Source organism: Ovis canadensis, chromosome 3 (genome assembly GCF_042477335.2).
Source record: "Ovis canadensis isolate MfBH-ARS-UI-01 breed Bighorn chromosome 3, ARS-UI_OviCan_v2, whole genome shotgun sequence".
NCBI lineage: Eukaryota > Metazoa > Chordata > Mammalia > Artiodactyla > Bovidae > Ovis > Ovis canadensis.
The window spans coordinates 170,616,641-170,688,729 of NC_091247.1; the positions used below are offsets into that span (position 1 = coordinate 170,616,641).

Sequence of the window (72,089 nt, forward strand, 5' to 3'; positions counted from 1 at the left end):
AAAAAAATAAATAATAAACATAAATTTTTTTAAAACTATAAAATGGTAAAAAGAGTTTCTGTCAAATATACTGTAAATGAAATTCATAAGATTATATTTCCTGTGTTGAGTAAACTAAATATCACATCCAAACTCAAAACAGGAATTTATATTAAACAATTTTTAACTTAAGAAGTTGCAACTAACAAAATGTTCAGAAGAATGGGAGTCAGAAAGACATAAGAAAAGTTGTTCAAATTGAATGAGAAATGTATAAACAAATATGATTTTCAACTCCTAGGAATAAAAAGAATAAACAAGGTTGACAGAGAAGTCATTGTGATTTGAATAAAATCCTTGATTATATATTTTTTAAAGTTGCCCTACAAAATGTCTCTAATTTATTATAGCACATCATTTCATTTGTTTCTGAAAAAGTCTTTCTTGCCACGTCCATGAAGGCTTGTTTGACTTGCTCATTCTGTAGGCTGTAAATGAAGGGATTCAGCGTGGGGGCTACTGAGGTGTTTAGCACAGCCACCCCCTTGCTCAAAGACACCCTCTCCTGTGCTGAGGGTTTAATGTACATAAAAATGCAGCTGCCATAAGAGATGGAGAGGACAATCATGTGGGAAGAACATGTGGAAAAGGCCTTTGTCCTCTGACTAGTAGAAGGAATTCTTAAAATTGTTCTGATGATGTATATATAGGACAGAATTATTAATGCCAAAGTGAACATTAGAATAAACGCAGCACAGGAAAACCCCATCATTTTGAGAAAGTTTGTGTCTGAACAAGACAGTTGAAGCAAAGGAAAATAATCACAGGTAAAATGGTCAATAATATTAGACCTACAGTAATCAAGGTTTAAGAGTAACATGAGTGCAGGGAATTTGATTAAGAATGAAACTAGCCAGGAAGAGAAGACAAGCAATGTGCAGACTCTGTGATTCATGACGGTCATGTAGTGCAGTGGTTTGCAGATGGCAATGTAGCGGTCATAGGACATGGCAGCCAGAAGGTAAAACTCCGTGACTCCCAAGAGAATGAAAAATAAATAAATAAATAACTGAGCAATGCAGTCATTAAAAGAATTGGTTTTATCTCCTGTAATAATGGTGGCCAGGAACTTGGGTATACTGACAGTTCTGAATGATATTTCTAAGATGGAGAAATTTCTGAGGAAGAAATACACGGGGGTTTGGAGGTGGGCATCCAGCAGGGTCAAGGTGATAATGGTCAGGTTCCCAGTGATGCTGAGCATGTAGGTGATGAGCAGAAAGACTAAGATCACAACCTGAAATTGTGGGTCATTTAACAGTCCCAGGAGGGTAAACTCTATTGTTTCTGTATGGTTTCTCATTCTTCAGCTGCTTGGTGTTTTGTTTTGTTTTGTTTTGTTTTCCTCCTTCCAGGAGACCTACAAGAGAAAGCACAAGGAATACACTAGAAGAGAAGATTACCAAATATGATGATCAGGGATGTAGAGCACCTTTTCATGTGCCTGTTGGCCATCTGTATGTCTTCTTTGGGAGAAAAATAATGTCTATTCAGCCCTTCTGCCCCATTTTTAATTGAGTTGTTTGCTAATGAATGGCAACCCAGTCCAGTATTCTTAACTGAAGAATCTCATGGACAGAGGAGCCTGGTGGGCTACAGTCCATAGGGTCACAAAGAGTTGGACAAGACTGAAATGTCTTAGCCATCATGCACTGTTTCTGGGCTTTCTATTCTGCTCCATTGATCTCTGTGTCTTTTTTTTTTTTTTTTTGCAAGACCATACTGATTTGATGACTGTAACTTTATAGTATGGTCTGAAGTAAGGGAGTGTGAGATCTCCAGCATTGTTCTTTTTTCTGAAAATTTCATTGACTATTTGAGATCTATTGTGATTCTATAAAATTTTAGGATTATTTGTTCTAGTTTTGTGAAAAATGTCATAGGGATCTTAACAGGGATTTCATTAAATCTGTAGATAACTTTGGGTAGTGTGGATATATTAACAACATAATTAATTCTTTTAATCCATAAACACAGGATATCTTTCCATATATCTGCATCACACTCAATGCCTTTCATCAATGTTTTATACTTTCAGAATAGAAATAGTTCACATCCCTGGTTAAATTTCTTCTTGAGCAATTTATTCTTCTTGGTGAAATTATTAATTATTAATTATTATTATGGATAGGATTGTCTTCTTGATTTTTCTTTCCAGTGGCTTCACTGAGCTATCCTTTGCTCTTATGCATAATGATAATGATTTTTATATCACACAATTGTTTCCAAAATTATATGATTTACATAAAATACCTACCAGTTTCTGTCATTTACTGAGTAGTCAATAAACTGAGTTCTTATCTCAAATAATATATTTGTTGTTCAGCCTACTTCAGCAGAGCTGAAAAGGTGAAAGCATTTAAGGATAAAGTATTTTAGCATTTCACATGGAAGCCTTCTTAAGAAGTAAGTGGTACTTCTATTTAAAAGTTGTGTTAGGATGGGAAATCTAACACAACTTTTAAATAGAAGTACCTCCAATTAAAATAAATAAATTTATATTAAAAAAAATAAAATCGCACTTATTATTGTGGAAAAATAAATTGGATTGTGAATGGAAAAAAAGTTGCGTTAGAGATCTAATTTAATCAAAAACAAACAAAAAAGTAGTAGAAAGTTCTCTGAGGATTCAGGATTCAGAGGTGATGGTACTGGCATGAATAGAAATAATCAGATTGATATTTCATGGACAAACTGAAATAATGAAGATGACAGATGATGTAACTTTAATCTGCCTTGGTACAGAAAGAAATAGGAATTGGGACATTTTAGTTTAAAACTGCTGCATCCTTATCAAGAGTTTCAGTACATGCTGTATGTTAAATACAGAGTAGATGATATATCTTTAAAATATATAAAATATTTCAGAATAGCTCAATGATAAAGTAGTGGTTTAACTTGAACTTATGTTTTTAAAGGACATTCCTCTAATTAGCACATAACAGAATCAAAATTAGTAAGGAATTTAGAGAGACTTTGGCAACCCACTCCAGTACTCTTGCCTGGAAAATCCCATGGATGGAGGAGCCTGGTGGGCTGCAGTCCATGCAGTCACTAAGAGTTGGACAGGACTGAAGCGACTTAGCAGCAAGTCTTATTTTAATTAGATTGTCTCAAAATGTATATATGTATGTACTTAAATTATCACCAAAAATGGAATAATTTGTTTAAATATACATTTTCCCTAAAATTATGTTTAAGATCCAAATAGCCTTTAAAATATAGTTCATTTTATGGTTTTTAAATAAATATATAAAATTGTCTGGTCAGTTACATATTATATGTAGTTTTCTTCCTGCCTGTCATTTATTTTGCTCATAAGATAGTATTCAAATATACTTTCTTTTTTGTTGTTTTTTTTAATATAAATGGATTTATTTTAATTGGAGGTTAAATACTTTACAATATTGTATTGGTTTTGCCATATATCAACATGAATCTGCCACAGGTATACATGTGTTCCCCATCCTGAACCCCCCTCCTTCGTCCCTCCCCGTACCATCCCTCTGGGTCGTCCCAGTGCACCAGCCCCAAGCATCCAGTTTCATGCATCGAACCTAGACTGGCAATTCATTTCATATATGATATTATACATGTTTCAATGCCATTCTCCCAAATCATCCCACCCTCACCCTCTCCCACAGAGTCCAAACGACTATTCTATACATCTGTGTCTCTTTTGCTGTCTCGCATACAGGGTTATTGTTACCATCTTTCTAAATTCCATATATATACTTTCTTATAAAGAACTAATTTCTAAAGAATGTATTAAAATGATAATCATATTTAATAAACACTTAAAATATGAATATTATATTAATTTGTTTTAATTTTCTATTATTTTAAATAGAATGTGCATTAATAAATTAGTAGTATGAAAAATATACATGAATATTAGATTTAAGTAGCTATTAAATGATAACAACTAAAAGATAGTAATAACATGGCATTACAAGCTGCTTCAAATATAGTTCAAGTGTAAGGTTACTTTTAGGCTTGACTAACTGGAACTGAGAGATAAAGAAACAAATTAAAAATGTGTCTCAATTTCTTTTACATGTACAAAGAAGGTGAGATTCAAAATTAATATAGAAGAATATAAATAAAATTAAAATTCTAGCACAAAATTTGTGTAAAAATAAAGCTTTAAATAAAGATTAATGTTGTAGAAATTAGAGTAAAAACACAGGAAATATGTATTAGAACTACATTGGATATGCTGTTGTTGATTGACACCTTTTTGTTTATCTTCTTTATGTATAGTGCAAATCATATTCATTTCTTTGAGAAAGAAACAACTCTGTGTATCATATTCATGAAGGTTTTCTTCACTTGTTGGTTACTTAAGTTATAAATGAAAGGATTCAAAAGTGGAGCAACAGAGGTGTTGAGCACTGAAATTACTTTGGAAAAAGATATTCTTTGTTTGACTGAAGGTTTAACATACATAAACATGGAGCTGCTGTAAGAAAGGAATATCACAACCATGTGAGAAGAACACGTTGAAAAAGCCTTTCTCCTATCACTAGCTGAGGGACTTCTTAGAATGGTCAAGGTAATACAGGTATATGATATGGTCACCATTACCAATGTGATCACCAGTGTCACCACAGCTGAGATGAATCCCATCATCTCGATTAACTTTGTATCTGAGCAGGAGATTTGTAGGAGGGGAGTGGTGTCGCAATAGAAATGATCAACAACGTTGGAGGCACAGAAGTCAAGGTTTAGGCCATAGACGAGTGGTGGAAAGATGACAAAGAATCCAGCAAACCAACAACTGAGGACAAGTTGCATGGAGATTTTACTGTTCATGATGGTTGTGTAAGGCAAGGGCTCACAGATGGCAACATAGTGGTCATAGGACATTGCTGACAGTAAAATTCAGACGCTCCAAGAAGAAAGGCAAAAAACACTTGAGTCACACAACTGTTATAGGAAATGGTTTTGTCTCCTGTTGCCATCATAACCAGCAATTTACGGATGCATGTAGTAGTATACAAAATTTCTAAAAAGGAAAAATTTTGAAGGAAAAAGTACATGGGGGTCTTCAGGTGAGTATCTAGCAGGGTGAGTGTGATGATAATCAGATTGCCAGTGATGCTTTGCAAGTAGGTGAGTAGTAGGAAGATAAATAAAGCAATTTTCATTTGTGGGTCACTTGTTAAACCTGCTAGAATAAACACTACCACCCTTGTATGATTTCCCATTCCAGTTTTCTGACAATTGCTCTGTCCAAATAGAAGAAAAAGAAAAAAAAAAAAAAAAAAGAACCCAAGGGAGACATAACAGGAATAATCATTATTTAAGGCAAAGTTAGGTAATGGCAACCAACTCCAGTACTCTTGGTGGAGAATCCTATGGACAGAGGAGCCTGGTAGGCTGCAGTCCATGGGGTCACTAAGAGTGGGACACGACCGAGCAACTTCACTTTCACTTTTCACTTTCATGCATTGGAGAAGGAAATGGCAACCCACTCCAGTGTTCTTGCCTGGAGAATCCCAGGGATGGGGAGCCTGGTGTGCTGCCATCTATGGGGTCACACAGAGTTGGACATCACTGAAGCAACTTAGCAGCAGCAGCAGCAAAGCAATTTTTCATGTACAGCAAAACAAAGTTCATTCATGTTTTAAAAGTGTTTTATTTTTTCAGAGATAGTAATAGATGCATGCGCAAAATATCTGGATAGATTAATTAAAAGTTCAGCTTGCAGTTCTTTTAGAGAATTATCTATATAACAGTAGTAATTGTTGATAGTTTTTATGTAAGTCGATCAGGGATATAAAGAACTTTTAAAGTATAATAAATGCTTTTTCTCTCATTATATCATCCAAGAGTTTGGGTATATGCCATTTCCTGTTCAATTAAGTTCTCAGACTAGAATCAAAATTATATATATCATTGAAGCCCAGGTTTCATACACACACACACTATTCATCCTCAATAAACAGAGCGAGGAGAAGGCAATGGCACCACACTCCAGTACTCTTGCCTGGTATATCTCATGGCTGGAGGAGCCTGGAGGGCTACGGTCCACGGGATCTCGAAGAGTTGAACATGACTAAGTGACTTCACTTTCACTTTTCATTTTCATGCATTGGAAAAGGAAATGGCAACCCACTCCAGTGTTGTTGCCTGGAGAATCCCAGGGACGGAGGAGCCTGATAGGTTGCTGTCTATGGGGTCGCACAGAGTCAGACACAACTGAAGCGACTTAGCGGCAGCAGCAGCAGCAGTACATCTTTTCCATTTTACTCAATTAATCAAACTCAAATGCCTGATTTTAGACTCATTTATCTTCATAGCTAACCTGATCCAATTTCATATAAATTAATATGGGGCATTGGAAATACTCTTATTTTCTGTTCTTGGGTTTCCCTGGTGGCCCAGTGGTTGAGAGTTCACCATGCAGTGAAGGGGACACCACTTTGACTTCGGGTTCAAGAGAATCTCATATGCTGCACAGTAAGTAGGCCCCTGCATGACAACTACAGAGCCTGCACTCTAGAGCCTGTGCTCTGCAACAAGAGAAGCCACTCCAATGAAAAGCCCGTACACTATAACTATACAGAGTAGACCATACTCCCAGGAACTAGAGAAAGCCCACACAGCAACGAAGACCCAGAGTAGCCAAAAATGTGTATGTGTTAGTCGCTCAGTTGTGTCCAACTCTTTGCGACTCCATGGACTGGCTGCCAGGTTCCTCTGACCATGGGATTCTCCAGGCAAGAATACTGGAGTGGGTTGCCATTTCTTTCTCCAGGGGATCTTCCCAACCCAGTGATTCAACCCAGGTCTCCTGCATTACCATGTAAGCCACCGGGGAAGCCCAACGAAAAATAACTAGCTCAATAAATAGAAATTTTTTTTAAGTCTTATTTTTTGTTCTTTATAGTATTTCCATCTCCTCAGTCTCTGATGTAACCTATCATTCCCATTTTGTATGCTAAAACAAAATCTGCAAGTACAGTCTGTACAGTCAATGTGTGTACTGAGAAATTGCAGTTTTCCTCTGCTGGTTATGATTCTGAGAATGGATGTGGTAGAATAAAGTGAAAAATAAGGATAAGGGATACATAGGCAAAGAGATAAATATGGCATCATGAAATTGTATGAAGTGGAGGGAGTTAAGAGAAATATAAACATAATGGTAAAGCTCTATGTAAATCAAGAGAGGTAAGAAAAGTTTTTCAGGGATAGGGTAGTGAGTTTGAAGGAAAAATTAAAGTAAGGTTAAAATATGTAAATATTAAAGGAGGAAATTTTTATGAATGAAATTTCTCTCCATCTGCTTATATTTCTTATACTTACCTTTTTGTTCTCTATCTAAAATACAGAATGAAAACCTGAACAATTTTGAAAGAAGCATAGTCTAAAAAAAGACGATTAACTGGCAAATTTCAATACGTAATGAATCACATAATAGGGTGACACAAATATTGAGAGACACATATGTCCCTATTGTAAGGATATTAAGTGTCTGGGTAATGTGCAATTAAAGAAATATTGTCTATTTACAATTATTCCCCTCACTGGCATATATTGTGAGACAGATTGTTCAGGTTTGTACAGCCAGTAAAAGTGGACATGAAGATTAACTGAAAATGTGTTCTCTCTAAAGCTGTCCTCTTAGTAGTAAAACATTTTTATGAATAATTAGAAGCCAGAATATAGTGTATTTGCTAAAATTCATGTATCAAAACCATACATATTAATATATATAAATTTATGAATGAAAAGAGATGACATTTTTCTTGGACATTATTTGAACATTCAGAAAGTTGTGCAGCAATCTGTTATAATTTTTTTCTCATTTACACAATTTATCATAATGGCAACGATTGTAGAATGCATATATCTAAATAATCTTATAAGAATTTTATCATGTTACATCATTCCTTTGTCCAGCTTCACCAATCATATCACAGCAACAATTCCCCAATAGAGACTGTAAAAAATTTACATTACAAACCATTAGAAAGAAGGTCTATGAACACAGTTAGAGTTAGCTGTATTAGATATTGTGAATACCAGCTAAATTACAAAAAAAAAAAAAAAAGGAGAGGGAGGGAAAGATGGCGGAGGAATAGGACGGGAAGACCACTTTCTCCCTCACAAATTCCTCAAAAGAACATTTCAACGCCAAGCAAACTCCACAAAACAACTTCTGTAGGCTGGCAGAGGACATCAGGCAACCAGAAAAGCAGACCATTGTCTTCAAAAACAGGTAGGAAAAAATATAAAAGACGAGAAAGGAGACAAAGGAGGTGGGGAGGGAGCCCCATCCCTGGAAGGGAAGCCCGTCCCGGGAAGGGAATTTTAAGAAGAGAGGTTTCCAAACACCAGGAAACACTCTCCCTGCTGAGTCTGCGGCGAGCCTTGGAAACACAGAGGGCAACATAAGAGGAAAGAAAAATAGATAAATCATTAAAACCAACAGATTACAAGCCCAACAGTAACTCCCCCAGCGGAAAAGCAGCACAGACGCCTGCATCCGCCATTGGGAAGTGGGGGCAGGGCAGGGACGCGTGGGAGGCACGGGCTGCAGTGCTTTGTAAGAATCGGGCAGGAACACCCCACGCGCAACCAGAATGATCTAACTTGGGCTAGCAAACCAGACTGTGGGATAGCTACCACGCGAAAAGCTCGAACATAAGACACCACCAGGACTGAGCACAGAACAAAGGACGGAACGGAAAAAGCCGGCTGCAGACCATCCCCCGCCGGGGACAGGCAACCAGAGCCGTAAGGACTGGAAAGGGGCAATTGCAGACCTGGAGAGACTTTACTCACCTAACTGCAAGCAGGCTTCTTTGCTAAGACTTCTGGGGGTGCTGGACAGTCACAATCTGCGTCACGGGGTGCGCCAGCGGTCCACCCAGAAAGCTGAGCAGCAGCGGCAGAAAAGGTGACAAGCTGCGGCGATCGTGCTTGCCAAACTCCTGAGCTACTCGGACCTGGGAAGGGCACAAAGCCCAGTCCCAGCCGCATTTGTGGCTCTGAGGGCTGCCTGAGCGCCGAACCTGAGCGGCTTGGACCGGGGAAGTGCACGCAGCCTAGGGCCGGCCCCAGACGGTTCCCGGCTGAGCATCGTAGAGCCGGAGTGGTTTGTGCGCCGCGAGAAAGGACAGGTCAAGCGGGGCTGAGATACTGGGTGCACACGACGGTGCTATTTGTTTGCAGCATCCCCCCTCCCCACAGCGCGACTGAACTAGTGAGCATAAAAAACCAGCAAACAGAAGAAGTTAAACAGAGGGAACCACCTTGGAAGTGATCCCACACGGCCCATAACATCAGAGAAGGGCCAGATATATTTTTGACTATTTTTAAAATCATTCCTTTTTTTTTTTTTGCTTTTTGTTTTTCTTTTTTTTTCAAACTTTTTAATTGTTAAATCTTCTATTTCTCCTCTAATTTTTATTTCTATAACCTATTATTACTATTTTTTTTAAAAAAATACTTTTTTTTTTTTAAGGCAAACACCATATATAGTCTTTGGATGGTGGTTTTTTTTGTTTTGTTTTGCTTTGTTTTGTTTGTTTGTTTGTTTTTTAATAATTCTTTTTTTTCCTTTCTCCCTTTTTCCTTCTGCTTTTCTTTAATATTGTATCTTTGAAAATCCAACCTCTACTCTAGATTTTTAATCTTTCCTCTTAGGTTTTTGTGGTCAATTTTGTACATTTAAAAACCCAAACTTCACTACCCAAGTTTACCTGAGAGCAAGATTACTGGCTTGATCACTCTCTCCTCCTCTGGACTCCCCTTTTTCTCCACCAGGTGGCCTCTGTCTCTTTTCTCCCCCATCTCTTCTCTATCCAACTCTGTGAATCTCTGTGTGTTCCAGATGGCGGAGAACACCTAAGGAACTGGTTACTGGCAGGATTTGTCTCTCTCCTACTCATTCCTCTCTCTTGTCCTCCTGGTCACCTCTGTCTACTTCCTCCCTCTCCTCTGCCCCGTATAACTCTGTAAATACCTCTGAGCGGTCCAGACTATAGAGTGCACATAAGGAAGTGACTACTGGCTAGCTTGCTCTCTTCTCTTTTGATCTCACTGCATCTCATTCCAGTTACCTCTAACTACCCCCTCCATCTTCTCTTCTCCTTGTAACTCAGTGAACCTCTCTGAGTGTCCCTCAATGTGGAAAAACTTTTCATCTTTAACCTAGATGTTTTATCATCGGTGCTGTATAGATGGAGAAGTCTAGAGGCTACTGTAAAAATAAAACTGAAAACCAGAAGCAGGAGGCTTAAATCCAAAGCCTGAAAACATTAGAGGACTCTTGAATTCAGGGAACATTAAGCAATAGGAGCTCATCAAATGCCTTCATACCTACACCGAAACCAAGCTCCACCCAAGGGCCAACAAGTTCCAAAACAAGACATACCACGCAAATTCTCCAGCAACACTGGAACACTCCCCTGAGCTTCAATATACAGGCAGCTCAAAATTATCCCAAAACCTTTGATGTCTCATAACCCATTATGGGTCACTCCACTGCACTCCAGAGAGAAGAAACCCAGCTCCACCCACCAAAACTCCAACACAAGCCTCCCTAACCAGGAAACCTTGACAAGCCACTGATAGAACCCCACCCAAAGTGAGGAAGCTCCATAATAGAGAGAACTCCACAAATTACCAGAATATAAAAAGGCCACCCCAAACGCAGCAATATAACCAAGATGAAGAGACAGAGGAATACTCAGCAGATAAAGAAACAGGAGAGTTGCCCACCAAACCAAACAAAAGAGGAAGAAGTAGGGAATCTACCAGAGAAGGAATTCTGAAAATTGATAGTGAAAATGATCCAAAATCTTGAAATCAACATGGAATCACAGATAAATAGCCTAGAGACAAGGATTGAGAAGATGCAAGAAAGGTTTAACAAGGACCTAGAAGAAATAAAAAAGAGTCAAAATATAATGAATACCACAATAAACGAGATCAGAAACACTCTGGAGGCAACAAATAGTAGAATAATGGAGGCAGAAGATAGGATTAGTGAAATAGAAGATAGAATGGTAGAAATAAATGAATCAGAGAGGAAACAAGAAAAACGAATTAAAAGAAATGAGGAAAATCTCAGAGACCTCCAGGACAATATGAAATGCTCCAACATTCGAATTATAGGAGTCCCAGAAGAAGGAGACAGAAAGAAAGATCATGAGAAAATCCTTGAGGAGATAATAGTTGAAAACTTCCCTAAAATGGGGAAGGAAATAATCACCCAAGTCCAAGAAACACAGAGAGTTCCAAATAGGATGAACCCAAGGCGAAACACCCCAAGACACATATTAATCAAATTAACAAAGATCAAACACAAAGAACAAATATTAAAAGCAGCCAGGGAAAAACAACAAATAACACACAAGGGGATTCCCATAAGGATAACAGCTGATCTTTCAATAGAAACTCTTCAGGCCAGGAGGGGATGGCAGGACATACTTAAAGTGATGAAAGATAATAACCTACAGCCCAGATTACTGTACCCAGCAAGGATCTCATTCAAATATGAAGGGGAAATCAAAAGCTTTACAGACAAGCAAATCTGAGAGAATTCAGCACCACCAAACCAGCTCTCCAACAAATTCTAAAGGATATTCTCTAGACAGGAAACACGAAAAGGGTGTACAAACCTGAACCCAAAACAATAAAGTAAATGGTAACGGGACCATACATATCAATAATTACCTTAAACGTAAATGGGTTGAATGCCCCAACCAAAAGACAAAGACTGGCCGAATGGATACAAAAACAAGACCCCTCTATATGCTGCTTACAAGAGACCCACCTCAAAACAAGGGACACATACAGACTGAAAGTGAAGGGCTGGAAAAAGATATACCACGCAAATAGAGACCAAAAGAAAGCAGGAGTGGCAATACTCATATCCGATAAAATAGACTTTAAAACAAAGGCTGTGAAAAGAGACAAAGAAGGCCACTACATAATGATCAAAGGAACAATCCAAGAAGAAGATATAACAATTATAAATATATATGCACCCAATATAGGAGCACCAAAATATGTAAGACAAATGCTAACAAGTATGAAAGGGGAAATCAACAATAACACAATAATAGTGGGAGACTTTAATACCCCACTCACACCTATGGACAGATCAACTAAACAGAAAATTAACAAAGAAACGCAAACTTTAAATGATACATTAGATCAGTTAGACCTAATTGATATCTATAGGACATTTCACCCCAAAACAATGAATTTCACCTTTTTTTCAAGTGCTCATGGAACCTTCTCCGGGATAGATCACATCCTGGGCCATAAATCTAAACTTGATAAATTCAAAAAAATCGAAATCATTCCAAGCATCTTTTCTGACCATAATGCATTAAGATTAGATCTCAATTACAGGAGAAAAACTATTAAAAATTCCAACATATGGAGGTTGAACAACACACTTCTGAATAACCAACAAATCACAGAAGAAATCAAAAAAGAAATCAAAATATGCATAGACACTAATGAAAATGAAAACACAACAACCCAAAACCTGTGGGACACTATAAAAGCAGTGCTAAGAGGAAAGTTCATAGCAATACTGGCATACCTCAAGAAACAAGAAGAAAGTCAAATAAATAACCTAACTCTACACCTAAAGCAACTAGAAAAGGAAGAACTGGAGAACCCCAGAGTTAGTAGAAGGAAAGAAATCTTAAAAATTAGGGCAGAAATAAATGCAAAAGAAACAAAAGAGACCATAGCAAAAATCAACAAAGCCAAAAGCTGGTTCTTTGAAACGATAAATAAAATTGACAAACCATTAGCCAGACTCATCAAGAAGCAAAGAGAGAAAAATCAAATCAATAAAATTAGAAATGAAAATGGAGAGATCACAACAGACAACACAGAAATACAAAGGATCATAAGAGACTACTATCAGCAGTTGTATGCCAATAAAATGGACAACGTGGAAGAAATGGACAAATTCTTAGAAAAGTACAATTTTCCAAAACTGAACCAGGAAGAAATAGAAAATCTTAACAGACCCATCACAAGCATGGAAATTGAAACTGTAATCAGAAATCTTCCAGCAAACAAAAGCCCAGGTCCAGACGGCTTCACAGCTGAATTCTACCAAAAATTTCAAGAAGAGCTAACACCTATCCTCCTCAAACTCTTCCAGAAAATTGCAGAGGAAGGGAAACTTCCAAACTCATTCTATGAGGCCACCATTACCCTAATACCAAAACCTGACAAAGATGTCACAAAAAAAGAAAGCTACAGGCCAGTATCACTGGTGAACATAGATGCAAAAATCCTCAACAAAATTCTAGCAATCAGAATCCAACAACACATTAAAAAGATCATACACCATGACCAAGTGGGCTTTATCCCAGGGATGCAAGGATTCTTCAATATCCGCAAATCAATCAATGTAATTCACCACATTAACAAATTGAAAAATAAAAACCATATGTTTATCTCAATAGATGTAGAGAAGGCCTTTGACAAAATCCAACATCCGTTTATGATACAAACTCTCCAGAAAGCAGGAATAGAAGGAACATACATCAACATAATAAAAGCTATCTATGACAAACCCACAGCAAACATTATCCTCAATGGTGAGAAATTGAAAGCATTTCCCCTAAAGTCAGGAACAAGACAAGGGTGTCCACGTTCACCGCTACTATTTAACATAGTTCTGGAAGTTTTGGCCACATCAATCGGAGCAGAAAAAGAAATAAAAGGAATCCAAATTGGAAAAGAAGAAGTAAAACTCTCACTGTTTGCAGATGACATGATCCTCTACATGGAAAACCCTAAAGACTCCACCAGAAAATTACTAGACCTCATCAATGAATATAGTAAAGTTGCAGGATATAAAATCAACACATGGAAATCCCTGGCATTCCTATACACGAATAATGAGAAAGTAGAAAAAGAAATTATTCCATTATTCCAAGAAAGAATTCCATTCACCATTGCAACGAAAAGAATAAAATACTTAGGAATATATCTACCTAAAGAAACTAAAGACCTATATATAGAAAACTATAAAACACTGATGAAAGAAATCAAAGAGGACACTAATAGATGGAGAAATATACCATGTTCATGGATCGGAAGAATCAATATAGTGAAAATGAGTATGCTTCCCAAAGCAATTTACAAATTCAATGCAATCCCTATCAAGCTACCAGCCACATTTTTCACAGAACTAGAACAAATAATTTCAAGATTTGTATGGAAATAAAAAAACCTCAATTAGCCAAAGCAATCTTGAGAAAGAAGAATGGCACTGGAGGAATCAACTTGCCTGACTTCAGGCTCTACTACAAAGCCACAGTCATCAAGACAGTATGGTACTGGCACAAAGACAGATATATAGATCAATGGAACAAAATAGAAAGCCCAGAGATAAATCCACACACATATGGACACCTTATCTTTGACAAAGGAGGCAAGAATATACAAAGGAGTAAAGATAATCTCTTTAACAGGTGGTGCTGGGAAAACTGGTCAACCACTTGTAAAAGAAGATCACTTTCTAACACCGCACACAAAAATAAACTCAAAATGGATTAAAGATCTAAATGTAAGATCAGAAACTCTAAAACTCCTAGAGGAAAACATAGGCAAAACACTCTCAGACATAAATCACAGCAGGATCCTCTATGATCCACCTCCCAGAATTCTGGAAATAAAAGCAAAAATAAACAAATGGGATCTAATTAAAATTAAAAGCTTCTGCACAACAAAGGAAAATATAAGCAAGGTGAAAAGACAGCCTTCGGAATGGGAGAAAATAATAGCAAATGAAGCAACTGACAAACAACTAATCTCAAAAATATACAAGCAACTTATGCAGCTCAATTCCAGAAAAATAAACGACCCAAGCAAAAAATGGGCCAAAGAACTAAATAGACATTTCTCCAAAGAAGACATACGGATGGCTAACAAACACATGAAAAGATGCTCAACATCACTCATTATTAGAGAAATGCAAATCAAAACCACAATGAGGTACCACTTCACACCAGTCAGAATGGCTGTGATCCAAAAATCTGCAAGCAATAAATGCTGGAGAGGGTGTGGGAAAAGGGAACCCTCCTACACTGTTGGTGGGAATGCAAACTAATACAGCCACTATGGAGAACAGTGTGGAGATTCCTTAAAATATTGCAAATAGAACTACCTTATGACCCAGCAATCCCACCGCTGGGCATACACACTGAGGAAACCAGAATGGAAAGAGACACATGTACCCCAATGTTCATTGCAGCACTGTTTATAATAGCCAGGACATGGAAACAACCTAGATGTCCATCAGCAGATGAATGGATAAGAAAGCTGTGGTACATATAAACAATGGAGTATTACTCAGCCGTAAAAAAGAATTCATTTGAATCAGTTCTGATGAGATGGATGAAACTGGAGCCGATTATACAGAGTGAAGCCAGCCAGAAAGAAAAACACCAATACAGTATACTAACACATATATATGGAATTTAGGAAGATGGCAATGACGACCCTGTATGCAAGACAGGAAAAAAGACACAGATGTGTATAACGGTCCTTTGGACTCAGAGGGAGAGGGAGAGGGTGGGATGATTTGGGAGAATGACATTCTAACATGTATACTATCATGTAAGAATTGAATGGCCAGTCTATGTCTGACGCAGGTTGCCGCATGCTTGGGGCTGGTGCATGCGGATGACCCAGAGAGATGTTATGGGGAGGGAGGTGGGAGGAGGGTTCATGTTTGGGAACGCATGTAAGAATTAAAGATATTAAAATTTAAAAAAAAATAAAAATAAAAAATAAAAGCTTCTGCACCACAAAGGAAAATATAAGCAAGGTGAAAAGACAGCCTTATGAATGGGAGAAAATAATAGCAAATGAAGCAACTGACAAACAACTAATCTCAAAAATATACAAGCAACTTCTGCAGCTCAATTCCAGAAAAATAAACGACCCAATCAAAAAGTGGGCCAAAGAACTAAATAGACATTTCTCCAAAGAAGACATACGGATGGCTAACAAACACATGAAAAGATGCTCAACATCACTCATTATTAGAGAAATGCAAATCAAAACCACAATGAGGTACCACCTCACACCAGTCAGAATGGCTGCGATCCAAAATCTGCAAGCAATAAATGCTGGAGAGGATGTGGAGAAAAGGGAACCCTCCTACACTGTTGGTGGGAATGCAAACTAGTACAGCCACTATGGAGAACAGTGTGGAGATTCCTTAAAATATTGCAAATAGAACTACCTTATGACCCTGCAATCCCAAGGAAATACACACCAAGGAAACCAGAATGGAAAGAGACACATGTACCCCAATGTTCATCGCAGCACTGTTTATAATAGCCAGGACATGGAAACAACCTAGATGTCCATCAGCAGATGACTGGATAAGAAAGCTGTGGTACATATACACAATGGAGTATTACTCAGCCTTAAAAAAGAATTCATTTGAATCAGTTCTGATGAGATGGATGAAACTGGAGCCAATTATACAGAGTGAAGTAAGCCAGAAAGAAAAACACCAATACAGTATACTAACACATATATATGGAATTTAGGAAGATGGCAATGACGACCCTGTATGCAAGACAGGAAAAAAGACACAGATGTGTATAATGGACTTTTGGACTCAGAGGGAGAGGGAGAGGGTGGGATGATTTGGGAGAATGGCATTCTAACATGTATACTATCATGTAAGAATTGAATGGCCAGTCTATGTCTGACGCATGATGCAGCATGCTTGGGGCTGGTGCATGGGGATGACCCAGAGAGATGTTATGGGGTGGGAGGTGGGAGGGGGGTTCATGTTTGGGAACGCATGTAAGAATTAAAGATTTTGAAATTTTAAAAATAAAAAACTAAATAAATATATATAAAAAAAAGGAATTTCAAGACTACATTTTTGTTATGTTGCATTATACTTCTTTCACTGTTTTTTTCCTAAATCAAAATTTAAAAGGTAAAATAGAACTAATGTGTATATACCTATACACACATATGTATATAAAAGAAAATATTATCTTTACATTTTAAGACATACCAATTCTTTTCATATGTTGAGTCTTAAATCATTCTGCCAAAAACATTTAAAAATCCAACATCTTCTTTACAGAAGATATATATAGATATTCATTCATGTGAAATATCTTTGCCTCAATATTTAGTTTTCATCATCATGCTGAACAGCATACTGATATTTCATTCCTCTCCAAATGCATTTCACTCCACTTCACAATCTGTGATTATAGTTTGTTACATATATTGCAAAGTTCGAAACAAATTGATTAGAACTTTTAACACAGTTTTTAGGCTACTACTTTAAAATCCCCATTATATACTGAATACTTTTCTATGTACTACCCAGAGTGCCATACAAATTAATAAACTCTTGACCACATGTAGTGTTTATGCCTTCTGTGCCCCGAAGGAAAATATCTAAAGATGATGGAGAATTCTCAGGAGGATTAGTTTCATGAACACTATATCCCAATGGACAACAAATTTGTATATTAGAAAGTGTTCCCTCTAGGCACTAAATAATTTAATGTATATATAGATATAACTGCTTTTAATGTATTTCCAAAGAATTAAGTATAATTTGTTTAATATATTATTGCCCTTCTATGCATTCATGTTTTGAAATCCCAGATACAAAGATAAAGATTTGAAAGGAGAAAGAAAAAAGATTATTTTATTTTAATTAGTAATAAATACTAAGAACATTAGATGGAGAACATAGCTTGTTATAGAAAACATTGTATCTTAGGCTAAATGCATAATTATTAACAATTCAGGCATGCCCAAATAAAAGTTGCTCTTTTTTGTTTTCTAAATAGTGTCTGTGGTATTGTCTAGTAGAACGCAAATTAATAGTTCACAATAACTGAGCATTCTCTATTTCTTCACTATAAATAGAATGTTCATCTATGTGTACATGTAGCTAGCCTTTCTTGCAACTTGTTGTGGTCATTTGACTAAATTCTGTTCAAAAGATGTAAACGAAGATACTTTGTGCAACTTTCAGGCATATCCTTTGATAGAAGGGGTTTGTTCTCCTCTTTCTCTCCCCCCACCCCCACTGTTATAATGCGGTTGGGATGGAAGTATTCTGAGCCATGAGTATTCGAAATCTCAGTAGGAATGGTGAATCAACAAGACAGAACACACTCAGGTTCCTGAGCCGATCATAGGCTACGTCAGCATAGAAACACAAAGACTTAATGAAGAGTTTTCAGCATACCAGCCTGAATATTTAAATGAGATAAAAATAAACAATTTTTAAGTTACTGTGATATTTATCTTTCTCATACTCTACCAAATCTAGAATATCATACAAACTTAAGAATGGTATGAAGTTTTATTCCACTTAAGAGGCAAACAGGTTAGCCCATCACCACTTCACAAATATTGACAAAACAACACAGCCTACTGTCACAGAGACAGAAATTTTATTATTCACTACATAGGTGAAAGCATGAGCTTCCTGTTCTCACATTTCCCCTTTTCCTCTAAATTCCATGAGAACCCCTAGTGGATGTTGTTTACAATATGCTCCCTTATCAATAATAACCTTAGAGGAACCCCAAAGTTAGTTAATTCTCAACTTTTTAAAGGGAAAATCTGCCTAAATTTGTCCAATTAGAAGAGAGTGTCTTTAATTTTCTGAAGGAAATGAAAAAGCTGCAAAAGCTGTAAAACATTCTTGAGAAGGCAGTCCAGGTCAAGACTTCCCACAAGAGGTATAGACATATATACAAGTAAACCCACCTCTTATTTATAAAGCATTTTTACTTCTGTTGAAATTTCTCCTAAGTACATCATTCTGTTGAGCTCTCTAATTAAACTGGAGGACTTTTCTCTCACTCCTAAGGTGCAAGTCACAAATATTTCAGAAGAGTCAGCACTGACCCAGAGGGATGGTACAGGGGAGGAGGGAGGGGGGGTTCAGGATGGGGAACACGTGTATACTTATGGCGGATTCATGTTGATATATGACAAAACCAATACAATATTGTAAAGTAATTAACATTCAATTAAAATAAATAAATTTATATTAAAAAAAGAAAGTTAAAAAAAGTCAGCCCAATGCTCAGTCTTCACACAAGAGATACAAACCCAAGTGTGCATGAGGTTTCTTAGAAAATGTTTACAATGTTGCTGCAAGAGGCACCCAGATTAAAATCTTATTTTACCAGCATAGCCTTCCACCTGGCTGGTAAGGCTTCAGGGTTCCCATTCTGTAACTTGGTTTTGGATGGAATGTTTTAATTCAGTCTGTTCTATTTGATTTAATCCAATTTAATCCTAAATCAATCCAATCTGTTCATGCCACCCAACATGTGGTATTTTTCACCCTTACTCACTGGCTGAGAGTAGAGGTGGGAAAAGCATCAAGGAGTATTTTGCCTTACGATGGGGGGGTTGCTGCTAGTGACCTCCCCTATTGTGTCTTTTATCTTGATAACCTTTCTGAGTGAGGATTGAAGAACCAACTTTCATGTCAACTTAAGTTGCTTGCAACAGTTCAAGAGATCTGCAATGGAGTGTTTTTCTTCTGGAGGGAGGCTCCAGGGATAGTTCTTACTGACAAAGATCATAAATGTGTGTCCCAATTCATGCTTGCTAAGGTCTAAGGTATTCAAAAGCAGAGACATTACTTTGCCAACAAAGGTCCGTCTAGTCAAGGCTACGGTTTTTCCAGTAGTCATGTATGGATGCGAGAGTTGGACTGTGAAGAAAGCTGAGCGCTGAAGAATTGATGCTTTTGAAGTGTTGTATTGGAAAAGACTCCTGAGAATCCCTTGAATGGCAAGGAGATCCAACAAGTCCATTCTAAAGGAGATCAGTCCTGGGTGTTCTTTGGAAGGACTGATGCTAAAGCTGAAACTCCAATACTTTGGCCACCTCATGCGAACAGTTGACTCATTGGAACAGACTCTGATGCTTGGAGGAATAGGGGTAGGAGGAGAAAGGGACGACAGAGGATGAAATGGCTGAATGGCATCACTGACTCGATGGATGTGAGTTTGGGTGAACTCCAGGAGTTGGTGATGGACAGGGAAGCCTAGCGTGCTGCGATTCATGGGGTCGCAAAGAATTAGACACAACTGCGTGACTGAACTGAACTTAACTGAAGGTATTTTCTCACTAAATGCTAGGTTATTCTGTCCCTGCAATTCCAGAAAAAGTGGTGCCCCTTTTCAGTTAGTATAGTTTCATCAGTGTTTCCAACATCACTTACTCACAGTCAGTCTTTTTTTAGAAGGGTCAAGTGACTGAATGACAAGCCCCTTTTAATGAAACAACCAGAATTGGAAAAGCTCAGTTTTCATTCCAATCCCAAAGAAAGGCAATGCCAAAGAATGCTCAAACTACCACAAAATTGCACTGATCTCACACATTAGTAAATTAATGCTCAAAATTCTCCAAGCTAGGCTTCAGCAATACATGAACTGTGAAATTCCAGATATTTAAGCTGGATTTAGAAAAGGTAGAGGAACTAGAGATCAAATTGCAAACATCCACTGGATCATCAAAAAAGAAATAGTGTTCCAGAAAAGCATCTACTTCTGCTTTATTGACTATGCCAAAGCCTTTGATTGTGTGGATCACAACAAACTGTGGAAAATTCTGAGAGAGATGGGAATACCAGACCACTTAACCTGCCTCTTGAGAAATCTGATGGAGGTCAGGAAGCATAGGCAGAACTGGACATGCAACAGACCAGTTCCAAATAGGGAAAGAAGCATGTCAAGGCTGTATATTGTCACCCTGCTTATTTAACTTACATGCAGAGTACATCATGAAAAAACCTGGGCTGGATGAAGCACAAGCTGGATTCAAGACTGTGGGAAAAATATCAATAGCCTCAGATATGCAGATGACACCACCCTAATGGCAGAAAGTGAAGAACTAAAGAGCCTCTTGATGAAAGTGAAACAGGAGAGTGAAAAAACTGGCTTAAAACTCAACATTCAAAAAACTAAGATCATGGCATCTGGTCCCATCACTTCATGGTAAATAGATGGGGAAATAGTAGAAACAGTGTCAGACTTCATTTTGGGGGGCTCCAAAATCACTGCAGATGGTGACTGCAGTCATGAAATTAAAAGACACTTGCTCCTTGGAAGTTATGACCAACCTAGACAGCATATTAAAAAGCAGAGACATTACTTTGCCAACAAAGTCTGTCAAGTCAAAGTTATGGTTTTTCCAGTAGTCATGTATGGATGTGAGAGTTGGACTATAAAGAAGGCTGAGCACTGAAGAATTGATGCTTTTGAACTGTGGTGTTGGAGAAGACTCTTGAGAGTCCCTTTGACTACACGGAGATCCAACCAGTTCATCCTAAAGGAGATCAGTCCTGAATATTCATTGGAAAGACAGATACTGAAACTGAAACTCCAATACTTTGGCCATCTGATCTGAAGAACTGACTCATTTGAAAGATCGTGACGCTGGGAAAGACTGAAGGCAGGAGAAGAAGGGGACGACAGAGGGTGAGATGATTGGATGGCATTACTGACTCAATGGACGTGAGATTGAGTGAACTCCGGGAGTTGGTGATGGACAGGGAGGCCCGACGTGCTGTAGTCCATGGGGTTGCAAACAGTCAGACATGACTGAGCAACTGAATTGAACTGAACTGGACCAGAATTAAGTGCAAATCCGTAAGGTCCTCCCTTGTGATGATGGTGTGCCAACCAGATTGATTAGGGGATGTAGTTAGGGGAAAGTAAAATGTCATTCCCAAGAATAATCTAGATGGAATCTTGGGTTTTCCAAGTAGATGTGTATATCTCTCTATCCCCAAACCCCTTATTCTGATCACTACCAGGAAGAAATGAAAGGAGGTAACTCCTTTCTGGAAAGAGTTGGATTCAGTGACTACATCCTTAAACTAGGTCCCAGGGATCAGGAAGAGATGAGAGAGATGAAATCTGACTTTTGCTCATCAGTTTGCCCAATAAATGTGGTCAAATTGCAGTTTCTCCAAAGAGCTGAACACTTGCCACAGATTAGTATCTAGAACCAAAATAGTGTAGATGCAACCAACTGATCCCTAACTTGAAATATTGGCAAAAATATGTGGAAATGCTGAATAGACATTTTTTTAAAGGCATGCAGATGGACAACTGACACATGAAAAGATAACTCAAAATTGTAATCACTGGAGAAATGCAAACTAACACTGCAATGAGATATCAATTCACACATTTGAGAGTGACTATTATAAAAAAGACAACAAATAACAAGTGATATGGAAAAAGAACAATTGTGACTTATTAGTGGGAATGTAAATGATGTAGCCACTATGGGAAATACTATAAAGTTCACAAAGAAATTAAAAATGGAACTACTATATGATCTAGAAATTCCACTTCTTGGCATTTATCTGAAGAAAATTAACTCATTCAAAAAGATATAAGGAACCCCATGTTTACTACAGCATACTTTACCACCACCAAGTTATGACCATCATGGATGAATGGATATTCAAAACTTAATGAAGAGATGGTCATTTCTCCATTGTACCTTCTTCCTTCCTTTGTGCATGCATGCCTACAGTCTAAGTCACTTCAGTCACATCCAACTCTTTGTGACTCCATGGGCTGTAGTCCACCAGGCTCCTCTGCCCATGGAATTCTCCAGGCAAGAATACTGGAGTGGGTTGTCATGCCCTCCTCCAAGGGAACTTCCCAACCCCAGGATAGAATCCGCATCTTTTATGTCTCCTGCACTGGCAAGCAAGTCTTTTACCACCAGTGTTATCTGAGAAGCCCTCTTCCTTCCTTTGTTGTAAACTAATTGCCCATAGATGAGTTAGTGTATTTCTGGGCTCTTTATTCTGTTCCATTGATCTATGTGTCTGTTTTTGCGTCCATAGCACATTGTTTTCATTACTGTGGCTTTGAAGTATAGTCTGAAATATGGAAGAGTTATACTTCCAGCTTTGATCTCTTTCTCAGGATCATTTTGCAATTATGGGTCTGTTTTGGGTCCATATAAACATTAAGAGTATTTATCTTAGTTCTGTGAAAAATATGGATATTTTGATTTTGTCATTCAATTGCTCAGTCATGTTCAACTCTTCATGACCCCATGGATTGCAACATGCCAGGTTTCCTTGTCCTTCACTATCTCCTGGAGTTTGCTCAAACTCATGTCCATTGAGTTGATGATGCCATCCAACCAACTCATCCTCTGCCACCCCTTTCTCCCCGTGCCCTCAATCTTTCCCAGCATCAGGGTCTTTTCCAATGCTTGGCATCAAGTGGCCAAAGTATTGGAACTTTAGCTTCAGCATCAGTCCTTCCAAAGAATATTCAAGGTTGACTTCCTTTAAGATTGACTGGTTTAATCTTGCTGTCAAAGGGACTCTCAAGAGTCTTCTCCACTACACAGTTTGAAAACATCAGTTCTTTAGTGCTCAGCATTCTTTATGGTCCAACTCCCACATCTGTACATGCTACTGGTAAAACCATAGCTTTGACTATATGCACCTTTGTCAGCAAAGTGATGTCTCTGCTTTTTAATACGCTGTCTGGGTTTTCATAGCTTTTCTTCCAAGGAACAAGCGTCTTTTAATTTCATGGCTGCAGTCATCATTCTCAATGATTTTGGAGCCCAAGAAAATAAAGTCTCACTGTTTCCATTGTTTCCCCCATCTATTTGCCATGAAGTGATTGGACCCAATGACTTTATATTAGTGTTTTGAATGGTGAGTTTTAAGCCAGCTTTTTCACTCTCTTCTTTTACCTTCATCAAGAGGCTCTTTAGTTCTTCTTCACTTTCTGCCATAAGAATGATGTTATCTGCATATCTGAGGTTATTGATATTTCTCCTGGCAATCTTGATTTCAGCTCGTGCTTCATTCAGCCCATCATTCTCATGATGAACTCTGCATATTAGTTAAATAAGAAGGGTGACAATATACAGCCTTGATGTACTCCTTTCCCAATTTTGAACCAGTTGTTTTCTCCACGCCCAGTTCTAACTATTGCTTCTTGACCTGCGTACAGGTTTCTCAGGAGGCAGGTAAGGTGGCCTGCTATTCCCATCTCTTTTCAGAATTTTCCACAGTTTGTTGTGATCCACACAGTCAAAGGCTTTAGCATATTCAATGAAGCAGATGTCTTTCTGAAATTCCATTGCTTTTTCTACGATCCAATGGCTGTTGGCAATTTGATCCCTGGTTCCTCTGCCTTTTCTAAATCCAGCCTGTACATATGTAACTTCTCAGTTCACATACTGTTAAAACCTAGCTTGAAGGGTTTTGAGCATTACATGCTAGGATGTGAAATGAGTGCGGTTGTGTAGTAATTTAAACACTCTTTGGCATTGCCCTTGTTTGGGACTGGAATGAAAATTGATCTATTTTAATAGGGAATCATTGAACCTGGGTACTGTGGTCACTTTCACGGTATTAATTATTCTAATCCAGCGAGTTATTTAAGCTTTAAATAGGCTAAAGATTGTTACTCATAAGTGAGTATGATAATGCCTGTCTTATGCTGTTTTCAAGATGCAGGCTAGTACATTTCATAAACCTGGCCATTGTAAGCAATTAGTTAATGTTAGCAATAATTTATCTGGTTATTGCAAGGCAGGAATGCCTTAACATCTCTAGAGTTTCTTCAATCTGTTTCTAAAAATATACCAGAAGTCCAAGCCTGGTTGAAAATTTGAAACCATCAATGTGTGTAGTTTAAGAAACGCATTAAATTGGTTTGTTCCAAATTTCTATTCAGAATTCAAACTTGGAATCCACTACAGAAAAGCTGATTAGGTGATCAAATCTAGGTGGGGTACTAAACTCTGCATAGAATATACACCGAACTGAATCTCTAAATTTCTGAATGGTGGAAAGGAACAAGGAAAATTGAAGTCCCACTTTGTCTTCCTCTGAGGCAATTTTTAAAGGAAATCAACAGAGTCACCAAATCAAAAGGCAAATGAATATGATCACATATAAGAGATGTATATGTGATCTTAGCATGAGGAGAAAATAGAAGTGAAAGTTAGACTGGGATTTTTAGGCAAGTCACAATGAACATTGTAAGTCATGTAAGATAGTAATATTATGTAGAACACAAACATAGAAGAGATGTACAACACACTTCACACTTCTTGATTTATTTTACTTAAAAACTCAAGAATGTCACTAATGTTGTTCACTTCATTGAGAAAGCCTCAATATTTTTGATCATGAGCTTAAAAGCATATTTCACTTGTCTGTTTCTCAGTGTATAAATAAAAGGATTCAACATGGGGGCAACAGAAGTACTGAGCAGAGCTATCCCTTTATTTAAAGACACTCTTTGCTTGGCAGAGGGTTTCACATACATGAAGATGCAACTTCCATAAGAAATGGACACAACCACCATGTGAGAAGAACATGTAGAAAAGGCTTTCCTCCTCTTTTGAGAAGAAGGTATCTTCAGAATAGTCCTAATGATGTTTGTGTAGGAGAGAATCACTAACACCAGAGTAACCAGGAGAGTTAGAATGGCTGAGAGAAGCATCATTATTTCTACTTTATCTGTGTCTGTGCAAGAGAGTTGTAATATAGGAGATACATCACAGAAGAAATGATCTACAATGTTGGCTGCACAGAAATCAAGCTGGAGACCCACGAGGAGTGGTGGAAAAATTATTATGAAACCAGCCAACCATGATGCAAAGACCAGTAAGTTGCACACTCTGTCACTCATGATGGTCATGTAATGCAGGGGTTTGCAGATGGCCACGTAGCGGTCATAGGACATGGCAGCCAGAAGAAAAAATTCGGTTGCACCCAAGAGAATAGTAAAAAACAGCTGTGCTGCACAATTGTTGTAAGAAATGGTCTTATCACCTGTTGCCATACTGACAAGAAATTTGGGGATGCAGACAGTTGTGAATGAGATTTCTAAAAATGAGAAATTTCGAAGAAAGAAATACATGGGTGTCTTGAGGTGTGAATATAGCAGGGTAAGGGTGATGATGATTAGATTTCCAGTGACGCTCAATAAGTAAGTGAAAAAAAGGAGAAGAAAAATAACCACCTGTAATTGTGGATCATTGCTTAGTCCAAGAAGAATAAAGGTTGTTACTGTTGTGTGGTTTCTCATCGCTGACTTCTATTTTAAAAAAGAAGAAAGAAGAATCAAAAAGGAATAACAGCCTATAAAAATGTACTCGTATAATTTTTACTCAAAATTTCACTGAGTGCAATTTGTGAGGTTTTTTGGTTTGTTTTCTCAAGTGTCATAAATTCATGTGTTCCCAAAGGAAAACACAGTACATTGATAATCATATAAAAATAGAAACAAAGAGAAAAAAATCGTATCTTAACTTATATTTTCTGTATTTTCAAAGTTTCCAATCTATTTAGTATACATTAAATTATTTACATAACTTTCTTCTTTCTTTATTAAAAGAATAATTTATGGTTATATGGATGAAAATACAAAGTGATGGAACCATCTTTTTGGGTCACAGATTCTAAAGCTACACAGAGCCTCCAAAGATCTTCAGAAAGCCATTTACTTAAGAAAGGTTAAATGTCATTATCTTCATTTTAAAGAAAGATAATTAATTCTACTCTGCCAAACATCTCTTTTTGTGTTTATTACAGTTTAAGGTAAACTTTATAATTCTGGAAGTCAGATTTCACCTGAAGTGAAATTTTCACCTTTAAAAATTAACGTAACTTGACCTAAATATCCCTAGCTTATATAAAGTGGGAATTACTTTTACCAAACCTCTATAAGCTTCAATATTTAAATTCTCACAACCACTTTTAGTTCTGCTTTTCCCACTCTACCTGAAGATTTTAATTTACTTTCATCTTACTCACTCTGGTTGTGCTCTTTTTCCCGATATTCACTCAAGCAGATACAAAGTATATCATTCTGCATGGAGTGTGTTATATAGCACACTTTACTAAATATCTGCAGTAATGAGCAAGGTTCTAGAATAAGGAAAATAAATAAATTTAAATAAAAAATAAATAAAAGATTATCTAGACATGCCTGGTGCATCACTGCTCCATGTGTCTCCCCCTGTCACCCTGGGAGCCACTTCTTATTTATTCACCTCTAACCTCATTTCTTTCTGGTTCAATACATGACAACTTGAAATTCTGTTAACCATTTTGTTTTTTTATTTTTTCATCTTCTTCAAAATCATCCTTACATCTTACATTCATCACCACAAAATTGTATCATCAATTGTTTCTAGAGAATGAAAGTATTTTCCTTAAGAATAATATGATATCATATCTGAAACTATTTTATCCCTATTATATTTCTATATTCCAATTCTGGGCTTAATATGCAAACATCTCAAATAATTATAAATGAATACAATGCAACTAAAATTTTTGTCTTCCTTCTTTTACCTCCTTTGTTTTCTATCCTCTTCAATGGATCCTTTTTTCTAAATGTGTTTATATTCTAAGTAAAATTTATACTCAGTGAGATTTTAGAAATATAAAGTTAGTCTATTTTAAAGGTGAAATATATAGGCAAATATCAATAAATTGTGATGAGCTATATAAACTGCCAGAGTATTTTGTCAGAGGTAGATTCACAAATGTTTAGTCTATTTTATAGGGGCTTCCCTGGTGGCTCAAATGGTATAGAATCTTGCTGCAATGCAGGAGACCCAGCTTCCATGTCTGGGTCAGGAAGATCTTCTGGAGAGGAAGTGGCAACCCACTCCAGTATCCTTCCTGGGGAATCCCATATACAGAGGAGCCTGGCAGGCTACAGTCCATGGAGTCACAAAGAGTCAACACAGCTAAGCAACTAGGCACACACACTAACCTAACCTTAAATTACAACATTCTAAACAAGCATTCTAAACTACTTGACAACATTATTTTCCTCCTAATTCCTCAAATAAATTCTTGCTTGGTAAAAGTAAAATAGTCATTGTTTTTAACTACTATTACAGTCCCAGGGAGACTTCCCTGGTAGCTCAGCTGGTAAAGAATCTGCCTGCAATGCAGGAAACCTGGGTTCAATCCCTGGGTTGGGAAGATTCCCCCGGAGGAGGGCATGGCAACCCACTCCAGTATTCTTGCCTAGAGAATCCCCACGGACAGAGAAGCCTGGTGGGCTACCGACCAAGGGGTTGCAAAGAGTTGGACACTACTGAGCGACTAAGCACAGCACACAGTCCCAAGGGCTTCTGTAACTGCTTTGACAATTTACAGGTACAAGATAAGAGATCCTCTTATAATATTAAAATTAGACAGTTCTTGAAAGGCTTAAATTCTATTAAATTCAAAATGACTGCTTGATAAATACAAAAATAATTTCCCAAGTTCAGTCCAGTGTCACAATCCACATTATTTACACTGACTCTGTGTACTAAAGGAATACACATTTACAATTATCTGAGGTAAACAACATTCATTTAATAAAGAGCATTTCTGAGATTCTGTTTAATGCTGAGAAGAATATCTATTGAAAGCCAGATTCTAGGAAATGAAAGGTTCAAAGATTTCTTATTACAATAGAACAATTGATTCCTTCAGTGTAGCTTTTAAAACAGTCAATTTAATGTTTCCTTTGTGAAAGAAAAATATTTCTAACTGCATGCCATCCTATTTCAACTGATAAACAGGGATTGAATATTTCTTCCAGTTTCAGGCAATAAAGTTATTATAATTAAAATAAAAACAGACTTTTTTCCCAAACCTTAATGTCTTTAGTAGCAATTTCATTCTTGACTTTCTTCTTTTGACATGAGTTCCCGGATAGAGGCAATTTCTAATGCTGCCTATCCATGTTTTCATATTTTGCTTTAACTTGCACTTTTATTTTGCATTCTTATCCAAACAACGTTAGCTTCAGTAATACACACTCAAATGTGTAAATTCAAGGATTCTGTCACAGTACGAAATTGTTTCATTTCTTCTCATTTTTTTAAGATAGGAAATATTCTCCAATTTATGTTTTCTTTAACTTGGAGCATATTTTTCAAGATTAGAGCAAAACAAATAGCTTTTTCTTGTTTTAAGCAGTTAAGAAAAAATGAATATAAGGAGAAGATTTCAGGCTCCTTTTTATTTTGAAATGGTTCTGTCTTACATGGAAAGCCCAGTTGTTTATTTTGTAGGTTTAAGATGATAGGTATCATCTTTTTTTAAGCAGTATGTCATGTGTCTCAAGAGGATTAACTGATTTAAAATATTTTTTTAAAGGAGTTTTCCCTGGAGAACACTGCACAAGATGTTAAGACTATATGAAAAATGACTGAATGGAGGAATTATAATCCATAAGCTCCATATAGAACAAGACAAAAACACTTTTTTTTTCTTTGTAAGGCAGCTGTAAGCTGTAAGAGGGCTTCCCTGGTGGCTAAGATGGTAAAGAATCTACTTGCAATGTGGAAGACAAGGGTTCAGTCCCTGGATTGGGAAGATCTCCTGGAGAAGGGAATGGCAATCCACTCCAGTATTCTTGCCTGGAGAATCCCATGGACAGAAGAGCCTGGTGGGCTACAGCCCATGGGGTTACAGAGTTTGACACGACTGAGGGACTACACTTTCACTTTTCATTTTCATAAGATGCAAACCATAGGAATTTTTTAAAAAATACTGTTACCCTACATGTCCATGACAAATATACATTAAAAAAAAAAAAGAAGAAGAAGAAAAGAAAAATGAAAGGCACCTATCTATTTTCAGTCCAGCAGGAAACATTCTGTAATTAGAAGACTGTCTGCTACAGCTGCCAACATTCTAATCCAATAAACCATTACCTTCCACCTAGTCTTAATAGTAGCCTGTAGGAGATGTCTAAATAATCTTTGCTTCCTTCCCTCATTCAATCCATTTTCTACAGAAAAGATAAAAATATGTTCTCTAAAATTTAATTCATATTATCCCACATCTTTGCTAAAATTATGTCCTGAAACCTAATTGAATGGCAAGGTACCAGGGACCAGCAAAGAATCCTTGGTATAACTCCTCACTTCCTTCCTGTCCTATCTTCATGTTCTTCCACTCTTTTCTTTTTATATTTCATTCTCGAGCTCTTTGTCACCTCTCTCCCTATCTCTGCTCTCACTCCATCACCAAACTCCAGACTTCAGATTATTTGGGGTTGGCCAAAAAGTTCATTCAAATTTTTCCTTAACATTTTCATGGAAAAGCCTGAATTAACTTTTTGGCCAACCCAATATATCTCCATAAAAAAGTCAATTTGCGAGGTGACCATTTGTGAGGAGACATTTCTTTTCTCATGGATTTTATGTATAGACTTTTATTGTTTATAATTCTATCAATATTTATTTCTACATATTATTTCTTCACTTTTTAAATCTGGTTCTCCTACGAAATTTCAGTTGCATCATAGTAGAACCTTGTCTATTATCTTTGTCATCCATATAATTTTAGGATCTGGAATAACCGTGGTACTAAGTAGTAACTGAATAAATATATGTGATGAATTAAAAATGGAATTACCTTGATAGAAGAGCTGATGAAGTTTATTCTAAAATTTTGATGAAGATAGAACAGAACGGGAAATAAGGCAAATTCACTAAATATGACCAAGCATAGCAACAGGAAGTCTGGGCAGTAAGAATGGGGAGAATTTAGAGAAGATGGCACAAGGAATTCTACTCAATACCCTGTAATGACCTATGCTTCAAAAAAAAAAAAAAAAGTTCAAATGTTACAACCAAGTGTTTGCATGCTGCAACAAAAATCAAAGATCCCACGTGCCATAACTAAGACTTGGTACAGCCAAATAAATAAATACAAATTTTAAAATATTTAAAAAGTGATTTAATTATTGCTATTTTTTCTTTTTTTTAATATAAATTTATTTCTTTTAATTGGAGGTTAATTGCTTTACAATATTGTATTGATTTTGCCATTTTTTCAACCTGAAGTACTACTTTAATAAAATTGCTTTTTAAAAAAAATTAAAGATAAACATTTGCAAAGTTCAAAAAGTGAAAAATTCTGGAACTCTGCCAATGAAAATTAGTAGCCTCCTGCTTCATCCCTCACCTATCATTTAGTCTTATTCTCTGGAGACTTCCAGTGTTAGTTTTTGTCCCCTTTGATATTTATTACTATTTCTTAAATGACATTTTCAGTTCAGGCTATTGGATTTCTAGTACGAAAAATTAGTTATTTATTTTCTTGTATCCTTTACTCCTCCCCTGGGTTGGGAACATGCCCTGGAGAAGGAAATGGAAACTCACTCCAGTATTCTTGTTGGCTTCCCCAATGGCTCAGTGGTATATAATCTACTTGCAATGCAGCAGACAGAGGAGACTTCCCAGTATTCTTGCCTGGGTAATCCCATGGACAGAGGAGCATGGCGGGCTACAGCCCATGGGGTTGCAAAGAGTCTGAGAAAACTTAGAGATTAAATCACCACCACAAAAATAATTTCTATTGATATTTCTCATTTTTATTATATTTTTCATAATTTTATAATGATAATCAGTTTTATCTTAATTTACACTATTTTGACAATGAAATTATTTTTCAAGCTGAGCAACATCTTTGTCTACATGGTTTTTGTCTATTTAACAATATTTTGTATCCACAGGGATCAATTTCCATTAAAATAATTGCATAAGTATTTACATATTTTTCAGTATTCCCAACTCAGGCTAGAATCCAGAAGTGCAGCTATATCCTCAAAAATAACAAACACATTAGGCAAGCTTGCATCTTCATTTTATCTTTCCTCAGCATCATCTGTTCTGGAACACTTTTTGCTCCCAGCCATGTCAGTATGGATTTTTTCTAGGTTCGAAGTACAACTCTTGTATTGAAATGCCTGTTTCCCATATACATGAAGAGTACTTTTACCTTTCTCCTCCTTTCAAGTGTAGTTACATGTTTGGGGGATATTTGAACTTCCTAATATTGGAGTGCCATTCTTTAAGGCAGCAATAGCAAAATTATGAGAGCAAAATTTATAAATATGGAATTAGAAACATACATGAATGTTATTTAGAATAAGGAAAATCACAGCAAGCCACACATTAATTAAGCTATTAAAATCATAAAATGCAGAAGTGAGAATAAGGTCTGTTCTACTTTAGTTGAACTTAGTAAACAAGGTCCCACACAGTGAACACAGGGTTGCCACCATCAGAACCAATACAAACCCAGCGAGGGGGCTGGACAAGGGAAAATAAGAATGCTGCAAACCTCTCCTTTGGTTTTCAGTTTATTTTTCTTTATTCAGCACTTGCTTGGTTGTTATAAACATTTGCTTGTGTCTAGAGTTCCAGAATAATTGATTCTGAAATTTTGGCTCGATATGTCTGTATTTCTGTGATGTTACATCCAGTAGAAAAATCTGAATGAAATGTTTGGCCAAGCTAATACTGCAGGAAAAACTGGATACTCAAATACCATCAAAGTATTTATGATCTGTGTTCAAACTATCAAAAGATTAATTTAGTAATCCAGTTCCCAGGAGCCAAGTACAAGCTGATAGCACATTTTGCTGTGCATAATGATCAGGCAATGAAACAGTCTGAACCACAACAGAGTAGTCATAGGACATAAGAATATAAAATTTGGAAGGTCCCCAAAAGTGGGAAAAATTAATTAGCTACACTCTAGGAAATTGTTTAGTCTTTCATCACAGTAGTTATAAAAATTTTAGGAATATATATTTCAAAAAGAGAAATTTTAGATGAAAAATTACATTAAAAATTTTGGGATGACCCAGAGGGATGGTACGGGGAGAGAGGTGGGAGGGGGGTTCAAGATGGGGAACACATGTACACCCATGGCGGATTCATGTTGATGTATGGCAAAACCAATACAATATTGTAAAGTAATTAGCCTACAATTAAAATAAATAAATTTAAATTTAAAAAATAAATAAATAAAATAAAATAGGTTATTTTTGAAAAAAAAAATTAGGTAGGGATTCAACATTGTAAAGAGGATAAATTCTTGATTTATCTCAAGAATTTACTCTCAACCACCTATTTGTGAAACAGAAACAGGAAAATAACAATTTTCAGTAAAGTTTTAGCTATCAGTCCAAGTCAAATGAACTCTATTTCAATTATTGATTCTTATTTCCCTTTTGTGAATCTTAACAAAACTACACAATAGATGATTAAAGTGGCAATAGAAGTGGGTTTTTTTTGTTTTTTTGTTTTTTTTTTTTTAGTTTCACAACCAAAGAAAGGCCTATTTGCAGAATATTAACCATGAGGAAGTATTTATCCCTGCGTAAAATGTCACATAATAGCTGAAGTCATATAACAGACAGACCTAGAGGTCGCTATATTCTAACAGATATTCCCCTCTTTAAGAACTTGTATAGCTCTAGTTGCCAATACATAAATTACCTTATTGTTTACAATTTGATTCCTTACTTTATAAATATTCTAAAGAGTTATTTTAAAGAACATGTTAGTCACTTGTAGTGATATCTAAGAAAAAATTACTGAAGTTCATTTGAAATATTAAAGTCAACTATAATCTATGGTCCAAAGGGCTCCTCTCAATAATAGACTTCTAAGTCCATGTTATTTCTACACATGGACTACATGTTATTTCTACAGATATTTCTACACAATTTTATTTATACTTTTTATGGGCTTCCCTGGTGGCTCAGTTGGTAAAGAATTCGCCTGCAATGCGGGAAACCTGGGTTCAATCCCTGAGTTGGGAAGATCTCCTGGAGAAGGGAACAGCTACTCATTCCAGTATTCCAGCCTGGAGAATTCCATGGACTGCATAGTCCATGGGGTTGCAAAGAGTTGGACACAATTAAGCAACTTTCATTTCACTTCATACTTTTCACATTTCATTTTTCCATCCAGTATCTGAATTTAACTTACAACTTATAACCACCAAACAGTGTTCATGTATTTAACACAGAAAATCTCATTTATTATTTTTAAATAAGTATCTTATTTTTCGCTAATTGTATTAACCTGCAATATATTTATTATACTGTTTTATCTTTAGTCCAAGTAATGAGTTTATGCTTTCAAAATCTGTATCATATAAAAGGACAGAACTTTAAGAAAGCTGAGTGAAATAGAAACCAAAAATGCTTTCCTTTATCATCTTCCTTATGATACATGGGAAAATATGTGTACTATTTATAATTTGTAATTCCTTCAACTCATTGATTGTTGTACAAACCATAGGAAGTAGGCTTGTATATCCAAGTGACTTTCAAAAGCTGAGTTAGGTATTTTTTGTCATTAATATGTTGGTCATTTTCCCAAAAGACAGCAGTCTTCTGTAACTTCTTATGACCCTTATTGTATTATTTTTGGAAATACCTACATTTCCTTTAACTCTTTAGTTCTACTGTTTTTGTACACTTGAGCATTTTGCCATTTATAAACTGGTTAGATTTATTCACACAGACATTTCTAAAATGTTTTAACTGAGAAATGCTGAAAGTTAAAATGGTTGAAAATTGTTGAGTTATCAATTTTACTAAACATAATGAAAAGTGAAAGTGAAGTCGTTCAGTCGTGTCCGACTTTTTGCGACACCATGGACTGCAGCCTACTAGGCTCTGAGGAGCCTCTCAGTCCATGGAATTTTCCAGGCAAGAGTACTGGAGTGGGTTGCCATTTCCTTCTCCAGGGGATCTTCCTAACCCAGGGATTGAACCCAGGTCTCCCACACTGCAGGCAGATGCTTTACTGTCTGAGCCACCAGAGAAGCCCAAACAACCAGTGGCACAGGGCCCCACCACGGGGCTGGCGCACCGACCCTCTCACCTCCCACAGAGGGGGGGTTCTGCCCATGTGCTCTGGCAGTCGCGGAGACGGCCACTGCTCACTCAAGAGAGGCAGCAACTAGACATAATACTTTCATATTATTTTTAACAGTTTGATTTTCTATTACAGATGCTCTATATACAGTATTTCTATGATGCACTTGTTTAGTCTCTAAGTCGTGTCCAACTCTGTGTGATCCCATGTAGTGGTAGCCCGTCAAGCTCCTCCATCCATGGAATTTACCAGGCAAGAATGCTGGAGTGGATTGCCATTTCCTTCTCCAGGGGATCTTCCCAACACAGGGTTCAAACCCACATCTCCTGCTTAGCAAGTGGATTCTTTTACCACTGGGTCAGCTGGGAAGCCAGTACATTTAACTGTTTTCTCTAAGGTCTGAATTTAAGCATCTGTGGAAAATAATTTTAGTAATATTTTCCCACTTTTCTTGGTCCACCTCCATGTATTATATTTCTCCTCTTACTAATCACTGGGCTTGCGGTGGCTCAGTCAGTCCAGTATTCTGGCCTGGAGAATTCCATGGAGTATGGTCCACGGGGTAGCAAAGAGTCAGATATTACTGAGCAACTTTCACTAATCACTACTTCTAATCATTACTACTAGTAATCACTTATTAATCACTACATAATTCAGTACTCCGCAAAAGGAGTACCGAAAACTAAAATCTTTCTAAAATCTTTCTAAATTTGTTTCCATGATTCTATTTTTTCCGTCATCAACACCTTTTATTTTATTTATTTTTTAAACTAATGTATTTATTGAAATTGGAGGCTAATTACTTTATAATATTTTGGTGGTTTTTGCCATACATTGACATGTATGATTCTATTTTTTAGATCTGTCCTCTTCAAAATGATCTTATCTTATACTTACCAAACTATCTTTTTGCTCTTATGTGAAATCTAACTATTATACTATATTTTTGTTTCTAGAATAAAACCGCTACCAGTGCCTTTAATGAGTTCTCAACAAAACAGAGATCTTATTTTAATATCATGTTTGCTGTCCAGCAGTAAAGCTGACGCATTTCAAGGTAAAGCATTTCAGTACTTCAGGCAGAAGCTCAGCTGACTCTGTATTAAAGAAACTGTGTTACTTGCTCAAGAACAGATTTTTTTTTTAAAGCACTATTAAACTATCTGGAGATTCAAATTCAAACGCCAATGGTTGTGGGTCTATTAGCTATAAGGAAATGCAATATGATACAGACTAAACAAAATGGCAGAGAAGACAAATAACATAACTTTAATGTTCCCGGGAGTGGGCAGAATAGGAATGGGGAAGTTGTATTTTAGAAGTGCTAGACCCTGAATTGTAGAGCATCTGTGCAATATGACAGACATTTAAAAATATATAAGTGAAACATTTCAAAATAGCTCCATGATAAGTTACTGGTTTAACTTGGATAGTGTTTTTAATCAAATTCTTCCTGACTCACACATAACAGAATCAAAACTAAAAAGAACACTGAGAGAGCTATAGGTTTTACTTGTATAAGATTGTCCCAATATGTTACATGTCTTTTTCACATTCTGTGCTCTTAAAATTTCTAAAAGTTAAATAGTGTTCCAAGATCATTAGATATATATTCTCAAAATGAAATATTGATGAAGTAAAGTGATAACCAATTTTTAAAATGTTATTCCTGAAATCATATTCCTGACACATATCTTTTAAGACACAGTTCATTAACTAGTTGTACCAAAACCTGTAAAATTGTCCTGTCACTTATATACTATACGTATTTTTCTCCTTGGCTATATACTTTTCTGGTCTGTAAAAAGACAGCATTTTTCAAACATATTTTATTCAAATCAAAATGGATGAAACTGGAGCCAATTATACAGAGTGAAGTAAGCCAGAAAGAAAAACACCAATACAGTATACTAACACATATATATGGAATTTAGGAAGATGGCAATGACGACCCTGTATGCAAGACAGGAAAAAAGACACAGATGTGTATAACGGACTTTTGGACTCAGAGGGAGAGGGAGAGGGTGGGATGATTTGGGAGAATGGCATTCTAACATGTATACTATCATGTAAGAATTGAATCGCCAGTCTATGTCTGACGTAGGGTGCAGCATGCTTGGGGCTGGTGCATGGGGATGACGCAGAGAGATGTTGTGGGGAGGGAGGTGGGAGGGGGGTTCATGTTTGGGAACGCATGTAAGAATTAAAGATTTTAAAATTTAAAAAAATATATATATATAAATAAAAAATACAAAATACAAAAAAAATTTTTATTCAAATTCAAAATCAAAATACTAATAGGAAATGAAAAAAATATTATAGTCAAATGCACAAACATTTCTAGAAAAAAATCAGGAAAATGATGTTTACCTGGGAAACCTTTTTTTACTCTATTTAATATTTTCAAATTTTGGTCATGACACAAAAATTGATTTGAGTTCCCCAAATTCCAATCACTTTATGACTAAGAATTCAAAAATCCTTAAAAAAAAACAATAGTTTATTCTGTCATCTTGGTTTCCCTGATAGAAGATATAGCTATGTATACATTGACACTTATGATAATCTGAAAATATCACTGACTAGCATTGTTTTCTTTATTTAACAGTTATTTACAAGGAGCTTTCAATAATTTTCAAAAGTATCCCAAGTTACTGAAAGGTGTCTTTTTATATATGGAAACACCAAATATGTTTTATTGTAATGTTTTATTAATATTTTATCATTTAATATTTATATTTATTTATTATTATACTAAGCAAAGGCGGCTGTGACCAGCGCATTAGCGTGGGCAGCTGCGACCGGCACACTAAGCGCCAAGAGTAGTTACCCCGCGTCCGAGGTCAGGGGCAGTAGCTGAGAGTGCCAGGCTGCGAAGGTGCAGGAACAGACCAGAGGAGCCACCCCGCGTTCAAGGTCAGCGGCGGCGGCCGGGAGGAGCCACCCCACGTCCAAGGAGCTGTGGCTGCACAGGCTCAGGAGGGCCTAGAGGAGCCATCCCACGTTGAAGGTCAGAAAGGGTGGCAGTGAGGAGATACTCTTCATCCAAAGTAAGGAGCAGCAGCTCTGCTTCGCTGGAGCAGCCATGAGGAGATACCCCACGCCCAAGGTAAGAGAAACCCAAGTAAATGGTAGGGGTTGCAAGAGCATCAGAGGGCAGACACACTGAAATGATACTCACAAAACTAGTCAATCTAATCATACTAGGACCACAGCCTTGTCTAACTCAATGAAACTAAGCCATGCCTGTGGAGCAACCCAAGACGGGTGGGTCATGGTGGAAAGGTCTGACAGAATGTGGTCCACTGGAGAAGGGAATGGCAAACCACTTTAGTATTCTTGCCTTGAGAATCCCCTGAACAGTATGAAAAGGCAAAATGATAGGACACTGAAAGAGGAACTCCCCAGGTCAATAGGTGCCCAACACGCCACTGGAGATCAGTGGAGAAATAACTCCAGAAAAAATGAAGGGATGGAGCCAAAGCAAAAACAATACCCAGCTGTGGATATGAATGGTGATAGAAGCAAGGTCTGATGCTGTAAGAGCAATACTGCATAGGAACCTGGAATGTCAGGTCCATGAATCAAGGCAAATTGGAAGTGGTTAAACAAGAGATGGCAAGAGTGAACGTTGACATTCTAGGAATCAGAGAACTAAAATGGACTGGAATGGGTGAATTTAACTCAGATGACCATTATATCTACTACTGTGGGCAGGAATCCCTCAGAAGAAATGGAGTAGCCATAATGGTCAACAAAAGAGTCCGAAATGCAGTACTTGCATGCAATCTCAAAAACGAGAGAATGATCTCTGTTCATTTCCAAGGCAAACCATTCAATATCACGGTAATCCAAGTCTATGCTCCAACCAGTAACACTGAAGAAGCTGAAGTTGAACAGTTCTATGAAGACCTAAAGACCTTTTAGAACTAACACTCCAAAAAAGATGTCCTTTTCATTATAGGGGACTGGAATGCAAAAGTAGAAAGTCAAGATACACCTGGAGTAACAGGCAAATTTGGCCTTGGAATGCCGAATGAAGCAGGGCAAAGACTAATAGAGTTTTGCCAAGAAAATGCACTGGTCATAGCAAACACCCCCTTCCAACAACAAAAGAGAAGACTCTACACATGGACATCACCAGATGGTTAACACCAAAATCAGACTGATTATATTCTTTGCAGTCAAAGATGGAGAAGCTCTATACAGTCAACAAAAACAAGACCAGAAGCTGACTGTGGCTCAGATCATGAACTCCTTATTACCAAATTCAGACTGAAATTGAAGAAAGTAGGGAAAACCACTAGACAATTCAGGTATGATCTAATCAAATCCCTTATGAGTATACAGTGGAAATGAGAAATAGATTTAAGGGCCTAGATCTGATAGATAGAGTGCCTGATGAACTAGGGAATGAGGTTCGTGACATTGTACAGGAGACAGGGATCAAGAACATCCCATGAAAAACAAATGCAAAAAAGCAAACTGGCTGTCTGGGGAGGCCTTACAAATAGCTGTTAAAAGAACAGAGGCAAAAAACAAAGGAGAAAAGGAAAGATATAAGCACCTGAATGCAGAGTTCCAAAGAATAGCAAGAAGAGATAAGAAAGCCTTCTTCAGCAATCAATGCAAAAAAATAGAGGAAAGGAACAGAATGGGAAAGAAGAGATCTCTTCAAGGAAATTAGAGATATCAAGGGAATATTTCTTGCAAAGATGTGCTCAATAAAGGACAGAAATGGTGTGGACCTAACAGAAGCAGAAGATATTAAGGAGAGGTGGCAAGAATACACAGAAGAACTGTACAAAAAAGATCTTCACGACCCAGATAATCACGATGGTGTGATCACTCATCTAGAGCCAGACATCCTGGAATGTGAAGTCAAGTAGGCCTTAGAAAGCATCACTACAGCAAAGCTAGTGGAGGTGATGGAATTCCAGTAGAGCTATTTATAATCCTGAAAGATGATGCTGTGAAAGTGCTGCACTCAATATCCCAGCAAATTTGGAAAACTCAGCAGTGGCCACAGCACTGGAAAAGTCAGTCTTCATTCCAATCCCAATGAAAGGCAATGCCAAAGAATGCTCAAACTACCACACAATTGCACTCATCTCACATGCTAGTAAAGTAATGCTCAAAATTCTCCAAGCCAGGCTTCAGCAATATGTGAACCATGAACTTCCTGATGTTCAAGCTGGTTTTAGAAAAGGCAGAAACCAGAGATCAAATTGCCAACATCCGCTGGATCGTGGAAAAAGCAAGAGAGTTCCAGAAAAACATCTATTTCTGCTTTATTGACTATGCCAAAGCCCTTTGACTGTGTGGATCACAATAAACTGTGGACAATTCTGAAAGAGATGAGAATACCAGACCACCTTACCTGCCTTCTGAGAAATCTGTATGCAGGTCAGGAAGCAAAAGTTAGAACTGGACGTGGAACAACAGACTGGTTCCAAATAGGAAAAGAAGTAAATCAAGACTGTATATTGTCACCCTGCTTATTTAACTTATATGCAGAGTACATCATGAGAAACGCTCGACTGGAAGAAACACAAGCTGGAATCAAGATTGCCGGGAGAAATATCTATAACCTCAGATATGCAGATGAAACCACCCTTATGGCAGAAAGTGAAGAGGAACTCAAAAGCCTCTTGATGAAAGTGAAAGAGGAGAGTGAAAATGTTATCTTAAAACTCAACATTCAGATAACGAAGATCATGGCATCTGGTGCCGTCACTTCATGGGAAATAGATGGAAAAGCAGTGAAAACAGTGTCAGACTTTATTTTGGGGGGCTCCAAAATCACTGCAGATGGTCATTGCAGCCATGAAATTAAAAGACGCTTACTCCTTGGAAGAAAAGTTATGACCAACCTAGATAGCGTATTCAAAAGCAGAGACAATTCTTTGCCGACTAAGGTCCGTCTAGTCAAGGCTATGGTTTTTCCTGTGGTCGTGTATGGATGTGAGAGTTGGACTGTGAAGAAGGCTGAGTGCCGAAGAATTGATGCTTTTGAACTGTGATGTTGGAGAAGACTCTTGAGAGTCCCTTGGACTGCAAGGAGATCCAACCAGTCCATTCTGAAGGAGATCAACCGTGGGATTTCTTTGGAAGGAATGATGCCAAAGCTGAAACTCCAGTACTTTGGACACCTCATGCGAAGAGTTGACTCATTGGAAAAGACTCTGATGCTGGGAGGGATTGGGGGCAGGAGGAGAAGGGGACGACAGAGGATGAGATGGCTGGATGGCATCACTGAATCAATGGATGTGAGTCTGATTGAACTCTGGGAGTTGGTGATGGACAGGGAAGCCTGGCGTGCTGCGATTCATGGAGTCACAAAGAGTCGGACACAATTGAGTGACTAAACTGAACTGATAATATTAATATGGAGAAATACCAGTAACCTCAGATATGCAGATGACACCACACTTATGGCAGAAAGTTAAGAGGAACTAAAAAGCCTCTTGATGAAAGTGAAACAGGAGAGTGAAAAAGTTGGCTAAAGCTCAACATTCAGAAAACAAAGATCATGGCAACTGGTTCTATCACTTCATGGGAAATAGATGGACAAACAGTGGAAACAGTGTCAGGCTTTATTTTGGTGGGCTCCAAAATCACTGCAGATGGTGATTGCAGCCATGAAATTAAAAGATGCTTACTCCTTGGAAGGAAAGTTATGTCCAACATAGATAGCATATTGAAAAGCAGAGACATTACCTTGCCAACAAAGGTCCATCTAGTCAAGGCTATGGTTTTTCCAGTGGTCATGTAGGGATGTGAGAGTTACACTGTGAAGAAAGCTGAGAACTGAAGAATTGATGCTTTTGAACTATGGTGTTGGACAAGACTCTCAAGAGTCCCTTGGACTGCAAGGGGATCCCACCAGTCCATTCTAAAGAGATCAGCCCTGGGATTTCTTTGGAAGGAATGATGCTAAAGCTGAAGCTCCAGTACTTTGGCCACCTCATGAGAAGCGTTGACTCATTGGAAAAGACCCTGATGCTGGGAGGTGTTGGGGGCAGGAGGAGAAGGGGACGACAGAGGATGAGATGGATGGATGGCATCACCGACTCGATGGAGGTAAGTTTGAGTGAACTCCGGGAGTTGGTGATGGACAGGGAGGCCTGGCATTCTGTGATTCGCGGAGTTGCAAAGAGTCGAACACAACAGAGAGACTGAGCTGAACTGAACTTAATATGTTTTATTTATTATGTTTTATTATTAACTTTTAAAGTATGCTAGTAAAATAATACATTTTCATCTCCAATTTAAATACTTGTAAATGCTACCAATTCTCAAATACAATCTAAGCAACTAGGTTTTATGAAAATTATTTTAAAATAACTATCATTTTTAAAAAATCTCTAGTTTGACCATCAACACTAAGGGTTAATCTCTGCAGCAATTTTCCCTCATTAAATTAAATGGACTATGTACAAATATATTGGTAGTATTACAAATGGACATAAATAAATATTAGCTTAATTAGATTATAACTAAGTACAAGTAAAGGACTGCAATAACATTTACATTGCATGCTATATTAAATATAATTTAAATAAAAAGTGTTGTATTCTTGACTAAATAGACAAATAGATGGTTTGAAAACTTAGGTATACTTCTTTCAGCTTATAAAAGAATAGAAAGTGATTTTTTTTAAATATCTATTGAAGAACATAAGGAAAAAGATGTGTTGTAACAAAGATTTTTGCAAAAATAAAGCTTCAAAGATACAAAGATGAATGGAAATAAAAGAAAAAATATGTATCAGAAGCTATAATTGGATACAATGTTATTACTATAGACCCCACTGTTTATTTCATTTATTTAAAATTAAATATAATATTCATTTGTATGAGAAAGAAACAACCCTGTGTATCATAGTCATGAAGGCCGTTTTCACTTGGTTCTGTAAGCTGTAGATGAAAGGGTTCAAAAGTGGGGCAACGGGTATTGAGCACTGCAATTCCCTTGGAAAAAGATATTCTTTCTTGGACTGAAGGTTTTACATATATGAAGATGCAGCTGCCATAGGAAAGCGATATCACAATCATATGAGAAGAACATGTTGTAAAAGCTTTTTCCCTCTGGTTCGATGAAGGAATTTTTAGAATTGCTATTACGATATAGGTATATGATATTATCGCCATTATTAATGTGACCACAAGAGTCATTGCAGCAGAAATGAATCCCACTGTCTCAATTATATGCGTGTAAAGCAGGAGATCTGCATGAGGGCAGTTGTGTCACAGTAGAAATGATCAACAACATTGGAGGCACAAAAATAGTTTTAGATCTAAGAGGAAAGGTACAAAGGTGGTAAAGCAGTCAGCAATCCAAAAACAAAAGACAAGCTGAATGCAGATTTTACTGTTTATGATGGTTGTATGATGCAGGGGCTTACAGATGGCAACATAGTGGTCATAGCACATAGCTGCTAGCAAGTAAAACTCAGAAACTCCAAGAAGGAAGACAAAAAATACTTGAGAAACACACCTACTATAGGACATGTTTTTGTCCCCAGTTGCCATCATAACTAGCAAATTACGGATGCATGCAGTAGTATTTAAAATTTCTAAGGAGGAAAAATTCTAAAGGAAAAAAATACATGGGTATCTTGAGGTGAGGATCCAGTAGAATGAGCATGATGATGATCACGTTGCCAGTGATGCTCAGCAAGTAGGTGATAAGTAGAAAGGTAATTAATATGACTTTCAATCATGGGTCATCAGTCAAACCTGCTAGAATAAACAGTCACTCTTGTATAATTTTCCATTAATATTCTCTACTTTTCCAGTTCTATGTAGGAAAAAAAGAAAATGGTTTTAGTGAAAAAATAATATTGGTAACTAATGTTCAAAGAAAATTTAGCAAAATTATGTTTCAGATAGATTAACACAATTCACATTTGTGTTTTAAAAATGGTTATTCCAGGAGGAACAGTAGTTTGCATTTCCAGCGTATATAACAGATGATTCAATCTTAATTCACAATTCTAAAATAGCCTAGATGATGGAAATAAATGTTGATTGATAATATGTGAATAAGTTGAAGGGAATTTAAAGCATACAAAAATGCGTTTTCCTCTGTTGATTTTATTGTAAGGGTTGGGATGAATGCCAGTACCTGTTTAATTGAACGCTTTGCATTATTAAAGCAAAATGATACCTGTCATTACATGTATATCAGCCCTTCTTATGCATTTAACAGACACACACACATGCATGCATTCACACACACATGGTCCTAGCCACCATCAATGAACAGGGCTAACATATCTATACCAGTTTAATTAATTAATCAAGCCAAATGCCTGATGCTCATTTCCTTTACTTGCATGGCTAATGGAATCCAATTTCTGATAAGTCAGTATGATAAATTGGGAATGTACTTATTTGCTGTGCTTACTGTCATGTACTTTCTCTCAATTTCCGTTACCATTCTCAAAATTCCCCTTTTGGAATCCTGAAACAAAATTAGCAGAAATAGTATGAAATTTTCAGTATATGTTATAAGAAACTAATGTTTTCTTCTATATTACAAATCTGAGAGTAGACATGTAAGAAAAAGTAAAAATAAGAATGCAGGATATAGGATCAGATAGAAATATGCAAATATGTGTTCAGGAAACTGTAAAAGGCTTAAGAAGTAGAAAAAAAGAGAAAGAAAAAGCAAAGCATTATGCAAATGTAGAACATTAAGAAGGGTTTTTAGAGATAGGAGAGTTAATCTAAGGAAAAATTTGAAAGAAGACTGAAAATATGCAAGTTATTTTCAAATTAAAATACATAAATTAGTAAGTGAAGATTAGTAACTTAGTAAAAATTAGGAAATAAAAATTATAAGGAGAAAATTTTGACCATTTGAAATTTTTCTCCATCTGCTCTTATTATCTACAATTATCACTTTATTCTTTTGTTATAGAGTAAAAATATGAACAAATTTGAGTTCAGCATAGCCTGAGAGATGAGTCACCAGTTGGTACATTTCAAACACATACTGAATCTTAGACTTACTGACAAAGTTTAGGAGGCATATGTTTCCTTATCATAAGGATATTCAAACATAAGAGTAACATGTAATTCCAGAAATATTAACTATAGAGATCTATTCTCATCACTGGACATACATGAAGTGGGACAGTCCTACTGTTCAGGTTTGCACAGATAAAAATTTGAAGGTCAGGATCAAGTTGAAAGAGTTATATTTTTCAAAACTGTCCTCTTAAAAGTACATTTTGTACAAATAATGTTATAGCAGATATACTGCATTTCTTTTTTTTAATTTTTATTTTTACTTTATTTTGCTTTACAACACTGTATTGGTTTTGCCATATATTGACAATAAAAAAGATTAATGACATCTCTAAGGAACTGTTACTTCCTTGGTATCTTCAACAGGAAGCATATAAAATGATTAAGGTTTTGTGAGAGATACTAGATAAAACAATGCTTACGGCACTGAAAATATCAATATTATTATTTCCAACTGCTAAAATATACATTATTATTATTAAAGAAGTGTACATATATTTATATATATTATATACATATATACATATATGCAAAAAAGGATAAATAAAGTCATTCCATAACATCTGGAGAAATTTAAGCAGAATTCTAAGAAAAAAAAAGGGGGGATCTGCTGTCATAATCATCTTAAAATGTAGACATATTCAAAAAGAAGTTACTATTAATCTTCCTGGACAATGTTTCAGTTCAGTCTCTCAGTCATGTCTGACTCTTTGCTACCCCATGAATTGCAGCACGCCAGGCCTCCCCATCCATCACCAACTCCCTGAGTTCACCCAAACTCGTGTCCATCCGAGTTGGTGATGCCATCCAGCCATCTCATCCTTGGTCATCCCCTTCTCCTCCTGCCCCCAATCCCTCCCAGCATCAGAGTCTTTTCCAATGAGTCAACTCTTCTCATGAGGTGGCCAAAGTACTGGAGTTTCAGCTTTAGCATCATTCCTTTCAAAGAAATCCCAGGGTTGATCTCCTTTAGAATGGATTGGTTGGATCTCCATGCAGTCCAAGGGACTCTCAAGAGTCTTCTCCAACACCATAGTTCAAAAGCATCAATTCTTTGGCGCTCAGCTTTCTTCACAGTCCAACTCTCACATCCATACATGACCACTGGAGAAACCATAGCCTTGACTAGATGGACCATTGTTGGCAAAGTAATGTCTCTGTTTTTGAATATGCTATCTAGGTTGGTCATAACTTTTCTTCCAAGGAGTAAGCGTAATACAATATTGTTAAGTAAATAATAACAATAATAATAATAAATTTAAAAATTTTCCTGGCTGCAATCACCATCTGCAGTGATTTTGGAGTGCCGAAACATAAAGTCTGACACTGTTTCCACTGTTCCCCATCTATTTCCCATGAAGTGATGGGACCAGATGCCATGATCTTAATTTTCTGAATGTTGAGCTTTAAGCCAACTTTTTGACTCTCCTTTCTCACTTTCATCAAGAGGCTTTTTAGCTCCTCTTCACTTTCTGTCATAAGAGTGGTGTCATCTGCATATCTGAAGTTATTGATATTTCTCCTGGCAATCTTGATTCCAGCTTGTGCTTCTTCCAGTCCAGCGTTTCTCATGATGTACTCTGCATATAAGTTAAATAAGCAGGGTGACAATATACAGCCTTGACGTACTCCTTTTCCTATTTGGAACCAGTCTGTTGTTCCACGTCCATTTCTAACTGTTGCTTCCTGACCTGCATATAGGTTTCTCAAGAGACAAGTCAGGTGGTCTGGTATTCCCATCTCTGTAAGAATTGTCCACAGTTTGTGGAAAATAAAGTACCAGTGTTAATTTTCCAGACATATCTGCCATTTCATGTCATATATGACCTCAGTTTCTTTTCTCCAAATAGTTTTGTGATATTTTTTTATTGATCTCAGATTGATCTTTAATAACAAAGCAGTCTCTACCTTTCTTATGTGGAATGAATATTTATCTATGTATATAGTTGGCCTCCTTGCAACTTATTGTGGCCATGTAACTAAATTATGTCCAAAGGATATATTAAAAGAAGATACCTTATTCATTCCATGGATTATCTTCTGATATAAGTGGTTATTCCTCCTCTTCCTCTTTACCTCCTCTCACTACTGAAATACTGATGTGATGGTGAGTCATTTGCAGTCATTATCATTAGAAACTACACAAGGAATGGTGAATACACAAGATAGAACACATGCAGGATGCTGATACAATTGTAGGTCATACCAGCATTAAAACATGATTTTATGGAACAGTTTCACATACCAAGCCAGATTAAAATAATTCTTTGTTCAAAGAGCTCTGATATTTGTTGATTGCTGTCCAACACCAAATAAGTTACAAATTTCTTAGTTATTTAAAGAAATATTAACTATTTACAGATTGTGTGCTAAATATGGTTAGATCATCTTGGGTCTCTCTATTTGTGTCATTTCCATTGTTTTCGGTCATTTGACCTCCCTCTGGTACACCTGTAAATTTTTTAATCTATACTCAAAACTATTTGCAAATGTTAAAGGCTCTGGATGACAAGTGATGTCTCCAAATAGAATTTAATATATCACAGCACACAGGTAAAGTCTGATGACCTTGATCAAAACAAATCAGTTCAGTTCAGTTCAGTCGCTCAGTCGTGTCCGACTCTTTGCGACCGCATGAATCGCAGCACGCCAGGCCTCCCTGTCCATCACCAACTCCCGGAGCTCACTCAGACTCACGTCCATCGAGTCCATGATGCTATCCAGCCATCTCATTCTCTGTCGTTCCCTTCTCCTCCTGCTCCCAATCACTCTCAGCATCAGACTCTTTTCCAATGAGTCAACTCTTCGCATGAGGTGGCCACAATACTGGAGCTTCAGCTTTAGCATCTTTCCTTCCAAAGAAATCCCAGGGCTGATCTCCTTCAGAATGGACTGGTTGGATCTCCTTGCAGTCCAAGGGACTCTCAAGAGTCTTCTCCAGCACCACAGTTCAAAAGCATCAATTCTTCGGCACTTAGCCTTCTTCACACCAACTATCACATCCATACATGACCACATGAAAAACCATAGCCTTGACTAGACGGACCTTAGTCAGCAAAGTAATGTCTCTGCTTTTGAACATACAATCTAGGTTGGTCATAACTTTTCTTCCAAGGAGTAAGTGACTTTTAATTTCATGGCTGCGATCACCATCTGCAGTGATTTTGGAGCCCCCCAAAATAAAGTCTGACACTGTTTCCAATGCTTCCCCACCTATTTCCCATGAAGTGATGGGACCGGATCCCATGATCTTCGTTTTCTGAATGTTGAGCTTTAGGCAAACTTTTTCAATCTCCACTTTTTTTTCAATCTCCATTTTCACTTTCATCAAGAGGTTTTTGAGTTCCTCTTCACTTTCTGCCATAAGGGTGGTGTCATCTGCATATCTGAGGTTATTGATATTTCTCCCGGCAATCTTGATGCCAGCTGTGTTTCTTCCAGTCCAGCGTTTCTCATGATGTACTCTGCATAGAAGTTAAATAAGCAGGGAGACAATATACAGCCTTGACGTACTCCTTTTCCTATTTGGAACCAGTCTGTTGTTCCATGTCCAGTTCTGACTGTTGCTTCCTGACCTGCATACAGATTTCTCAAGAGGCAGGTCAGGTGGTCTGGTATTCTCATCTCTTTCAGAATTGTCCACAGTTTATTGTGATCCACACAGTCAAAGGCTTTGGCATAGTCAATAAAGCAGAAATAGATGTTTTTCTGGAACTCTCTTGCTTTTTCCATGATCCAGCGGATGTTGGCAATTTGATCTCTGGTTCCTCTGCCATTTCTAAAACCAGCTTGAACATCAGGAAGTTCACGGTTCACATATTGCTGAAGCCTGGCTTGGAGAATTTTGAGCATTGCTTTACTAGTATGTGAGATGAGTGCAATTGTGCGGTAGTTTGAGCATTCTTTGGCATTGCCTTTCTTTGGGATTGAAATGAAAATGGACCTTTTCCAGTGCTGTGGTCACTGCTGAGTTTTCCAAATTTGCTGGGATATTGAGTGGAGCACTTTCACAGCATCATCTTTCAGGATTTGAAACAGCTCAACTGGAATTCCATCACCTCCACTAGCTTTGTTCATAACGATGCTTTCCAAGGCCCACTTGACTTCACTTTTCAGGATGTCTGGCTCTAGGGGAGTGATCACACCATCATGATTATCCGGGTCATGAAGATCTTTTTTGTACAGTTCTTCTGTGTATTCTTGCCACCTCTCCTTAATATCTTCTGCTTCTGTGAGGTCCATACCATTTCTGTCCTTTATCGAGCCCATCTTTGCATGAAATGTTCCCTTGGTGTCTCTAATTTTCTTGAAGAGATCTCTAGCCTTTCCCATTCTGTTGTTTTCCTCTATTTCTTTGCATTGATCACTGAAGAAGGCTTTCTTATCTCTTCTTGCTATTCTTTGGAACTCTGCATTCAGATGCTTATGTCTTTCCTTTTCTCCTTTGCTTTTCACCTCTTTTCTTTTCACAGCTCTTTGTAAGGACTCCCCAGACAGCCATTTTGCTTTTCTGCATTTCTTTTCCTATTGGGGTAAGATTATCCAAATCTGTTTTTCATCATTTTTGAGGAATAATGAATTCATTATATTTATTCTTAGGGTATAAAATTTCAGCACTCTGAACTAAAAGCCTACATTTTTACCCATGCTCTTGAATCTTCATAAACTATAACTGTCAACATTTTGCCTTCAGTGACAAGTAGACGGAAAGAATTTCTTTTCAGAGGTTTAATCTGTTAGCTGTTGTTTTATGCATGCAGGCTCAGGTTTCCATTGTGTTAGTCGCTCAGTCATGTCTGACTTGTGACCCCATGGACTGTACAGCCCACCAGGCTCTTCTGTCCTTAGGATTTTCCAGCCAAGGATTCTGGAGTGGGTTGCCATTTCCTTCTCCAGGGGACCCAGGGATCGAACTCGGGTCTCATGCATTGCAGGCGGATGCTTTACCATCTGAGCTACTAGGGAAGCCCCCAGGTTTCCATTACTCAAGGATTAAGACTGATCAAATATGTTCAGGGAAAAACACTGAAAAAGTTCAGTCTTGTTAGTCATCAGTTGCTTTTTCACAAATTCCTGATACTACTGTAAAAATTAAAACATATATCAAAGAAATAAGCATTGGCACACTGTTATTAGTTAAAATCCTGAATGCATTTGTATTTCATTATTTTTCCTGGGACAAGAGAAGTTTGAAAAGCTGCCATGGGTTGAGAAGTACATAGTGATACAGAGATAACATTTATTAGACAGAACAACTATATACGTCCCTTTTGATCATGAGTGTAGAAAATCCAGCCTGAAATTTCAAGGGAATCTAGCTTTTGCTAAGGGTGGTTACAGGAAATCAAGACAAGTGATTGGTATTTCTCTTCCCCAATTCTTTTCTGATTTTCTTTATACTATTTTCATAGTCATGTAAACATACTATATTTAGTAGCTTCCAAAGACCCAGGTTTATTTTTTCATAGCTCTAACTATAACAGAAAAGAATATTTTCTCAAACATTTAAAAAACTTTATTAAATTAAGTTTTACTGAACTGATTTTGGCCTCATGCCAAACTGCTTTATGGATGATTTTCTACCTGAATAAAGAAATAAATAAAATGATTGGGGTAGAGCTAAAGATGTATGTGTGTATGTGTGTGTGTGAGAGAGAGAGGGATTGTGAAACTAGCCTGACACACAGATTATCTGACAAATTATCTATATAATTCAAGACAATTCATGTTGATAATATGCCATATGGTAAATGTATAAGGAGCATCCTCCAAGTATTAATATATACCTGCCCTGAGATGGTACAGAGCTTTCCAGCTTTTTAAATGGCTTGGCACACATATTAATGACAAGTTACTACTTGGAAATTATAATACCAGCCTGATGTAACCTGGTACTGCATCAGGTTACTAAAAGTGTCTTTTGTTTGTGAGTGTCTGAGAGCCTGAAAGGCTCCTTTTTGCACCTCCAAACCCAATTGCTAAAAAGTACTTATCACTATCTTGGCATGTCTGTAAACCACTCTTGGACATAAGCTTACTGGGAAACGTTGAAACTGAATAGAACAAGCCTATGGAATTTAAAAAAAAATGAATTTGACAGTTGCTTCATTTGCTATTATTTTCTCCCACTAATCTCAAAAATATACAAGCAACTTATGCAGCTCAATTCCAGAAAAATAAACGACCCAATCAAAAAATGGGCCAAAGAACTAAATAGACATTTCTCCAAAGAAGACATATGGATGGCTAACAAACACATGAAAAGATGCTCAACATCACTCATTATTAGAGAAATGCAAATCAAAACCACAATGAGGTACCACTTCACACCAGTCAGAATGGCCGCGATCCAAAAATCTGCAAGCAATAAATGCTGGAGAGGGTGTGGAGAGGAGGGAACCCTCCTACACTGTTGGTGGGAATGCAAACTAGTACAGCCACTATGGAGAACAGTGTGGAGATTCCTTAAAAAATTGCAAATAGAACTACCTTATGACCCAGCAATCCCACTTCTGGGCATACACACCGAGGAAACCAGAATTGAAAGAGACACATGTACCCCAATGTTCATCGCAGCACTGTTGATAATAGCCAGGACATGGAAACAACCTAGATGTCCATCAGCAGATGAATGGATAAGAAAGCTGTGGTACATATACACAATGGAGTATTACTCAGCCGTTAAAAAGAATTCATTTGAATCAGTTCTGATGAGATGGATGAAACTGGAGCCAATTATACAGAGTGAAGTAAGCCAGAAAGAAAAACACCAATACAGTATACTAACACATATATATGGAATTTAGGTAGATGGCAATGACGACCCTGTATGCAAGACAGGAAAAAAGACACAGATGTGTATAACGGACTTTTGGACTCAGAGGGAGAGGGAGAGGGTGGGATGATTTGGGAGAATGGGAATTCTAACATGTATACTATCATGTAAGAATTGAATCGACAGTCCATGTCTGACGTAGGGTGCAGCATGCTTGGGGCTGGTGCATGGGGATGACCCAGAGAGATGTTGTGGGGAGGGAGGTGGGAGGGGGGGTTCATGTTTGGGAAAGCTTGTAAGAATTAAAGATTTTAAAATTAAAAAAAAAAAAAGAATTTGAGTTCTGTCTCTCTTAATAACAAATGGGATTCTTGAAAATTTACTGTAGCTCATTGAAGTTCACCTTTTTCACAAGATAAAATAAGACTAACTCATGATACAGGATAGTTTCTTCTATTTTCTTTTTATTTTGAACATTCAGATAGTATATGTAGACCCCTAGGATGATGCCTGGAACGGAAATGGTAGTTCTTATTAGTTATCTAAACGATATTAAATGATTTTTTTTTTTTGGCCTACCTTACTATAGCAGGCTGCTTTAGGTATCTGGAAGGTATTTGTCTTACTCACAAATACAGAGTGTCTGTTATAACTATCCCTGTATAACTGTCCTTAATATCACTTGCAATAGTTGTAGAAATTGGGGTGTTTTTGTTTTAGAATTTTATGGACTTTAAGGTACTAGTTATAGTAAACATTATGTAAAAGAATAAGAATTTTCATAGAATTAATGCATGTTTAGTTTTCCCTTTTTCATTTATCCACTAAAATGTGTCTTCTTTATTGTTTTTGTATTTGAAAATGTAAGAAAAGGGCATGTATAAGTTAATCAAATGTGTCAAATAAATTGGGAGATAGTTGAAGAAAATTATATAAATTGGAACTTTAACCATGTCATACACCATCTTTTTCTAAGCTAATTTTTATTATAAAATATGTATAATGAAAATTTATAAATATACACTACAGAGAGCATAGTATAAATAATACCAATGAACCCATCATTCAGCTTCAACTATTATAAACATTATAGTATTTTTGTTGATATCACTGTAATATTTTTTAGTGCACGATTTTGAAACAAACAACAGACATCATATCATGTCAACTCTATATACTTCATTGTTTAACAGAGAAGGAATTTAAAGACATAATTCTAATGACATTATCACATTTTGCATATTTTAAAATTAACCAGGCACTTAAAAAATGCCACTTTGCAGTTTTCTTGGTTAGGTTACTATGACTCTGAGATCTACATGTTCAGTTGATGGATATGTATCTTACATTATTTTAATCTAGAATAATATTCCCAAGCATTCCTTTTTTCTAGATTATTTTCATACACAATATGTCATTTTCTAAATTGAACAGCTGGATCCTTATGGTGTTATTTAACATGATCCTCTGAGTCCTATATTTCCTATAAAATGGTAGTTTATGTATAGACATCTGATTTTTAAATAGTTTTAAAACATACAATTTGAATTTTACCAGAAGTCTTTTTAAATTACACTTTACATGCTTATAATCACACTCTATTCCTCAGTTCAGTTCAGTTGCTCAGTCATGTCCGACTCTTTGAGACCACATGGACTGCAGCACACCAGGTTTTCCTGTCCATCATCAACTCCTGGACCTAACTCAAACTCATGTCCATTGAGTTCGTGATGCCATCAAACCATCTCATCCTCTGTTGCTCCCGTCTCCTCCTGCCTTCAATCTTTCCCAGGATCAGGGTCTTTTCAAATGAGTCAGTTCTTCACATCAGGTGGTCAAAGTATTGGAGTTCAGCTTCAGCATCAGTCCTTCCAATGAATATTCAGGACTGATTTCCTTTAGGATGGACTTGTTGGATCTCCTTGCAGTCCAAGGGACTATCAAGAGTCTTCTTTAACACCACAGTTCAAAAGCATCAATTCTTCAGAGCACAGCTTTCTTTATAGTCCAACTCTCACATCCATATATGACTACTGGAAAAACCATAGCTTTGACTAGACAGACCTTTGGCAAAATAATATCTCTGCTTTTTAATATGCTATCTAGGTTGGTAATAACTTTTCTTCCAAGGAACAAGCATCTTTTAATTTCACGGCTGCCATCACCATCTGCGGTGATTTTGGAGCCACCAAAAAATAGTCTGTCACTGTTTCCATTGTTTCCCCATCTATTTTCCAGTAAGTAATGGGACCAGATGCCATGATCTTAGTTTTCTGAATGTTGAGTTTTAAACCAACTTTGTCATTCTCCTCTTTCACTTTCATCAAGAGGTGCTTTAGTTCTTCTTCACTTTCTGCCATATGTATGGTGTCATCTGAATATCTGAGGTTATTGATATTTCTCTCGGCAATCTTGATTTCAGCTTGTGCTTCATCCAGCCTGGATTTCTCACATGCACTCTTCATATAAGTTAAACAAGCAAGGTGAAAATATACAGCCTTGACGTACTCCTTTCCCAGTTTGGGGCCAGTCTGTTGTTCCATGTACAGTTCTAACTGTTGCTTATTCCTTAGTACAATTAAATAAGTTGATTTGATTTTCTTGTTTCTGTTACAATTATTCTTATTTACAACTGGATTAAGTGATTCTTAAAAAAAAAAGAAAGAAAGAAAAACTCCTGTGCTCTACTTTGTTTTTGTTTTCCTAATAGTGTATGCGAACATATGCAATAATATAAATGAATTAGTAATTAACATTACTCTTTGCACTCAATAGTTATACTTTCAATTAGCATTATAATATCTCAAAATAAGCTTGTTATCATCACATTATTATTTTTAGTTATATACTTATGCTATTATGTAGAATCTAAGGAACATAGTTCCAAAATGAATAAGGAATAGCTGATAAAGTACTAAATGTGATCTCACTAGGCTGCATTTTATTCTTAATCAAAGTTACCTAGGTAGAGTACACATATATGACTCAATATTTATTAACTACATAGAATAAAATGTAACAGAAATATGACATACAATTTTTTTTATTACACTAGCATAGTGTGAGTGATTTTTTAAATTCTAAAGACAAAAATTAACATTTTCTTTTGTCTAAAGACAAGAAAAAAAGTTTAATCTCAACATCCCCCTTTTAATGTATTTCTTTAAAAACAATAGAAAATGTGCAAAGGACATAAAGCCAGGACATAAATAAACAGTCTCAAGAAGCCATATCATATCATTGTTTTGAATGTATTAAGCTTTTACAGAAATTCAAACAGGAGAACAAAATTTTCTGAACATATATAGAACTACTTTACAGTCTCCATGAGAAATACATACATTTTATTGAAATAACCTTTCAAATATTTGTTACACTTAGTGAAAGAAGAAGAGTGGAAGGTTTCAAATTTGAGAATGCTTATAATGGAACAGAAAAAGAAAGTTTTGATATTTTTAAATGGAAAACACGATTGACATAAAACAGCTAAAGGTAAACACCATGACACTTCAGAAAGAAGTGAAAGGACAAATAATAAATAATACAATAGGGAAGCTTGGAACAAATCCAAGTTCCTCCTTTACTATTTTCCCTAATTATTAATTTCCCTCATATAACTCACTATGATTTTACTTGAATAAAGACAGAAGTCTTTGTAGCAAGTTTTTAAAGGCTTGCTTCACCTGCTGGTTCCGTAGAGTATAAATAAAGGGGTTCAAAAGTGGGGCAACAGAGGTATTGAGAACCGCGACTCCCTTCACTAAGGAGATCTTCTGTTTGGCTGAGGGTTTCACATACATAAAGATGCAGCTGCCATATGAGAGGGAGATGACAATCATGTGAGAAGAACAAGTGGAAAAAGCCTTTTTTCTCTGGTTGGCAGAAGGAATTTTTATTATTGTCAGGGCAATATATGTGTATGATAGAATCACTAATACCAAAGTGATGAGTAGAGTCATCAGGGCTAGGATGAAACTCAGTATTTCAATCAAATGCGTATCTGTGCAGGAGATTTGCAGGAGAGGAACAGTGTCACAGTAGAAATGATCAATGACATTGGAGTTACAGAAATCCAAGGTTAAGCCTAAAATGAGTCCTGGAAAAATGATGAGGAAACCAGCCATCCAAGAGCTAAGGACCAGCTGGATGCAGATTTTGTTGCTCATGATGGTTGTATAATGCAAGGGTTTACAGATGACAACATAACGATCATAGGACATGGCAGCCAGGAGATAAAATTCAGATGCACCAAGAAGGAAAGCAAAAAATAACTGAGCTGCACAGCAGTTATAGGTAATGGTTTTGTCACCAGTTGCCATACTAGCAAGCAATTTGGGAATACAGACTGTTGTATAGGAAATTTCTAAGAAGGAAAAATTTCGAAGAAAGAAGTACATAGGAGTCTTGAGATGAGAATCAAGCAAAGTGAGGGTAATGATAGTCAAGTTGCCTGAGATGCTTAACAAATAGGTGAGAAGCAGGAAGATAAATAGCACAATCTTCAATTTGGGGTCCTCTGTCAATCCTACTAAGATAAACACAGTCACTGATGTACGGTTTTCCATTATTGCCTCCTGATCTGCTTCTGGTCCGGTGAAAATATTGAGAAAATAATTATGCAAAGGGACCAGGAAACATGAAGATAACTATGTCAAAACATTAATAATTGCTAAAGGAGTACTTTTTGGATATGATTAATGTAAGGTAAACTAGTGAAAGCTGTTACTTTTCTTTTGAGTAAAAGCAAATATGTTGTAAAAATTTGATGAAATAAAAGAGTACCTTATGTCATTTTATTTTCTGGTTTAGTTATATTTAAGGTAATGAAGTGAAAAGATGAATATGTATGTGAAAAAATTGGTTTTATTTTTTCTTAATATGTAAGTATGAAAACATCATATTACTTATACTCAGTCTTGCTGATGATTACATAAATAGCATTGCCTCACAAAGCTGACAGTGGGGGCAACGGGAGCAAGGAGCAAATGGTATATAAATGTGTGTGATGGTTGAAAACAGAAACCCAGGTTTAGGCTTAAGATACATAGTGGAAATAATTCAGTATAATAATGTCAATACCTCTTCAGTTTGGCCTTTTACCGATCTACTCAACTAACTAAAACTATTTCCTACAGTTCTTTCTGATTTTTTCTTTTTTTTTTTGTAAATTAGTGAAATGTATTTTGTCCCTATTTCCATCACCTCTCTTTTTCTGTCACTCTTCTCCTTTGCCATGTCCTATTCCAATATTAAACTTATCTGATTACATTGAGAACCTGACTTGGACAAAATTAATCAGATTTAATGTTTCTTCAGATTATAGTTCTGAAAATGGGAAGAGAATAATAAAGCAATATGCAAAATTAGTAAGGGTTCTAGAAAAGGGAGAATGGAAGCAAAGCAGAAAGAGAAGATAATAAAGATGAAGACCTACCATTAAGATTGAATTTCTCTTCAGGTAAGAATTCTATTTACCTCTTGGCTTTTAAACTGATCTATGGATCAAGGCAGCAAATATGTAATTTATCTTTACTGAGATGAATAAAAAAGAGAAGCTCTAGTAAATTTTACTCTAATGATCTGTGTCTGAGCAAGGTTTCAGACACTTACAGGTATTACTGACTGCCCTGAAAATATGGTAAGTCAAAAGTCAAGCCACATCAAATGAAGTTGATTATGTGGCTGAGAATTTTATAAGCTCTTACTAAGTTAAATGTCATGAATCCTCCTAGGTATAAACATGTCATCCCTTGAGAGCAAGCCTCTGCTTTGATGACTTCATTATCAGTTATGCTTCTTTGGTGACTTCACCATCAATAACAGACATTAATTAACCAATTTTTATAGGTCTATGGAGAATTCACTGTTGTACACTGTAAAGGTATAAGACACTTTCCAAGAGAATTGCAGTTTACCAATGTTTTGAGGGATGCTGGGAGGGATTGGGGGCAGCAGGAGAAGGGGACAACAGAGGATGGGATGGCTGGATGGCATCACCCATTCGATGGACATGAGTTTGAGTGAACTCTGGGAGTTGGTGATGGACAGGGAGGCCTGGTGTGGTGTGATTCATGGGGTCACAGAGTCGGACATGACTGAGCGACTGAACTGAACTGAACTGAACTGAATGTTTTGAGGAAACAGGATGCATGTGTGCATGTAGCAGTGTATAGTGCTCCATGAACTTAAGGGTAAATAAGACTCATGTTTACCACATGGCATTGGAGACTAGCAGAGAAGATTTTTCTGGGGCTTGGGACTGTTGGGGAGATGAACAAGAGAGAATGTTAAAAGACAGGATGGATCCTCAGCTGGGCATTGGAGACAGAGTAGGAAGTAGAATAAAGCCTTTTATGTAGGATAAATAGTGTCAACAAAGCTACAGAAGAATGAAAACTCATGAATTAATAAAAATTTACCAGAGACATTATGAAATATAAAGTTTTCTCCAGGGAATAGTTAAGGCTCTGGGAATTCTGGCTTTTCATATCAAAATATAATTACATCTTCCTAGTATTTACACACATTTTACCAAATCTAACGGATAATTTCTGAGAAAACTAACTGTATTGTAATGGCAATAGCCACTTGAGTCAGAAATATATCTATCATCCCAAGGCAGAATTAAATTGGACCTAGCTTTCCTTTAGCTCCATAACATTCTATATACACTGGAACTGTGTTTATATATATTATACACATAATATATACAGAGAAAGTTATTTAATCTTATTTGTATTTACATTAAAAACTGAAAGGAAATTTCCTTTCAAAATCATGATAAAACTTATTTTATTTTATTGTTTTGAACAATAATTTGTCACAAAATTTAATAATTTTCTAAGTAATTTTCTATGTCTTTTAGTTTCTGTAAAGACAATTAATTAAAAAATAACCTTGAACAAATGAAACATGTATAAACAAGTCATATAACTTCATCCCCTTACATTCTCCAAAGTAATAGGAATAATCGAATAGAACATCAAAAAGGATAACAGGTAAATTCTCCTGATTCCAAGAGAGCCTGCTAAGACCCACATATCACTAGGTAAAGCAAGTTCTATTTTCCTATAACTCAAATCAATAGCTTTTTTTTTTCACTTTATTTTTTTTTTAGTTTTTTATTTTTTTAATTTTAAAATATTTAATTCTTACATGTGTTCCCAAACATGAACTCCCCTCCCACCTCCCTCCCCATAACATCTCTCTGGGTCATCCCCATGCACCAGCCCCAAGCATGCTGCATCCTGCGTCAGACATAGACTGGCAATTCAATTCTTACATGATAGTATACATGTTAGAATGCCATTCTCCCAAATCATCCCACCCTCTCCCTCTCCCTCTGAGTCCAAAAGTCCGCTATACACAGCTGTGTCTTTTTTCCTGTCTTTCATACAGGGTCGTCATTGCCATCTTTCTAAATTCCATACATATGTGTTAGTATACTGTATTGGTGTTTTTCTTTCTGGCTTACTTCACTCTGTATAATTGGCTCCAGTTTCATCCATCTCATCAGAACTGATTCAAATGAATTCTTTTTAACGGCTGAGTAATACTCCATTGTGTATATGTACCACAGCTTTCTTATCCATTCATCTGCTGATGGACATCTAGGTTGTTTCCATGTCCTGGCTATTATCAACAGTGCTGCGATGAACATTGGGGTACATGTGTCTCTTTCAATTCTGGTTTCCTCGGTGTGTATGCCCAGAAGTGGGATTGCTGGGTCATAAGGTAGTTCTATTTGCAATTTTTTAAGGAATCTCCACACTGTTCTCCATAGTGGCTGTACTAGTTTGCATTCCCACCAACAGTGTAGGAGGGTTCCCTCCTCTCCACACCCTCTCCAGCATTTATTGCTTGCAGATTTTTGGATCGCGGCCATTCTGACTGGTGTGAAGTGGTACCTCATTGTGGTTTTGATTTGCATTTCTCTAATAATGAGTGATGTTGAGCATCTTTTCATGTGTTTGTTAGCCATCCGTATGTCTTCTTTGGAGAAATGTCTATTTAGTTCTTTGGCCCATTTTTTGATTGGGTCGTTTATTTTTCTGGAATTGAGCTGCATAAGTTGCTTGCATATTTTTGAGATTAGTTGTTTGTCAGTTGCTTCATTTGCTATTATTTTCTCCCATTCAGAAGGCTGTCTTTTGACTTAGCTTATATTTTCCTTTGTTGTGCAGAAGCTTTTTATTTTAATTAGATCTCATTTGTTTATTTTTGCTTTTATTTCCAGAATTCTGGGAGGTGGATCATAGAGGATCCTGCTGTGATTTATGTCTGAGAGTGTTTTGCCTATGTTCCCCTCTAGGAGTTTTATAGTTTCTGGTCTTACATTTAGATCTTTAATCCATTTTGAGTTTATTTTTGTGTGCGGTGTTAGAATGTGATCTAGTTTCATTCTTTTACAAGTGGTTGACCAGTTTTCCAAGCACCACTTGTTAAAGTGATTGTCTTTAATCCATTGTATATTCTTGCCTCCTTTGTCAAAGATAAGGTGTCCATATGTGTGTGGATTTATCTCTGGGCTTTCTATTTTGTTCCATTGATCCATGTCTGTCTTTGTGCCAGTACCATACTGTTTTGATGACTGTGGCTTTGTAGTAGAGCCTGAAGTCAGGCAAGTTGATTCCTCCAGTTCCATTCTTCTTTCTCAAGATTGCCTTCACAATTCTAGGTATTTTGTATTTCCATACAAATCTTGAAATTATTTGTTCTAGTTCTGTGAAAAATATGGCTGGTAGCTTGATAGGGATTGCATTGAATTTGTAAATTGCTTTGGGTAGTATACTCATTTTCACTATATTGATTCTTCCAATCCATGAACATGGTATATTTCTCCGTCTATTAGTGTCCTCTTTGATTTCTTTCATCAGTGTTTTATAGTTTTCTATATATAGGTCTTTAGTTTCTTTAGGTAGATATATTCCTAAGTATTTTATTCTTTTCGTTGCAATGGTGAATGGAATTGTTTCCTTAATTTCTTTTTCTACTTACTCATTATTCATGTATAGGAATGCAAGGGATTTCTGTGTGTTGATTTTATATCCTGCAACTTTACTATATTCACTGATGAGCTCTAGTAATTTTCTGGTGGAGTCTTTAGGGTTTTCTATGTAGAGGATCATGTCATCTGCAAACAGTGAGAGTTTTACTTCTTCTTTTCCAATTTGGATTCCTTTTATTTCTTTTTCTGCTCTGATTGCTGTGGCCAAAACTTCCAGAACTATGTTGAATAGTAGCCGTGAAAGTGGACACCCTTGTCTTATTCCTGACTTTAGGGGAAATGCTTTCAATTTTTCACCATTGAGGATAATGTTTGCTGTGGGTTTGTCATATATAGGTTTTATTATGTTGAGGTATGTTCCTTCTATGCCTGCTTTCTGGAGAGTTTTTATCATAAATGGATGTTGAATTTTGTCAAAGGCCTTCTCCGCATCTATTGAGATAATCATATGGTTTTTATTTTTCAATTTGTTAATGTGAATTACATTGATTTTTTTTAATTTTATTTTATTTTATTTTAGTTTTTTATTTTTTAAATTTTAAAATCTTTAATTCTTACATTAATTCCCAAACATGAACCCCCCTCCCACCTCCCTCCCCATAACATCTTTCTGGGTCATCCCCATGCACCAGCCCCAAGCATGCTGCATCCTGCGTCAGACATAGACTGGCGTTGATTGATTTGCGGATATTGAAGAATCCTTGCATCCCTGGGATAAAGAAAACATTTTAAAATGGTGACATTTTAAATCAATTTCAGACCAGCTACAATTAAAAAAATAGAATAATTATATTTAAATCTATTACCATTAAGCACTCTTAGAATATTTCATGTATTTTCAATAATATGTGGATTTACATATCAATTTCCAAAATACACTGAAACTTATGAACTGTTACCCTCCAGTTCAGTTCAGTTCAGTCACTTAGTCATGTGCGACTCTTCGCGACCCCATGAATTGCAGCACACCAGGCCTCCCTGTCCATCACCAACTCCCAGAGTCCACTCAAACTCATGTGCATCGAGTCAGTGATGCCATTCAGCCATCTCAGTCCCCTTCTCCTCTTGCCCCCAATCCCTCCCAGCATCCCTCCCAGCATCATAGTCTTTTTCAATGAGTCAACTCTCCGCATGAGGTGGCAAAAGTATCGGAGTTTCAGCCTCAGCATCAGTCTTTCCAATGAACACCCAGGACTGGTCTCCTTTAGGATGAGCTGGTTGGATCTCCTTGCAGTCTAAAGGACTCTCAAGAGTCTTCTCCAACACCACAGTTTAAAAGCATCAATTCTTTGGCACTCAACCTTCTTCACAGTCCAACTCTCACATCCATACATGACCACTGGAAATACCATAGCCTTGAGTAGATGGACCTTTGTTGGCAAAGTAATATCTCTGCTTTTGAATATGCTATCTAGGTTGGCCACAACTTTTCTTCCAAGGAGTAAGCATCTTTTAATTTCATGGCTGCAGTCACCATCTGCAGAGATTTTGGAGCCCCAAAAAATAAAGTCTGACACTGTTTCCATTGTTTCCCCATCTATTTTCCATGAAGTGATGGGACCAGATGCCATGATCTTCGTTTTCTGAATGTTGAGCTTTAAGTCAACTTTTTCACTCTCCTGTTTCACTTTCATCAAGAGGCTTTTGAGTTCCTCTTCACTTTCTGCCATAAGGGTGGTTTCATCTGCATATCTGAGGTTATTGATATTTCTCTCCGCAATCTTGATTCCAGCTTGTGCTTCTTCTAGCCCAGTGTTTCTCATAAAGGTAAATAAATAGAATTACTTAGGCAAAAAAAAAAGTGCTGTTAATGTTCACATTCCTTATATTTCTGTTGAAGAATGAAGCACTCATATTTTTTTTTTCCTTCCATGGAGTCACAGTGAGATAGGTAATTTTTAAAATAAATTTAACACATGTGGACATTTTGTGATTAGCCATTTGTAGCTCAGATCAGCAATTTATAGACTATGCAAATACCTCCTTTATTCTTTATATTCTCTATATTTTAAGTTAACAATAATAGAGCATAGTACTAAAATTAAACAACTATTTATCCTAGCAAGTGATTATGGCTGTTTTTTTTCCAGGAAATATCCTAAAGAGTAAGCAAATCTCTCCAAGACATTCAGATTCAAAGGCATAGTTTTTCTGAGGATCTTTTGTTTGTTAGTAAACAATAAACCAAAGAGATGTCAGTATGGATACAGACTTTTTTCCTATCTCCTTTAACTACATTCTCAGGAGTTTCTCAACAAAATACACTATATTGAAGTCATCATGCACTCCTTTTACCTTCATTTATTTATAAATTTATTCATTCCTTCCTTGAATACATATTTGTCATGTGTCTGAAATGTGTCAAGCGTGCTTCTATATAATGGGCATAAAACCGTAATCAAGATACATTAATATAAATGTGAGTATATGAAGGGTTAAGAATTAAGTTCAGAGCACACTTGGAAGATTTTCAGTTTTAATTCAACATGTAAAGATCTGAGAAGTCATCACTCACATCTGTATTACCAGAAAAAGCAGAAAAAATTAAGATAAATGGCTTTCTCGTACCTATTAGAGAACTGAGGTAGCAAGGCAAAGCACCACAGCAAAAACAGGAGAAACAGGCCCACTCAGAGAGAGGGAGCCAAGACCTGCTTATTTGGAGCCAAAGCCATAAGCTGACAGGAATGCTTCAATGCTTCAAATTGATAAATTGTTACACGCTGAATGTCTACAGGGGAATGCCTGTGGGGTAGTCTGAAAAGTGAAAAACTCCTAGAAGCTGTATTCTTAGGCAGCAGGGAAGGATTGCTGTGGGTTTGACTCCTAGGACTCCACCAAATTTTGAGAGTGAAAAGCCAGGAAAGATTCCCTTTTGACTCTAGAATGGAACAGAAATGAGTTATATGAAATGTTACCAGAGCATTTCCCATATATAAAGGCCTACTCTTCACAGCACAATACTTTACCAGAAGACTATCGCACCTGATGAAAAGGCATTTCTCACACTCTAGCCCCCACCACCCTTGTCCTGCCTAAAAGTGGAAAAAAGTTGTATCACCAGAGACACTGTGATGATAATAGCCCTATAAAATAGGCCTAATAAAATCAGATTTCATTATAAAATTGTAGAATGCTTACCCTCTCCCACAGCTTGACACATCAACAGAGCTCTGGTACAACTGAATTGCAGCTGAAAGAGTGCAAGATGCAGACACTTTCTGAAGAGGAGTGCTTAAGAAAACCCCAAATCAACAAAAGATTCACAATAAAGAATGCTAGAGGAATTAGACCCTGCTAGCAACAATTGCTATAGCAACCACTAAATAAAATTTGCTTCTAGCAAGATCAATAGAATACCTCACATTAAAGGCCTATTTACCTTAGTTCCTGTTACTAGACAGATCACTTCCTGCCTTCAACACAAAATTACAAATCATGCCAAAAGGAGGAAAAAACTACAGATGGAAGTGGGAAGGTAAACACCAAAAACAGAATCACAGAACCGATGTTAAAATTAATATGTTAAAGGCTATAATGGAAAATCTAGATAAACAGGAAGAACTCCATGAAAATATAACCAGAGAAAAGAAAACTCTAAAAAAGAATCAAAAGAAAATGTCAGTATTGAAAAAAGTATAGTGAAAATAGGGCTTCCCAGGTGGCACTAGTGGTAAAGACCCCGCCTGCCAATGCAGGAGACATGAGACGTGGGTTCAATCCCTGCGTAGAGATCGCCTGCAGGAGGGCATAGCAACCCATGCCAGTACTCTTGCCTGGATTAGAATAACCTGGCAGGCTATGGTCCAAAGAATTGCAGACAGAAGCGACTTAACAAACACATACACACATAGTGAAAATAAAGAATGCCTTTTATGAACTCATTAACAGACTGAACATAGCTGTCGAGACTAGCTCGACAGGCAGGGTTTCCGAAAGTGCGATACCGCGAGAGAATGAGAAACGAGACACAGGAATTCAGAGAAAAGCGAGGATCAGGGGACCAACACCACTCCAAGGTGAAGGTGCTGAAACTGAATCCAAGCCAGCTTGATTATACTTTCAGCCGTGAATGAAATAATATGCAGGGAGTTAAACTATAACTCATGTGGCCTTCAAGGCCAAAGAACAAAATGATCATTAACCGTTGAGTAATTAGGAAACAGTAATCAATAACAAATCAGTAACTAAGACTAATATTCTTATCTATAGATTTTCCACCAGATACATAAAACATGTGACTCCTAGGCCAGTTGAGAAACAGTCTGGAGTCAGATTTCCGACCCCAGGATCATATCTTGTTTTCAAGATTATAAACTTCCCTCTGGACTTGTTCCAAGAGTCTCATGCCTCATAGCAGCCAGTTTATCAATAATTATAAATTTCTTTTACAGCCCTTGCCAGGGCCTGATTTTCTTTTATTCTTCCTGTCTCCTACACGTAGCCAAGGAAAAATTTAGCAAGCTTGAAGATAGGTCAATAGAAAATCCCCAAACTGAAACAAAGAGAATAAGGATAAAAACAAGCAAGCAAAAAGAAAAAAAAAAAAAAAAAGCCCAGCATCTAAGAACTAATGGGCAATTTCAAAACATGCAACACATGTTTGATTGGAAAACTAGGAGAACAAAGGAAAAATAGAGCCAGAAAAATATTTGAAGTGACAATGACTGAGAACTTTTCAACATTAATGTCAAACACAAAATCTCAGATCTAGGAATTTAAGACAAGACCAAACAGGATAACCACTTCTCACTTCCTCTACGACCCCCTCCACCAAAACTAACTAATTAAATAAAACTACAACTTAGTCATAACATATTCAAACTGCAAAAAACTGGAGGCAAAGAAAAATCTTGAAAAAAAGCCAGGAAAAAAAAAATCTCTAAAGAGAAATTGCATAGGAATTAAAGTTTCTCATCAGAAACTGAAAGCAACAAGAGGGGAGTGAATTACTTAAATTTTTGAAAGAAATAAATACTCAGGTAAAACATCCTTCAAAAGTGAAGAATAAATAAAAGCTTGCTGAGAGAAACTGCCACAGACTGGAATGTTTGTGTCACCTGGTCACAGGGTCAGACAGAACCTAGTGACTGAACAACAACAACAAAATTCATATGTTGAAACCGAATACCAAGTGGAATGACCTTTGAAGTGGGGCTTAAACGTGATGTTTATGTTATAAGGAGAGACCCTCATAAATGGGACTAGTGCCCTTTTAAAGAGGTCCCGGAGAGCATCCTTGATCCATTCTGCCATGTGAGGACATGGTGGAAAGACTATTAAATCTATTAATATGTAGCAGGGACTCCTTGTCCTGTGCTGTGCTCAGTCACATTCAGGTCTTTGCAACGTTATGGGCTCTAGCCAACCAGGCTCCTCTGTCTAGGAAATTTTCCAAGCAAGAATACAGGAGTGAACTGTCATTTCCTACTCTAGGGGATCTTCCTGACCCAGTGATTGAACCTGAGTCTCCTGCATCTCCTGCATTTGCAGGCAGATTCTTTACCTATTGAGCCACCTGGGAAACCCCTTAGACACCAAATCTGCAGCACTTAGATCTTACACTTTTCAGCCTCTAGGATTTTGAGAAATACATGTTTGCTGTTCAAGCCACTCAAATTATAATATTTTGTAACAGCAGCTCAAGTAGGCTAAGAGAAATAAAAAAACAGAGAATCCATTTGCAACAGACTTGCCCTGTTAAACAAAACTCTTTAGGAAAAAGGCAAATGATATACAGGTCAGAAACTCAGATATACATCAAAAAAAGACTATTGAAGATAAAATAAATGCATAATTACCTTTGACTATTTCAATATTCTTGCCTGGAGAATTCCATGGACAGAGGACTTGGATGGGCTACAACACATGGGGCAGCAAGAGTCTGACACCACCGAGTAATTAATCCTTTCACTTTTCACTTTCATTTTTGCTAACCTGATGAACCTTCTCAGTTCAGTCAGTTCAGTCACTCAGTCGTGTCCAACTCTTTGTGACCCCATGAATCGCAGCACGCCAGGCCTCCCTGTCCATCACCAACTCCCGGAGTTCACTCAGATTCATGTCCATCAAGTCAGTGATGCCATCAAGCCATCTCATGCTCTGTCACCCCCTTCTTCTTCTGCCCCCAATCCCTCCCAGCATCAGAGTCTTTTCCAATGAGTCAGCTCTTCACATGAGGTGGCCAAAGTACTGGAGTTTCACATTTAGCATCATTCCTTTCAAAGAAATCCCAGGGTTGATCTCCTTCAGAATGGATTGCTTGGATCTCCTTGCAGTCCAAGGGACGCTCAAGAGTCTTCTCCAACACCACACTTCAAAAGCAGCAATTCTTTGGTGCTCAGCCTTCTTCACAGTCCAACTCTCACATCCATACATGACCACAGGAAAAACCATAGCCTTGACTAGACAGACCTTAGTCGGCAAAGTAATGTCTCTGCTTTTGAATATGCTATCTAAGTTGGTCATAACTTTTCTTCCAAGGAGTAAGCCTCTTTTGATTTCATGGCTGCAGTCACCATCTGCAGTGAGTTTGGAGTCCAGAAAAAGAAACTCTGACACTGTTTCCACTGTTTCCCCATCTATTTGCCATGAAGTGACGGGAGATGCCATGATCTTCGTTTTCTGAATGTTGAGCTTTAAGCCAACATTTTCACTCTCCTCTTTCACTTTCATCAAGAGGCTTTTTAGTTCTCTTTCACTTTCTGCCATAAGGGTGGTGTCATCTGCATATCTGAGGTTATTTAGATTTCTCCTGGCAATCTTGATTCCAGCTTGTGTTTCTTCCAGTACAGCATTTCTCATGATGTACTCTGCATAGAAGTTAAATAAGCAGGGTGACAATATACAGCCTTGACATACTCCTTTTCCTATTTGGAACCAGTCTGTTGTTCCATGTCCAGTTCTAACTGTTGCTTCCTGACCTGCATACGGATTTCTCAAGAGGCAGGTCAGGTGGTCTGGTATTCCCATCTCTTTCAGAATTTTCCACAGTTTATTCTGATCCACACAGTCAAAGGCTTTGGCATAGTCAATAAAGTAGAACTAGATGAGCTTTCTATGTAGCACCAATTCTATTAGTTGACCTTTAGTAAAATTAATTACAAATCCAACATCAATATTAAAAGTATGAATGGTAATATTCTGAGATCCAACTTAGATTACCTTCAAATTCCTGTCTGTCTCATTGTTCTCCCTCCTTCACTCCCTATTTTCTGCCTCTTTACTTTAATCATTTCATTTTCCCTCTTCCTTTCCCTTCTTTTATTACTTCCTTTTTTTTAATTTGCTTTATTCAACAATTTTAAGGAGAAACTCTGACAAGATTGTCAGTGAAGTTATAGAAATTTATACAATGCCTTCCCTGAAGCTGACTTAAAGCTCAACATTAAAAAAACTAAGATCATGGCATCTGGTCCCATCACTTCATGACAAATAGATGGGGAAACAGTGGCAACAGTGGCTGACTTTTTCTGGGCTCCAAAATCACTGCAGATAGTGACTGAAGCCATGAAATTAGAAGATGCTTACTCCTTGGAAGGAAAGTTATGACCAACCTAGACAGATTAAAAAGCAGAGACATTACTTTGCCAACAAAGGTCCCTCTAGTCAAGGCTACGGTTTTTGCAGTGGCCATGTATGGATGTGAGAGTTGGACTGTGAAGAAAGCTGAGCGCCAAAGAATTGATGCTTTTGAACTGTGGTGTTGGAGAAGACTCTTGAGAGTCCCTTAGACTGCAAGGAGATCCACCAGTCCATCTTAAAGAAGATGAGTCCCGGGTGTTCATTGGAAGGACTGATGTTGAAGCTGAAACTCCAATACTTTGGCCACCTAATGCGAAGAGCTGACTCACTGGAAAAACCTTGATGCTGGGAAAGATTGAGGGCAGGAGGAGAATGGGATGACAGAGGATGAGATGGCTGGATGGCATCACTGACTCGATGGACATGGGTTTGGGTGAACTCCAAGAGTTGGTGATGGACAGGGAGGCATGGCGCGCTGCAAGTCATGGGGTTGCAAAGAGTTGGACACTACTGAGCGACTGAACTGAACTGAACTGAACTGAACTGAATGGGTAACTTGAACATTTAATAATGTTGAAGAACCAATGGCTTCAAAGTTCCTGCATTTGAAGAACAGCATACATTTACATAATCAAAAGTCAAACTAATCCCAAGTATAATAGAAAACCTAAGCATCTCATGATCCAACTACTAAACACCAAAGATAATGAGAAAATATTTAATGTGGCTAGAAAAGAAAGACTAATTACATACTATGAACACTGGGGAACAATTGCATAAAAAATTTCTAACTTCTTCACAGACACTGGAGACCAGAAAACAAAAGGTAATCTTTATAGAACTCTGAAAGAAAAAAACCATTTTCAACCCAGAATTCTGTACAGTGAAACTACCCTTCAAAAATGAATGGGAAATAAAATAAATATTTTCAGATAAATTAAAACAGAGTATTTTCCATTAAAATATTTGCTCTCCAAGAAGCTGTCAACAGTATAAATTATGTATGGGACTTTTCAACAGATCCAAAGTTGGTTTAGAACTGAAGTGTGTAACAGAGACTTGGTAGGGTATGAGAAAGACAAATATTGCAGCAGTTTAAACAAAACAAAACAAAAATTTATTTTTGTCCCTTTTAAATGTTCAGACTGGTAGGATGAAAATATTCAATGAAGTCTTTGAGTTTCTAAGCTAATATCCCTGAAATGCTGTCAGGAAGCTCGATGAGTTCTATTAATATCTTGTTTATTCACCATTCCTACTGTAATTACTCATCATCAATGTGCCAAATAGCTAGCCATTACATCTGCATAACAACAGTGAGATAGGCTAGAGAGGAGGAAAAGGGAGAACACTGTTTATCAAAGAATAATTCCTGGAATTTGCACAAAGTATCTCGATTTACATTCTTCGGACAGAATTTATTCACTGGGCCACAAGTTGCAAGGAACTCTGGCAAGAGACATAAATAAATATTCCCTTAACACAGAAGTACTGGAGAATGTTTAGTTATTAGGAAATATCAATTTAAGACTCAATAAAAAATAACACAAACACTAATGAAAGGAAGCTTTTAGAATAGAAATGGAATTGCATGCAGAACATGATGTCTAGAGAATTAATAATGGTGCATTCAGTATGATGTACAACTCTTTTCTATGACAGGCTAAATTCTTACACTGTCTTACATGGTCACTTTTTATTACCAATGAGAATGATTTTTTTTTCCTTTTTCTGTTTCCAAACCATTATTTATGTATTTAGGATTTCAAAACATGAATGTGTGGGAGGGCAAACATATTAGAGGAATCAAAATTGAATTCTCTGGAGACATAGTTTAAAGTAGCATTAAAAAAGAAAAAATATATATAATTACATTTTTTCAAATATTTAGTGCATGGAGAGAACTCTTGTATAACACATAAATTTGTGATCCTTTGGGAATGGGTTTCTTATATATCATATCCTCATAAGATTTCTTCATAATTATTAGTTATTTTCCTTCGGGGCAAAGAAAGTATAAATACTCCATGGGATCAGTTCAGTTCAGTTCAGTTCAGTCGCTCAGTCGTGTCTGACTCTTTGCGACCCCATGAATCCCAGCACGCCAGGCCTCCCTGTCCATCACCAACTCCCGGAGTTCACTCCGACTCACGTCCATTGAGTCGTTGATGTCATCCAGCCATCTCATCCTCGATCATCCCCTTCTCCTCCTGCCCCCAATCCCTCCCAGCATCGAGTCTTCTCCAATGAGTCAGCTCTTCGCATGAGCTGGCCAAAGTACTGGAGTTTCAGCTTTAGCATCATTCCTTCCAAAGAAATCCCAGGGTTGATCTCCTTTAGAATGGACTGGTTGCATCTCCTTGCAGCCCAAGGGACTCTCAAGAGTCTTATCCAACACAGCAGTTCAAAAGCATCAATTCTTTGGTGCTCAGCCTTCTTCACAGTTCAACTCTCACATCCATACATGACTACTGGAAAAACCATAGGCTTGACTAGATGGACCCTAGTCAGCAAAGTAATGTCTCTGCTTTTCAATATGCTATCTAGGTTGGTCATAACTTTTCTTCCAAGGAGTAAGCATCTTTTGATTTCATGGCTGCTGTCACCATCTGCAGTGATTTTGGAGCCCAAAAAAATAGTGTCTGACACTGTTTCCACTGTTTTCCCATCTATTTCCCATGAAGTGATGGGACCTGATGCCATGATCTTTGTTTTCTGAACGTTGAGCTTTAAGCCAACTTTTTCACTCTCCTCTTTTACTTTCATCAAGAGGCCTTTTAGTTCCTCTCCACTTTCTGCCATAAGGGTGGTGTCATCTGTATAGCTGAGGTTATTGATATTTCTCCTGGCAATCTTGATTCCAGCTCGTACTTCTTCCAGTCCAGCGTTTCTCATGATGTACTCTGCATATAAGTTAAATAAGCAGGGTGACAATATACAGCCTTGACGTACTCCTTTTCCTATTTGGAACCAGTCTGTTGTTCCATGTCCAGTTCTATCTGTTGCTTCCTGACCTGCATACAGATTTCCCAAGGGGCAGGATAGGTGTTCTGGGGTTTCCATCTCTTTCAGAATTGTCCACAGTTTATTGTGATCCACACAAAGGCTTTGGCATAGTCAAAAATGCAGAAATAGATGTTTTTCTGGAACTCTCTTGCTTTTTCCATGATCCAGCAGATGTTGGCAATTTGATCTCTGATTCCTCTGCCTTTTCTAAAACCAACTTGAACATCTGGAAGTTCACAGTCCACGTATCGCTGAAGCCTGGCTTGGAGAATTTTGAGCATCACTTTAGTAGCCTGTGAGATGAGTGCAATTGTGCAGTAGTTTGAGTGTTCTTTGGCATTGCCTTTCTTTGAGATTGGAATGAAAACTGACCTTTTCCAGTCCTGTGGCCACTGCAAGTTTTCCAAATTTACTGGCATATTGAGTGCAGCACTTTCACAGCATCATCTTTCAGCATTTGAAATAGCTCTACTGTAATTCCATCACCTCCACTAGCTTTGTCGTAGTGATGCTTTCTTAAGGCCCACTTGACTTCACATTCCAGGATATCTGGCTCTAGATGAGTGATCACACCATCGTGATTATCTGTGTTGTGAAGATCCTTTTTGTACAGTTCTTCTGTGTGTTCCTGCCATCTCTTCTTAATATCTTCTGCTTCTGTTAGGTCCATACCATTTCTGTCCTTATCGAGCCCATCTTTGCATGACATGTTCCCTTGGTATCTCTAATTTTCTTGAAGAGATCTCTAGTCTTTCCCATTCTGTTGTTTTCCTCTATTTTTTTGCATTGATTGCTGAAGAAGGCTTTCTTATCTCTTCTTGTTATTCTTTGGAACTCTGCATTCAGATGCTTATATCTTTCCTTTTCTCCTTGGCTTTTCGCTTCTCTTCTTTTCACAGTTATTTGTAAGGCTTCCCCAGACAGCCATGTTGCTTTTTTGCATTTCTTTTCCATGGGGATGGTCTTGATC

The 72,089-nt window shown here is 37.1% G+C and overlaps 2 protein-coding genes and 3 pseudogenes across 2 annotated transcripts; all 5 read right to left on the bottom strand.

The window, feature by feature from the left end:
- Nucleotides 1–393: 393 nt before the first annotated feature.
- LOC138438289 (olfactory receptor 6C1-like) lies at nucleotides 394–1,342 on the bottom strand (annotated as a pseudogene).
- Nucleotides 1,343–4,314: 2,972 nt separating this feature from the next.
- On the bottom strand, nucleotides 4,315–5,249 carry LOC138438290 (olfactory receptor 6C74-like; annotated as a pseudogene).
- Nucleotides 5,250–25,214: 19,965 nt separating this feature from the next.
- On the bottom strand, nucleotides 25,215–26,153 carry LOC138438291 (olfactory receptor 6C74). The gene has a single exon (XM_069586463.1). It carries the CDS (start codon nucleotides 26,151–26,153, stop codon nucleotides 25,215–25,217), a length of 939 nt encoding a protein of 312 aa, XP_069442564.1.
- Nucleotides 26,154–42,619: 16,466 nt separating this feature from the next.
- LOC138438292 (olfactory receptor 6C74-like) lies at nucleotides 42,620–43,549 on the bottom strand (annotated as a pseudogene).
- A 7,292-nt stretch (nucleotides 43,550–50,841) lies between these two features.
- Nucleotides 50,842–64,819, bottom strand: LOC138438293 (olfactory receptor 6C76-like). The gene is made up of 3 exons (XM_069586464.1): nucleotides 64,811–64,819; nucleotides 55,228–56,156; nucleotides 50,842–50,860 (listed from the first exon to the last, which is right to left on the bottom strand). Exons 1-3 carry the CDS (start codon nucleotides 64,817–64,819, stop codon nucleotides 50,842–50,844), a joined length of 957 nt encoding a protein of 318 aa, XP_069442565.1.
- Nucleotides 64,820–72,089: the final 7,270 nt, after the last annotated feature.

What these genes read in the sequence shown, in the direction of transcription:
- LOC138438291 (XM_069586463.1), bottom strand. Translation starts at nt 26,153, where the DNA reads ATGAGAAACCACACAACAGTAACAACCTTTATTCTTCTTGGACTAAGC.